A 69,765-nucleotide genomic window follows, 5' to 3' on the forward strand; every position below is an offset into this window, starting at 1 on the left:
ACAAGGCTAAAGCAATAGTTCACGTTTATTCATGTTTAATAGAACATTTACATTTTTAGCATGTATTATTTAATGACTTCAACAGTCAATCTCCAACATTTGCTAGCAAAACTTGTTGATTTTTTTTTTAACGGGATAAAAAAAAAGGTTCACATTACAGCGGTCTTTGTGTTAAATGTATAGTTGCATTCATAGCAATTCAGAAATTAGGTGTTGTCGACTAAAGAATTTTCTGCAGCTCTCATATCTCCAACCTGAAATTCAATTCACGTGAAAACAGTGATTTGTAGTCTCAGGTTTAAAACACAGTTGAGTGCGCTGAATTAAAGCTGTTTGCACCTGTAGTAGAGTGGAAAGGAACCATAGAGGTGAAACTAGTAAACAGCTTTCTCTGCTATTGTGTCAAAGGAAAAATCCACCCTAAAACACCTTCACACATAAAAAGAGACAGCTATTAGAGATGTACTTTGTAATTCTGGGTCCATTTTGTTGTTTGGTAGCGCATTTTTCTTATTCCCGCAAATAACTGACCAAGCACAAACATGACATCAAGATATTTCCAGGGCAGCTACAATAGAGTTTGACAGAAAAGAAAATCAGCTATCTAAAACATCAACAGTGAGGGTTTGATGTCAGCCCTTCAAAGAGCAAGAGCCACAACCAACGTTCATCATACTGTGAGAACGCATCACAGAAGAGGCAGAGATACCAATTTCTCCTGTGACAGCAGTCTCTAAAGCAATGCAGCCACTAGACACGTTGCATTTTGAGTAAGGGGCGCAACTCTCGCTTTGTCTTGTAAAGAAAAACTCTCACTCCGTTTGCATGTATAACCAACAGCTGAATGCAACAAGTTCATGCCCGGTCTCTGGGGCTTGTCAAAAGTCATTCTGGGAAAATGTAGGAAATCGCTAACAGGTTGAGGGAAAGCCGGTACAACAAAACATGGAAATCACAATAAAGCTCTGGGGTCCCTTTGCCTCAACATTGATTGACACAGATTGATGACATAACAGTGTTAAGTGTATTCAAGAGTGGATTTTTCCTTACCTTTAGCCTTGGAGCAAACTAGCTACTACTCATAGCTTAGATTTTGTTTTTCTGACAGCTTTCTTCGACACACTTCTTGGTTGGAAATTTCCGTGTTATGAGACTGAGTTGTCAAGAGTCCACAGTGTTATTGCTGTTTCTTGTCAGCAAACAAGTGGCATCACTACAAAAACCGCACGGAGACAATACAGTAGGCTACAATCTTTGCACTAGTGCAGTGCCCGTTCACAAAAAAAAAAAAAAAAAAAAAAACACAATAGGCGTAGGCCAGCCATTCCCAAACTTAAGAATGCCGCGGCCAAATTTGAAGTCTTAAAATCTTCCGTGGCCCACCCAACCCTTTAATCACAACTCTGATCAACACACGAGACTAAGATGAAGTATTTCCCTATATATTTTTTATTTCATACACATAACATGTGAATGTGGGCATACGGCAATGCAGTTCAAATTAATAATCCATCCACATACACGTGGAAATAGTGCAAATAGTGCAAATAGTGAATTGTTAAGCCTGTATCCTGGCTGTTTGACACTGGATAATAAAACGCTTATACAAAATAATATAAAAAATATATATTATATAATTATATAAAATTTCACAATATCCAACCCAATATCAACATGAAGAAAAAACAGACAGAAAATATAATTTCTGATGCAGTTATTACAATCCATCACAGCTGGGCTCATTGCCGTGTAATATTTTGAGGCGTTTAACGGCACAGTAGATACTCACTTGAGTACTTTCGACGAGTCCTCCTTTTTGTTTTAACGGATTCGTTTTGATCTTCTGATGATTCGCTTGTAGAGGTTGAGTCTCCATTAACAGCTTTCCTTTTGCAACCAGATAGCCACCGCTCAATTTTTACTCTTCCCCCGCCGATGATGAGGTATTCCCTCAATTACAATTCCCCGCCAATGACGAGATATAAGAGAAGTTCCGGCCGGATCAAAAATAGGTCAGATAAATGAAAAATAACACGTAATTTAAATCCCATGGCTTTGTTTTATTAGTTATGATTACTTTTTTAATGCAAATATTGAATCATAAATAGTTTATGGTAATTTCAAACTTAATAACAAAATTGAAAATTTAAAACTTTATTTATTTATTGTAAATGACCTCTCGCGGCCCACCTGCAGTACCTGTTCGCTTGTTTATTCAAAGTTTATTAATATTGAACGTGTCGCGTGTCCAATCCGACACTGCACGTCATTGGGTCCCCAGCAATACACCCACTAGGTGTGAAGTAGATCGAACGAACGTTTCTCGAGATATGCGAAGGACACACATACAGACAGATTCCTTGCTTTATAGTATGATAATGTATTAAGGCAAATTCATTCAATGCAAGATTCAATGGCATAACTGTATATTAGAAAATAGTTAGAATTTACACATCAATTGCATATTAAGACACATAGTTCATATACTCAAGGCACAAGACAAGTATCATTCAAAAATACTCCAAACACAGCACTCTTTCAAATCAAAGTTGTTGTATGCATAACTTTAGACACAGCAGTTATGTTAGCTGCTTATGGTGAAGTTATAATAATACATGAGCATTCACTATGCTAACAAGGGTATCACATTTCTTGGTAAGGGGAAAAATACAATTTCAGACACTTTTGGAATGTAAAAATAATGAAACATTTACATTTTTTAAAGAACTCGTAACCTTAAACATCTGCTAACATGACGGCTTTATAACATGACAACTGTAAGTGACGTTTTATAAAGCAAGGGAACCAAGATTTAAATAACTAATGATATACTGGTACAATGCTGGGCCCTTCTTAAGATCTGATTCAGCAGTTCTCACATAGGTTTTAACATCAAACACATAGACGGGATATCTCCAGGTTGTTTGGCATGCAGACGTTTACTTGCGTCCAATGGCCTCAGCCAGCTTCTTAAGCCTTTTCTTCAGCTCCAGAGGAAACTTCTCATAACATTTCTTACACACAGGCTTCATGTCAAACTCAACAAATTTGTTCCTGCAAAGAAGGGAAAAAAAGGAAGACCATGTGAACACTTGACTTGTGATCTAATGGCCTGTCTCTTGCCCACTGTAACATCTCACATTTTAACAACCAGCTATTCCTTCTTGTTTTTCCCCTAACACAGTGCTGCTCAAAGTATCACTACATTGCCTCGGATATAAACAGGTTTAAAACGATTAGAAGTGCCAGGAAAACTTATCAAAGCTTAATTAATATATCCTCAAAAGTATTCTCATAAACATCAATCTAGACAACGTCATGATGAATCTACACTGCTCAGGGATTTTTACATGAATACCATTCATACAAAAAACTGCAAGATGATGGCATAACTTAAGAAAATAAAAACATGAAAAGAATGGCACCATGCCGCATGCCAAAGGGGGTAAATGAGGAGCACCACAGAAAAAGGGAAAGGCAGAGATGGTACCAACCAACCGATGGAAAAAACGAGGTGAAGGAGTGCGGAGGTGAAAAGAAAAAGAACTCTACAGACAGACAGCGGGTTTTTTCTTGCGGTCTTTGGCGTCGCGTTCACGTCGGGCCAGGCGGCGTTTCAGTTCCTCGGGCATGTGCTCATAGCAGTGCTTGCACACTGGCTTCAGGTCAATTTCAACAAACTTATCTCTGAGTTACCACAGGTGTTGTGAAAGAGGCATATTGGAAGAGAAATTGGACAGACAAAAGGGGAGAGGAAAGGAGCCACAGAGGGAAGGAGGCGGAAGAGGAGAATGAAATACAGAAAGGCAATAGTTAGACTAAACTAGTGACGTAGGAGTGTTATAGAAAACAGACAGGACAATTACAATCTAAGGAGGCTTGGACCAACTGGTAGTATAGACAGAATCAGTTAGTAAAAGAAACTGAATAATGCCCAGTGTAACTTACTTGAGTGTGAGTTTTGTGTTGCAGGTGGAGCAAGAGAAACAACTGACACACCAGGCCTTGTTCAGAGCCGACACCACTAAGGGGGAGACAGGACACAAATGGAAGAAAATGATGAATGCTCAACTAATATACAGTAGGTGTGTGGATGAATATAACTCCAAGCAACAGTTTTATTTAGTGATTCAATAAAAATACTGTAATAAATATATGCTTTGTCATATTGATTCTCACCATCGCCTTCAATCACACGGTTGCAATGATAGCACACGTCGCCAAAGAGCTGGACAATTAAGAAGCAAACGTTAGGTATTTATACAGCAAACAATTTGGCAGATATCATGATATGCGGCTATTAAAAATAAGCCGATATCACAATATGAGGCTATTAAAAACAAGTACAAATCAGTTTATCTGGTCAAACAATGAATGGTTGGTGTTATTTGTTTAGTCTTAGCAATCATATGATACAAATTTGTTTAGTCTTAGCAATCATATGATACAAATGTTTACCAAAGCCACAAATCCAATCAGTTATCTGGATGGGTCACATTTATTTAATTAAACACTTTTTTTTTACCTGGTTATAGTGAGTCTCACAGTAAGCCAGTCCCTTCCTCTCATAATGGCGGTGACCAAGGAAAGGCTTCTCACACTTCGCACACACAAAATGCTGCAAACACACACACAAGCACACAACCTGTATTAACCATGGCTAGCACTATCTAGGCACTTACCATAGACTACTGAAGGAAAGGAGACAAACACTAACTCCTTTCCAAGCAGATACCAACTTGCCACAAGACACTGCTCTCCAACAGTTTAGGTTTCACACACAGTAGACAGATCACACAACAGTCCCTGAAGGAAAAAACTGGGCCTCAAACAGCAACACAGACGTTATATGTTGCTTGAAATTACACCAAAGCAAGAACAAATCTGCAAGAGAATCAATTTCTTAAGTTCTACGGTCAATAAAAATCATTTAGCACATGAACATATAAATCCTAGTTACTATGTGGATATGCATCCCATTCTCATATCAAACAGACACAATAAGCATCACAGCTATAGTCATAAGGGTGACAAAATAAATCCGCTTCTCACTTGTTCAGCACACAAAGTGCTGACTAGAATGAGCCGAAAATAAAGAAGTAGACAAAATAGTTTATCCATTTATGAGTAAGTAAATGTAAGCAGGTCAGATCATCTCATCTTATCCTCTCCAACAAACCTCCACATGCCACTGCTTGCCCATGGCGTTGACAACACGTCCCTCAATGGGTCTCCTACAGGCACCGCAGATTGGCACACCCATCTTGTCATGGCAGGGCAAACAGAAGAGCTCTCCCTTCAGCTCCCTGGCATCGGCTGTCAGCTCTTTCCTACAGAGAGAAAAACAGTTAGCTGCGCTCTGCAGGGGAGACAAGCTGGCTCTTGAGCGCAGCTTCTACCTCATAAAGTGTCATAAAAAAGGGGAGGAACACAGCATTTGACCCCAGTCTCATGCTTAAATTTTTATGTGGAACTGAGATATATTCTGAAGTTAAAGCAGTGCTGTTCTCTGTAGTAAGGAGTGGAGCAGTGGAGTGGTAAGACTGACCCACAGTTGTTGCAGTTGAAGTGGTCAGGGTGGTAGGGGTCATTCTTAAAGATGAGCGGCTGCTCTTCAATGATGGCGTGGCACTTCTGGCAGATGTACTTGCCCAGGCCGCGGGCTTTCTCGCGGTTATGGCACGGGCGGCACAGGTGCCTGAGGTAAATGGAGGAGAACAAAATACAGCCGTGGGAGGTGTGTAAAGATAGAGACTGCAGCCTCAGATGACTTTCTGACATAACAGCAACTCTAAAATCCATTCTTCTTTAAAATCCTAAAATCAGTGAGTCACTCAGTGAGTCTGACCTGTCTGTAATCCACTGTTTAACGGGTTGCCATGTTATTTCAGCAATATCACATGAGTGGGAGTGGTGTTATACTATATCAGCAAGGCTGTGATACTGATTATACTACAGTTCTATTAGCAAAGCTATTCATCAAGTAATAGTAATTTGAGACAACAGATTATGATTTGTGTCTTTTATTCGTCTCCACCAACAAAAACAGTTCCCTCGGGATTCCACTACCAAGTGTTGCCAAGCAACACATAAACTGTTTATATTAGAACACCTGTAAAGCAGAGGAAAACGAGTCCCAGTGCTGTTATACAGTGTATCAGTACTCGGGGAATGCCTCCTGTTCAATCAAATTACTCGACTGGAAGGAACTGTTAATAAAATGAACAATGTAATAGGACGGGATACCAACCTGCCAGCGTTTTTGACAAATCCCACGTCGGCAAGCACAGCCTGGCAAATATCACAGCAGAAGCAGTCAGGGTGCCAGCTATTGTTCATGGCCTTAATCACACGACCAATGATGAACTCCCCTTGGGGCAACAACAAGAGGGAAATTAGGCAGGTGTAAGTGTGACTTCACTACACTTTGTTATCTGTTGGGTCTGAATGGTGTAGTAGTTGCATTTTTTTGTTCTGTACTGTGCAGTAGTTCTTTATGTGCGCCCCATTATGGAGTCAGTGAATGTTATTACAACGCGCTCCATGCTTTCTTCTTCTCAGACTGAAACGTGTGTGTCGAATGCATTTTAAATGTTAGTAAACTTGAGTATGTGTGTGTTCCCCAGGACCAAGACAGCTACTATTTAATTGAAGCTTACGACTTTACAGGAAAGAGCGTATGTGTGAGTTCCTGTAATACTCACCACATTGGTGACAGCAAGGAGCAAAGAGCATCTGGAAGTCATGCTCACAGTACTTCCTGCCTTCAAACTGCAAAGGAAAGACAGATATCCCACCAATGAAGACAAAAATTCACTTCATATATTTGCAAGGACTAACACACAAATGCACACGCGCACACACAGCATGGCTTGACAGTCAATTATACTGTTCATTTGTAAAAACAATTAAAATTTATTTTTAGGAATATATTTCAGTGAGCTACCTCGTAGAAGAGTCCCTCTGGAAACTGCTGGAAGCACTGGGCACACACAAAACACTGCTCATGGTACAGCTCTCCATTACTGTTGACAATCTTTTCAGCAGGAGCAAAGCCACTCTTACAGCGCTCACAGGCCGCATTGGCCAGGGCGTTTGCCATGCTGCACGTGAAAAGTAAACACATACATTTACAATCAGAGATTCACCAAAGTGGCACCAAGTGTCATGATTCAATTCCAAACGGCTGGACCAAGGTCTCTTATTTCATACGCAACTCCTCTGTTAACAGTATCTAGCCACTGTGCTTGTTACAGCAGCAGTCACCATGGGAAACAAAAATATTGTGTGGATCCATGATGGCATGTCGACTCACTGGCTCTTGTTACTCACCACATAGTCATTACCTAATTTAGTAATAAGGGAATATAAGCACTGAATCTTATTTGAGAGGCAGTGCAGCCACCCCCCACATTCACACACAGACACACACAGACACACAAAGTGGTGAGGACATCTTCAAGGAATAAATGGGTCCAGATCACATCCTAGTTATCAATACATTGATGGATACTATGCCCTTCCAAATACAATTTTCTGTCAGTTACCAAATTAAGTCAATAATGCCTGTCTTGAGGCTCTGTGCACGTTTTAAATTAACGTTAGTTTGGTAACGTTAACTAAAAATATTAGTGACCCAACCAGCTTGTTTACTTGAATTAGTTTACTTTTACCTCATCCATGTACTTCATAGTCTATGTCTCTGGGAAATTTCAAGCCAAGCTTTGTCAGAACTGGTAAATTCGGCATGGTTTAATATTGCAAGTAACGTTAGAATGTGGGTGCTAGAGACTCCCAAACATTCAAAATGGTTTAAGTTATGTTTTAAGAGGTGAGTAGCAAGGTGGCATTATTTTGCTAGATCAAGTGGATTCAATGGACTGTTGCATCCTGTGCTCTCCATGCAAACGAGAACAGGACTTAACGGGGCTAGCTAGCTAAGTTAACTACTTAACGTTATACGCACTGGAGAAGAGACAGGCAACGTTTAACGTTAGCTGTTAGCTTAGCTGGTGACGTGACCAACTGTTAAACTACACAACAGCATGCAAACCGTTGCTCAGGACTAGAGTTTCACTTACAAGGACACTTTTGCTGGTCAAAAATGGTATGCTAACGTAGCTAATGTTACACGATAAGTTCAGCTAGGTGTAGCTTAGATGACGATAGCTGCCCCTCACAGCTAAATTAGTTAGGTTAACGTTAACGTCGGTGTAGGTCAGTTACTACGCTAATGAAAAGTCTTACCTGCCCGTCATTCCAGCCACCCCCAGCATCACCTCTCACCAACACTATTTTGGAAATGGTGCACGTAAATCCTTTCGTTGAGCTGGCAAAGTTTACAATCAAGTAAAGCGTATTCGCCTTGCGCCGTCCCCCTCCCTTCTAGGCCGTGCCCGGGCTGGGCTGGGCTGGGCTGGGCTGGGCTTGATCCGCCCTTGATCCGCCCACTCGAGTATCTGAAGAGATACTGTACATACTGTAGTATAGCCTATCTATGGTCTGGATCATAGGTCTGGTTTGGTGTGTTATCTAGCAGCCAGGCTTTTCCAGTAGTAAGCGAATCCGTATCTTTGGCTCTTCTGGATTTCAAAGGGCTTGAGCTGATTTTAGTAAAAAAAATAAAATAATGCAGCTCTAAAACAGGTCTTAACATATTGCTGAAGTTTGATATAGATGGTATTAGTTTTGCAACTGGCTATGGGATATGACAAGCTAAAATCTTAATATCACATAATTACTGTGAAGTTCCAACGCAGATGGAACTTTACATTTCCAATCTGTCAAAAGTGGCACACAAATAGATGGAGGACACTTTTCAGTACAGTGAATTTAACTAAACTACAGTGAGATGATCCCAGCTGAAGAAACTGTCTTTCAATAGTGTCATGTGTCATTCATGGTATCAAGAACAATGTGGGTGATCTGCTTTCTAAGGAGAGCTCTCCGACTAGCAGTTTGAGTGTTTCAAAAACACTCTTGATTTAGACAGAGGATGGTATCTTTCCTACATTGTGTTATTTTACATAGAACTCCATCTGACAAAGTAGCCAACTAAGTAGCAACCCCCAGCAAACATATTATGGTCATTTTGTGTTATGGGGCAGTAAATATACCACATATTGCCCCTTTAATTCCTCAGCATTCGTAAGAAGGGCAAATGTCATTAAGATCCTTAAAATTAAGCTCTGTAGCTTTGGGTGGAATTTGTGTCGTTTGTTTTCTTTGATCTGATTTCACTTTACGGATCTATTATTTTAATGTGTTTTCTCTTCCTTGGGCTTATTATCTCCTCATTATGTATTTTACTATTCATGTTTTTATACCGTCTTGTAAAGCACTCTGCTCTTAGGCAAGTGCTGTATAAATAACGTTTATTATTATTAAATCCTACTCTGTTGCTGCTGTAATGACCCAATTTCCCCACAGGGATCACTAAGCTTAATCTTATCTTCTCAGCTGACTTACATGGTACAATTAAAATAAGTGCACTGAAAGTGTGGCCTATGTTTTTTTTTTATAGTGACAAAAGATGATGATTCTAATGAAGAGTTAACCCTTGACTTTGTTAGTAAGAAACATAAATCAATTTGGAAAGGAAATTGTTGTTCAAAACCCCTATCTATCACATAAATAGAGTGTCTGTGTACTAATGAAACAAGGGATTGAACACTTTTACAAACTACTTTTTGTTAATGCCTATTTTATAATGTATATTTTTATCAAAGTGCAATTTATATCAATGCTTGATTCATGTGCTAATCAACAATGGAGTTAATTTCAAATGTCAAGAGACACCTGGCAGAGATGATTCCTCATAAATGCACCACTAACAATGAATGGGAGAGCAGCTTTGTGGACTAAAGGAGTACCCAGGGTGATTTTATAGGGGTATAAATGTTATTTCTTGTTTGCATTACAATGAAATGAAATGTTACTCCAACTTATTATCAGTCAAGCAACTTCACCAGCACAGATTTCATCATGTGCCTTGTTATGAGCTGGAGGGAAGCAGCCGTCCTTTCCAGCTTCACATCTTCCAAGTCCAAATTCCTCATCCACTTTACAGCTCTGAAGGCTGTGGCAGGAGCATGTTTGGTACAACTTTCCTCTCATCCATTACTAACAAAACCTTACAATTTAGTTCAAAGAAAGATGATTTGTTGATCTGTTTATTTTTGGCATTTCTAACAAGAGTTTTTGTACAAATTATTACCCGTTCAGTGTTTTACAATCATATTTTCTTAGCTATTGGTCCTTGAGACACATAACTAAAGGTTCACAAATCATGATACTATTCACCAATTTTATTTGTAAAGGCAAATTAGGTATATGAACCGACGATCTTGTCCTTAAGCTACACAGGATTGGAGAATAAATGTGACTTGCAGTGGGTGCAATTTCAGAACAGTTATGGAGTGGGCAATTCACAATTCACTAAAATATTAACAGAAAAAAAACACAGTTGATCTGAGGGTTTTCTTGGTTATATGAAATATAATTCTATTTAAAATGCACAGGACCGTGTGAGACAAGTCCAGACCTTTGTTTTCACGTGTAGCATTTGCCCAAACTACAGAGATACTGGACTAATTTCATTAAGTTTGACTGTTAGTAGTAGCCTACTGAGAGCGTCTCAGCACCAATAATTAAATAGGAAAAGTACCCCTTATTTTTAATGATCACTGTGCAAATAGTGCAAAGGATTAGTAACGAAGTGCGCCTTTGTTACAATCACATATGAGAATTCTTATTTCTAGAACAGTTTGTCTAAAAGGATATTTGCATTACTAAACGTAGTGTTTGGATCATCTTGGGACAGACAGGTCAAACTTGGATCAGCTCTCTTTAGGCCTGTGTTATCTTGAGACAAATTAACTACTAGAAAAGCTTTAACATCAGGATGAAAACAACACCACTACAAGCTCATTAAAGCAACCCTATTGTCTAGCGCAAACATGGAATAAAAAATGTATTCAATTAGGCATTATAATATGGCTATTAACTTCACCCAAATGCTAGGTTTCTTTGGGAATGGTACAAGAGGTTGATTTGCAATGAATGTTTTGCAACATTGCGTCTTCTCTCTTCAGTGCAGCCTTAATTAGCAAAGATAAAAACACCACACTGTATACTCTATATACACACTGTAGCTCTTACTCTGCCACTCTGAAGATTACAACATCATCTATAAGCAGTGAATACAAATGCAGTCAATATTAACCAATAGATAGCATGGGTTTATAAATATACAATAAACTGTAAATCAAACAAGGGTTAAGTCCATTACCAGGCCTTGCCGACCTTGATCGACAGAGAAAAGATAATTAAGACAACACAATGGCTCCCTATCAGAGGGAAACTACTGTAGAAATATTACATAAATGACATAAGTGAACGTTAGCCCTGCTAAATAATTATCAGTTTTCTTAACAGAACATTATGATTTCTCTCTTTCATAGCACAGTAAAAGGGTGACATAATGTTTCAGCATGTCCATAGGAAATGTCCTTGATTAGTCCACCTTAAGACATATCCCCACCAATCTTTCACTCTATTGCAAAAAAACACCCCATTAGTATATACTTTTATTTTTCAGCCTTACACATTCAGGCAAACATTCGGTTTCATCAACATTCAGCTGCCACACTATCTTGTCTTTAGGGCTGCACAATTATTCACACACAACACTCTCCCTCCCAAAAATTAGGGCTATTATCTTTCACATTTTAATAAATATTCTTCAGTTAGCAGTTGCCACATCCAAGTAAGCGCTACCCTTCCTGGATGATATGCCCATACTGGTTTAATTTTACATAATGCTTTATTGATTAATATGTTTGACCACAGGAACATCCTTCTGCCAACATCAATGTGTATAAAAGTTCAACCAAATGTCATTGTGTATAAAAGTTCAACCAAATTTCATTGTTCTTGGTCAGCCTATGGCTTCTCTCTGGCCTCAGAATAATTGGAAAAAAAATATTGCAATTAACCCAGTGTTTATCATAATTGTGCAGCCCCACACTAATCTTTAAGTACATTTTCTTCTTTCTATTTTGAACACCACACAGATAGAATAGTTCTTTTACCTTTTTAAGCAAACTATTGTCTGTATGGACTGTTAGCATGGCTGATTGTGCTGTAAAGTAGGATAAGTCTGTCCCTTCCCAGTAGCTATTCCTCTTGAGATAAATGTTATGGTACAAACAACTAACTGGCAAACAATCTAACAATGATGACAGGGGATGACTTTTTTTGTCAACTGTCCATAGTGACTAGTAAATTCAGAAATTCACCTGCCAATTTAATTTCCTAGAAGCCAAATTTGTTTTTAGAAGATAATAAACCCAGCTACCCGCCAAAGTGACTCATAGAACTGACAGAATTACCAACACAAATAATAACCACAGCCACATTTTAGCATCATTTGGCTGGGACTTGTGTTAATTTCATGCCCTACTGACATTGCAGCTCAAGTTACTAAAATTATGATCCTTCAATAAGGGAAAAGTGCATGAGTAGGATTCAGTAAACTATAATAAAGATATATCGTATACATGACATGTCTACAATTTAAAAAAAAATCCCCCCCCCCATTTCAACACCTTTGACATTTACAATTAAAGATAGGAACATGGGTCAGGCAACACAGAAATGTAGCTAATGTATATTACACAGGAAAAATATGTTCAAACATTACTCTCATAGATTAACATGATTATGGCCAAAGTCTCTTAAGAGCACCAACTTTACACATAACTCTCCTCGGAAAATTGGGAGCTGAAACCATCTGCAGTCCAGTCCACACCAAGTCAGAGAGGGAAACACACACAGCTCCACTCCTCTGAATGAGATGTAGCGATGTTGTAAATGTCTATATAACAAAAACAATGTTCACTGAAACAAAGCCTCCTCTGAGCAATTCAGAGACATCAAATGGTGACACAGGGAGGAAGGAAGGACGGAGTGGATGACACATGTAGACAATAAAAAAAAAAAAATCATCTGGTTATGCATTCATTGCTTTAGCTTTCAAGTGACCGACATGCCAATCTATAACAATCTTCACACCCGGGCTAATTGCCCCTTTATAATGTTTATCATTATTGTGGAGTCATCTCATAGGGTGTGGCATAACACACCTGCTGGGTATTACGGCCCTTTCCAAAGGGCTCGGAGAACAAAGTGCTTAATATTATAGGCGAGACCAAAATAAATGTATTTACATGTATATACACAAAGACTTCAAAAATCCACGTAAGTGTAGAGCGGTGGGGTGGGGTTGAAATCAGTGTTCCATGCCTTTTTAAAAGAAATGTTATCAAATTCTGTCAATGTTATGATATCAACCACAAATCCAAACTTATGATTGTCATTTCTGCATGTATTCAGGGAGAACAGTATGAGTGGTGGTTGGGGAAGGGCCTGTCTCAGAAAGAGGAGCTAGATGAGCGAAATTTCCAAAACCATAGCTCTCCGAACCCTTGTTCTCTCTCTCTCTCTCTCTCACACACAATATAAATCTACGCCTCCACCCGAAGCTCTACCAGGTGGGCATCATGTCTGGGAACCACACCCGGCCCAAATGCTTGGACACCTCCCAGTGGATGTCATCCAGCCCATAGCGGTGATCTGGAACCAGTACCTCCTCCATGATGGATAGCTGTGTCAGCCTGTCACCACACATCTTGACAAACTCCACAAAGGCGCTGCAGGACACCTCACACTCTCCCAGCCCGATGGCCGACAGCTGGGTGCAGTGCTGGGCGATGCGGATCAGCTCTTCATCCAGCGGCCGCAGCCCGTTGGCGCACACCACCAGCTCCACCAGACGGGGGCAGTTGAGCCCGACGCGGCCCAGAACATCTTTACTGACGGAGCGGCCGAAGTACAGGTGCGTGACGGGGATTTCATCGCGGAAGAAAGGGCTGAACTCATCCTCGTACAGGAAGAAGTACATGACCAGGTTGAACTTAGGCGAGTGGCGCACCATGGCGTCCCAGCTGCTCTTCTTGATGGTGTGGAAATGCTGGCCAGGATTCTCACTCACCACATCAATGCGAAGGTGCTCTAGGTGAACATGCTTCTCTGAGGAGAGGGAGATGAGCAGCTCATCACTCAGCAGATGATAGTTCAGAGCTAGTTCTCTCAGGCCGTGGCACTGATCTGCCACACACAGGATACCTTGGATGGAGAGAAAATATAAGTGAATTTCAGGGGTAGAGGAAAATGAACACCCTCACTCAAACTACGGTGGAGCATAGACACTGTTGGGCAATGTTATTGTCTCCCTACAGGTGTTTGCATACAGTTTACTTTTGTTTTCATTCTCACAGTTCAGAGAAAACATGTTTTCTTAAATTGCTGTATACTTGAAAACCTGGAATACCAATACACAGCAAAGATGACAAATCTTTTTCACTGCAGCTCCAACAGCAGGTCCTTTTCTGCCTCTTGAAACTGAAAGCATTTCTGCACGTGTCTGCAAGTTAGTTTGCTGTACAGGCAGCGCTCCTGCTGTTTCAGGGAATCATTTTTCAAGACATTTGGAAAAATGACTGTACAGGGACATATTCAAGTCTCTTGTTTCAATGTGCACACAATGGCACCATTCAAAGAAAACGCAAACGCAGTGCTACTTTGTTGAGATAAAGAGGCAGCACATAATATAATAATGCTACTTAATATATTTAAGGCTGTAGATCAAATAGACCATGTGCAAAGATAAAGGTCTCCTTCAGATAGGCCTCTTTAAGGCCTCTTTCAAATAGCTTTTAACAGTACAAAACCTCATTAGGACCCTGTAATTATAGGTTCTCATTAACACATGTACACATTGGAAATATATATAGCTGGAATTCAGGAACTGGAATTCTGGAATAGGAACACACAATCCAAAGTGAAAGACTAAAGAACCCCAATGACATGCCTGCTCTCACCCACCACTCTTTCCTTTAACATCCATCTATTATCTACAAAAGTTTCTCACCCAAAAATAGCACAATGGAGAGTTACATCAGATCCTGTGTATGGCAAATGAAAACTCAAGTACACACAATCCAAAGTGAATCCAATGTTTCTATTAGATCTGTCATTCCCCTTTTTGCCCCCCGCTCCTCCTCCATATTCTTCCCAGAATCTCCCTCTCTCTTGCCTCCCTCTAATCGTCAGTACCTGCGGGTGAAACGTGAGGACAGCTGCTCATTTTTAGCAGTTTGAGTGTGTCACTGTTGTTGGCCACCAGGACTTTGAGGGAGGGGTCATCCACGGGCGTGTCATCGATCTTCAGGGAGGATAGGGACTTGGAGTTAACGAAAACCACCGTCAGCGCTGAGATGAAGTGAGACTGTTGAACAGGAGCAAAAGAACCTTGTGATTTAAGTATTGTGTTTCATTCACATTTATGAGGTACTGTAAACCTGACCTTAGAAAATGTTAAATCATGCCACATCTTCTTATGCTGCATGTGATCGCTGAATGTGATATTTTATCCATCGGGGTATTATCATATAAAGTGTCCATCTACGCATCCATCTATTGTGATACTTTATTGATCCCCAGAGAGATATTCTCTTATCACTGGCCAGTCAGAGTACAGGTCAACTTTACTATACTATACTATAGCGCCTTAAACACAAAACACTTTGTTACAAAGCACTTGACATGGTTAATTTTAAAAATAAATGCAGCAAGTTTATGCGGCAAAGTGCTCCTAATCTAATCAGATCAACTACTCTATAGGCCATATCAGCGTGACGTCACAACAAAAAGAACTTACTTCCGGGTGGATAACATCGGTGGTGCTGCATCGGTGCTACAGTATTTTTCGTGTTATTTAACCAAAGTAAGACCCCTTTTTAAGCTCTTGTGATTAGAAATACACAGACATTATGTAGTTCTGGCTGTCCACCGAAAACAAGACGTTCCTGATGTCGTTGCTGTGGATATTTGTTAGTGTATAACCTAACATAACCTAAATATATAGCCTTTTTTTTTTTTTAAGATTTATTTTTGGCATTTTATGCTTTATTGGACAGATATAGTGAGAGAGAGACAGGAAGGTATGGGAGAGAGAGCGAGGAGAGGACATGCAGCAAATGACCGCGGGCCGGATTCGAACCCAGGTCGAACCCACAATTAGTATATAAAATTGAGTTCAGGCACATGCCCATTCATCAGATGGACGCACTTCCTCTCCCAGACCCCCACATGCATGTGTGTTTGAGCACACACACACACACACACACAAACTACTGTATTTTACCAAAATAGGAAACCTTACCTACATGAAGTGAAAGATTTTACCCAAACGGTTTTTAATGGAACGCCTTGGGACTGGCAGTGCAGAGCCAGTCACAACGGAGCTACTGCTGTGCTAGACCCAAACAGGACTAGCAAAACCGAGAGACTGCATTACTGTCACTCTAGCAAGCTTGCATGTTATGCTACCCAACAGCGACGTTTATAATTTTTATTACTGACCTGTAAGAAAATGCCTGCTGCAAAACCCGGTAATGAGTGGTTGCTGCCAGCCTGTCCCCAGTTCTGTAGATGCAGACGGCCTGTAAACTATTATCTGTATCCACCGATTCCGTTAGGTTGCTTTAAAACGGAAAAAGCCTAAACCTAATCCATTATGTACCAAGCTATATTTGGCATTACAGCCCCAAACACAACCCGATTTCGGTATAATCACTAATGTTTTGTTTAGTTGACTCGTATTTACCGCTGCTTAAAACGAACGATTTCCGCTGCCGACAGGTGCGAGTTATCCACCCAGATGTATAGCCAATCTGTTTGTTTACAAACATTCTGATTTGGACTATAGGGGCAATGGTCATGTATTGTTCGTGAATTATTGTGTTCACATAATGTGTCTACATATAGACAGACATGCCATAAAGACATAATGTCCTACATACCATGTCCCACGGTGGTGGCACATCAAAATCTGATCAGTCGCACTGAAAGCCCATAGAGTAGAAGTGGGTGTTTAAGAGACCAGGAGAAGAGCGATACGGTCCGTCTTTTTGCACCTGTCTGGATTAAGCTGCTGTATTTTGAATTCTGAATGCAGCTTACCTTGGGCAGCTCCATGAAGCTGGGCCGGGCCGTGGAGATGAGCCCCAAAGTCTTCAAAGAACAATTCACCAGCTGGGAGAGGATGTCGCATGCTGCCTCAGCAGACTCTGTGCTGCTGTCCACCTAAACAGTACAAACACACAGAAAATGAGTAATGCACTGTGACAGTTAAGCTTGAACAAGACAAAGGAATTCCCTTTAACCCAGCAATCACTTCACCACACACTCCTCTAAGCCATTTCTCTTCCTTCATCACTTTATCCATCCCACCCCCAAACGACTCCTCTCCCTCCTGTCATCAATCCCACCCACCTCCACCTCTCTTCTTACCTTGAAGCTGACATATTGCAGGTGGTTGGAGTGCCTCTTGATGATCTGTTTGATGAGGTCTGGGTGTGTGGCCTTCAGGTACGAGCTGGCTGGCTGGTTCAACTCAAACTCAAAGCAGCGCCACAGCTCTGGCATGTGAAAAGCATGGTTCCAGCCACGGCACACCTATGGTGAAATCATGTTAGGACCAATATGATCTAAATCTGATCCGATGATTTTTTTCTTCTCTGACATGACCCCTATTCTGTAAAGCTGAATAGAGATTTCAGAGTGAAGAAAATAACACAAGTGGGATTGGAGTGCCTTAGTTACTGTAAAATTAATTACTTTTCTCTACATTTTCCTTTGGTGTGACAATTGTAGCTTGGAGAAAACAGCAAATATCCAAGCATGTGTAACCAATCTGACCTGCTAGTATGAAACTGAATACATAGAGGATATACTATTTTAGGAAAATCCATTAACATTAAATCTCAATTTGCTGGGGTGACAACAAGCCATGTTTTCTGCAGCTGGCTCAAGGTTACAACAGCAGGCTTGTAGCTTGGAGATTGCTTGTTTGAATCCCCGGACCAGCTGAGAAAATATGACTGGGGATTAAGACAGAAACCACTATCGTAGCCTTAGGCAAGTGGCCTTGAGCCATGCTCGACTGCTAAGTCAACACTACGAGGTAGGCAACACCCAGGTATGAGTGTACATGTCTGTGTGTGTGTCTGTGTGTGTGATGACTGAGATTTACAAAATGTAACACTGCATGAACACCACAAAAGCGGGTTTTTATAAATCTGGGAAAAAAAGACTGTATGCCTGTTTCCAATTTTGTACATATACATATTATTAGTCTTGAATCTATGAGTTTTATACATCCGGCCCCAGATATTTGTCACCGGCCCCAACAGTCAAATAAAAACATCACAGCTGCTTGTCTAAAAAACAAGTACGTTTTGTCTTATTTAAAAGTAAGACAAAACAAGAGAGTTAGGGGACAATAACAAGCAAAACGGATAAGGGGAAATTGCACAGATGGCACAGATTCCCAGAAAGCTACAAATTGCCAGTTACCAAGCAGGTCTTATTTGATACTGTACTTTATAGCACAGTATCAAATAAGTGTGTGCTGAATGTTGAAATAAGTGTTGCCTGCTGTAACTGTTTTTAAGCTGCAAAACAAATTGTCTCAATGAGGACGTTAAAGTTTTCCATTCTATTCTAGCCAGATGTCACAGTGGTTAACTGGGGCTTTTAGCTATTTGTCCACTACAGGGCTATAATGGGTCACCTGGGCTTACTCACTATCTGTTTCTGAAGTTTCTTGATGTCATTTATGCAGTTGTTTATATTTTGTTGCCAACATAGATCATTTTAATGTGTTCTACAGTTTCAATTAAACAATTCTCATGCTTTGATACCGAATTGTAGAGAGTGAAGAGAATGCTGAGCTGAAGGAGTGAATCTATGTATCCTGTTCTGTCAGACCGTGTTTCTGTCTGTTGTCTAATCTAGTCAAATCTTAATCTGTTGTCTAGCCTGCTGGCTTTTTAGTGAAACTGGTTGGTTTAATAGGATGCAAGCTACATTAAATTGCAGTTCTGGCCATCATCTTTATTGTTAATAAGTGAGAAAAAAGAATGCATACGACAAGGTGCAGACCATAAACAGTAAAGACAAAATTACAAAATGATGATAAAGACTATACAGATACAACTCTGTAATTATGTTCTGTTTAGTTATTTTCTTTACCACTGAGCATTATGGTTTTAACACTTTTACATTGGATATGTTTTCTGTAATTTTCCAATTTGGACAAGTTAATCTGTAGGAAAAATCATGCCACAAATGTGTCAAGTGTCTTTGTTTGAAATGACCCAAACTGCTAGCTGTAACTGCAATGATGTATCCTCTAATGGAGCGGATAACAAGTGATGTCTACTCTGTTCCTACAAGCTGCCATCTGACCACTGAGATTAAGGTACAAGCTGTTGGTTAGGCAAAACAAGTAATGTTTGCTGGAAATTATTTTCCATGGAGCCCTTCAAAGTGGTGATTGATGACACATTATTACAAGGGTACCTGAGAGGCATAGGCCCTATCCAGCAGAGGCAAGTACTGAAAGATGTGAAGCAGGATCTCCTGCGGTAGACACTCCCAGCGGACTCCTTCCTCCAGCCACTCCTCCTCCTTCCTCTGCTTGTGGGAGCGTTTAAGACCCTCCTGAGGCCCACTGCTGGTGCCACCTCCGTCTTCCTCCTCGCTCCCTTGAAGACCTCTTTTCATCCTGGGTAAACGAAAGATGGGTAGTCAAAATCCAGATGGGCTGGCCTATTTTCTTGCGTGGGAAAAACTCTGGGGGCCTATTCAACAGACTTCAAAGACACGCTTGGCAAAGAATATCTTATTCTAATTACTCAGCTATAACAAGCTTGCAGTCCATGAAGTGTGTTTAATATGTTGACATCTTACTTTTAAAGCACCATGACTGTCCAAGAATACAACGTTGCTGGATGGAAAACTTAAAGTCAACTACAGGGATAAAAACAATGTACCTACCACCACGCTACTCATTAACCTGCCTTCCCATACTAGTATTAGACCTAAACCTACCAAGCAGCAGAAGGGAAAAGCTTTCCTGTCAAAGCCAAGTGTCTAGTAAACTCGGCAGCTGTTTTGAGTTGCAGTAGCGGTTAGTGGCATTGCTCAGCTCACCTGAGCAGAGTAAAGAGACACACCTCCCATTCAAGATACCGTCACACGATGTAGCTACCCGTTTCATATTATTCAACTGATTTTAAGCTACTAAAGCTACCTTGTGCTAGCCAAAACGGTCTTTTGGCGTGTTGGCGATGTTTCATGATAAAATGAACGTTACTTTCTCAGGCTAGATTAACACACCGAACCAGTCAAAAGAAGCTCTGTACAATAATATGAGCTAGCTTAGCCACGTTAACAGGAAAGACAAACGTGGCTAACGTGAACGAGAAAACAAGTTGTATCTAACGCAGACTAGTAGATTAACAAAGGCAATAGTGAGTTAACGCCAGCTTCTCGGGAGTTATCAACCCCCCCCTCACCCCCTCCCTTCTTACCTGGCCTTCAGCTTCAATCGTTGCTTGCGAAAAAGGCGATAACTCTCACGTCAACCGGACCGACACAAGAAAACTGCGTTCGAGCTGGCCAACCGATCAAACACATTGGACGACAAAAGACAACACGGTGTGTCGGTTAGGTGGCCAAATCTCAATTCGAGGCAGCGAGTTGAGATTTTCTAAAGTGTTTAGTTGCAAACGCTTGACCTACTTTCTTGCCACAACTCTGCCTCAGTAGTTTCCCTGTCAGCTAAAGATGGCGTTGTGTTGTTGTGTCGAGGGAAGTGGCTGTAGTTGGAGTAAAATGTCGGTAGGGGGAGTCATGTAGACTCAACTAACGTTATAATGAGACTGAGGTTTAACCCTCCTGTTGTGTTCCGGTCGAATTGGACCGATTTACAAGTTTTCTCTCTGAAAAATGTAGTTAATTTAATCTGATTGTCATAAGGTTCCATGACTTTGTCCACACAGGGCATCTGAACACACAAAATACATTCTGATAATTTTCATTACATTTTGGATGTTTTATTTAACTTTTGTACACTGTGGTGTTCCCGGTCATTAGAAATGAATGAGTGAGACTACAATTAGTATATAAAATTGAGTTCAGGCACATGCCCATTCATCAGATGGACGCATTTCCTCTCCCAGACCCCAACATGCATGTGTGTTTGAGCACACACACTCTCACACACATACACACACACACACACACCTCACTCCCCTTCTTGGCTTCCATGGCAACCCCCATGGGAACCTTTCCCCAGTAGAATCTTTCCCCCACGGGAACCACACCTGTTGGCATTCTCACAACAATCGCAACTTTTCTCACAGCTCTGGTATATAAAGCTTTTTTGAGGCCTTGCTCACAATTCATTCTGTGGCAGCACAATGACCAAACAATATACTGTATGTGAGGCTCTTGATCTTATCTTTGATCATGACACTGGTGAGGAGGAGAGAGGCCAGGAAACTGACAGTGAAGATGCAGTAAAGTTTTCAAGTGTAGTTTTGGGCCTATGTCCTTTCTTTACTAATAAAATCATACCGGTCAGTTTTGACCGGGAACACAACAGATGTTATTTTGTGCCACTATCTAAAAATTTGAAATGGTTTCAAAATAAATGTCCTTGTTAAACTTTGACACAAATTAATCTGTGATAAATAGCACAATATGTTTCATCTGAGTATTTGTTATAGTCAAAATAATCCATACATTATGCTTTTTTTTTTTTACTCAAAAACGAGTTGTATGAGCTCAGGTCAATGAGGCCTACAGGCCATAAATAGCAAATAGAAGTTCAAAACTTGTAATCTTCACAAGTTGATAAAAAGATCTAACACAACATTAGGTGATAATATATGTATTATTATGGATTTATAATCAGCTATAATGGGGCGGTCGTTTTGGACCGGGAACACAGAATTAATTAACATGAAACACAACAGGAGGGTTAAATCTCTGGAGACGGTGATGGTGCTCGCAGTTTCACTTATGAATGTAGTGATTTGTCTGTCTCTCAGAGAGGACCATTCATTGTATTCAAACACATTTATATGTATATATCTCCGTATATTGTTATAATCTATAATATACTGTTCATATTGCTACATTGATATTATAATCTTAGTGCATTACTTATATTATTAGGGTAACATTTATAGCAGTAAAAACAGATTGTGCTATCTTTTTAATGAGAGATAGTTTTAATGACATTTAGAGCAAAAAGGGCGGAAGTCAGATATAAGTTCAAAGGTCAAATCTTGTTTCAGGTGACCTTGTACCACACACAGCAAAATGAAATTTCCCTACAACAAAGCAACTTTGCAATATTTCTTCAATTTATCCTGTCTCTCCTCTAATTATCTCCGTTTATAATAACTGTCTCCTTTTATAATTTCTATTTATCTTGCAAAATACATTGTCACTCTTTCATTATAGACTGTGCTTGGCAGTAAATGAATACATGTTGTGTCCTGAATGCACCTCTAACAAAGCCATAACAGAGCACACACAAGGACTCACATCATTTAAAGTAATGCTCTCATCCAGAGCAATTTAATGAGTGAGCAGATACTTTGACAGGACACATTAGCTGTTGTTGGAATCAAACCCGTCACCTTTTATTTACAGGGACAGTCTGTACCACCACTGCTTAAAGGATAATGCCAGTTATTTTCAGTCTGGTTTTTTCAAACTGTGGGTACATAATGATTAATCTGTGAGTTTTAAGACAAGTTTTAAAGATTAAGGCTTTGCAATTCCATGATCTGGACAAGCAGACCATTTCACAACAGTAATGCTCTTTTTACCATTCCCTCTAAACACTCTCTCTACAACCATTTTTCTTTCTCTTTTGATCTCTCTTTCTCTCTATGAGGGGTGTTACTGCCCCTAGGGGACTTAAATACAGGAGACAGCATGTGGGGCCACAGGCGGCCCTCCACTGTTCAGAGCTGTTTTGAGAAAAAAAAAGTTTTAGCTGTGAAGTATAAACTGTCGACTCCATGGGTTGTTAGCATACAGTTCATGTTTATTAAAATGGGACGGCTTTACAGTTTGTACACTCCATCCACATTGGCATTGATTTACAAAGCAACAAACAGGTACAAATACAGTATATACATACCAGTATACATATATTTATAAAATACAGTGAGATTTTTTTCCACACAAATGTCCTTTTTTTTAATTATTTTAAGTCATGGTTGTACTTGTTAGCAGGGCTTTTAAGCAAGCTACATTTACAATGTTCAGACAGAAATGTGTTGTGCATAAGCTGTCATGTCATGTTGAATGAAATGTGAGTCAGACCTATCTACAACAATCTGAACTCCATCTTAGAAAAATAATCCAAAATCTGCGCAAAGTTCCCTACAGACAGGGATAGCATTTACAGAAAGGCTAGCATCAACAGCACAGGCACCACAGAAACAAGTAAAACCTGCGACAGAGAGGTGATAAAAAACAAGGGTTGGAATTGAATTGTAATTTTGTTAAAAGATGAACAACTGAGCAGATACTTCTTTCTCCCCATGTTTTTGTTATTTCTGTTATTCAGAATCAGTGACCCATTTCATCCAGCTTTCAAGCGACATTGTGCACCAATTGTATGATTCTTTAAACCTTTAATTGCATATGTAGAGTTGATTTGTGATTTGTGTATCCTCACTGATTTTCAAGATTGGGTTGAGTCTGCGTTGACTCACAGTTTGTAGTGTGTAAGAGTTCAGGACTCACTTTCTTTTGTTGTGATCTCCTGCCGCCAGAGAACAGTTGGATTATTTTTCCCATGTTTGATTTTTCAAAACTCAAACCTGTATGGGCTCCTTTAATGAGACACACAACTATCAGACCAGAGACTGGAAACAGCCAATGAGAGTTGAATGTGCAAAACAAAAACAAAAAAAAGACAAACTGAAGTACAAACCCATTCAACTTGATAGAGGAAAGGTGATTCTATAGAAAACTATTCTGCCACGATGCTGATATTACACTGATACCCCCACTTTACATATTTTGTTTCTTAATCCAACTGAAACGGGAAAATCCTCTTCATTACAGAATTCATGGTTCTCCTACCATTTTGGACAGCTCAGTTTTTCTGCTATTTTTCCCAGTTCACTAGTTACGACATAAACAACTTTTTAGTAAAGCATCACCTCCGTAGACATTTGGGAAAACAACCCCCCTGATTTTGCCAATTAGACTGCTGATCACGTTCTGGCTGAACAACCTAGCTTCACACAAGTTATGCAACTGCCATTACCCATTTCCCTGTGGGAGAGAGATTTATGAGGTTCAAGCTGCACTTTTTGGTTGTCTGACACAGACACCAAAGCACTAAAAGGACAAAATGGTGTTCTATGATGATAAGCCTTTAAAGATTTTTAGGGGTTCACTATGATAGAATATGGTTGACTTCCTTTTCATAAGAAATATTTCCCAAGAGGAGCGTTATGATTAAAAGGTCAAAGCCATAGCTCCAGTGCTGTGTGTGTCTTAGTCATGAAATCTGGAAGATGTTTCCAGCTAGACATTTTTCATAGACTATCAAAGACCAGCAGAATGGGTTTTCCACTATTTTCAATCGTTTGAAAAACAATTTTTAACGTCTCCCCCAGTACCACAAGACCTGTTACAATTAAACTTGTCATGCAGTATGTGATGACCTGTCTCTTAAACAGTCTTATATTATTACTTGGTAGTTTTATCTGATCATCATGAAAATTGGTACAAATTTATCAGAGCTTAACCACTATCTGTGTAGATTTATTTTCAATTTGACCAATAATGGGCTTGGCATATATTTTGAAAATTCATCTCTGTGAATTTCACTGGCCAAAAGTCATGAAATTATTATATGTATTAGTCAGTATACTGGTATGAAGTCTGTTGTGACTGGTGCATGTAGTCATGGCAGATCACATAATAGTTTAGGCTGTCAGTAAGAAATGTTTTTGACCATCACTGTTTAACAGGTATCCATGTCAGGAGCTCCTTCTGGAGGTTTCATGCCCAGTTTAACAGAAATCTGATCAAATTTGCATAAACAGGAACAATGAGTGTATAGCTATATCCAGTCACAGTACAACTAATGCAACAATGGATGCAAACAGATTTTAATTTTTATAATCTCTAGGTAAAGATTTCCATTCTACTGAGATACTTCTGTCAACACTGTTCCTTTTAATGCAGCTCCTGGGTAGCTAAACCAATTTAAAACATATTTATTATATTATTACTGGGTAGCATAGTGGTGAGTGGAAGAAAAGGTGGGAGAAAAAGACGTGACACAGGTTAGGAGCAGAACTCAGAATCAATAACTTCTCTAACACAGTGTGTGTGCTCCATCCAGATTCACTAAATGGATCTATGATGACGGGCAGAGGAGCTTCATTTATCGATCCGTATTGATTCATGACAAGAAAGATGCGTCAATTGCATTTGCTACTCAAATCCAGACAATTTATAAAGCTTAATCTCACAAGATCGGATGATACTTTTAATATCTGGCGCCATAAATGCTGTAACATTTCCCATCATGTTTCATACTACTATAAAAGTCTTTGCATGTTTTACAGAGTGAGTCTGATTCCTTTGTTTGTTTGCAATGACCCATGATGCAATTTGAGTATTTATCTGAATTCCCAATTAGACTTAATCATGATTAGTGGAACAATGTAGGATTTAACATAGCGTTGCACACTATTGTTGCTGCTCATACTTTTACACCGAGACACAGCTAGCTTCCATCCTCCATAGCAGGACATTCAAAGCAAAATGGGCTCGGCTCTGTTTGCTGCCAGTAAGTCAACCACTGAAACACAGTGAAAACAATATCCATTGCTTTTAGGGCGGTGTGGAAACAAAGTAGCAGACTTGGGTAGAAGAGTGAAACCAGATCTCAGAGAGTCAAAGACAGACAAAGAAGAGACTCCGCTTCCATGAACGCTGACGAGTCTTTCCAGTATTTCACATTAATACGTAAAAGGTAGGGCAATATGACGACAATACCAATATGAGTTAGACCAGAACCATAGTATGATGAGAGTGGTAATAATAATCATGCTTGAGAAGTATTTCCAACAGGATCCATGTATGTGTGTATGCATGTCCTGTAGTCCGAAGAGTTTCTCTAAATACAAATTCAGGTTTAGAACTGTACCAGCGCAGACAAGGACGGGTATCGCACTGAACCCACAGAAACCTTAGATTTACTTTTCTGTTTGAATGGATTAAAGGGGATTGCAAATGACTTGTTTTTGTTACTTCTGTCAAAATTCACAGTCTGGCACAGGAGCGGCACTGGAATAAATAGCTGAAATCATATTTCTCTCTCTTGCTCTCTCTCTCAAACACACACACAGACACACAGAGCTTTCTTTGTGTTTCTCACTAACCTCCGTAGCTGATTCTACAAGGGTAATGGGTGTTCTGTGCTTTTTGTTACCCCCATGATCCTCAGCCATCCACAAACTCAACTTGTCCTGCTTTTGTTTGGTGCCTCCAATCACAGCAGCCCGCGGCGGAGCTTGGACGGTGGAGTCTCATGTATGGTTACTGCTATTGGTTAACTGTCTCTTCGTGGGAGAGTCTCTTACTCTCTGGGCAACACAGTGTGTATGGACAGGCACTCCACCTGGCATACATACCACGTCAGGCTCACTGAAGGTGTTGTGGCACAGGTGGCATCCCTTCTTTTCAGACACAATGATTGGGTTTTTCCGCTCTTTCAACTGCGGGAGAAAAGACAAGAGAATAGAGTTATACTGAGTCGGTCACGGCTAAGCAGTAATGGGCACTAATATATAAGACAAAAGCAGGGGAAAGGCTTAGACTTAGCAGCAAATTCAATGAGAAAAGGGAATAATCCAATAAATTATGGCAACATAATCAAGCCTGTTAAAACAGTGATTAAACAAGTAATCCCATTAGAGGAGGAAGTAAATGTCCATTTTGATTGTAGAAGAATAATGAAACTCATCCCTAATTTATGCTTGCACAGTGTTTTCGCTATATGGCACTCACCCTGTCATGCAGTAGTTGAAGGTTTTCAGAGCGGGCTAGGCCTAGAGCAAGCTGGGAGGTGCGGCAGGCGTGCATGCTGGCCCTAACGGCACGACCCAGAAAGGGCCTCAACAGCTGCAGTGACCAGCCTTCAGGGAGCATGCTCAGTACGCGGACTGCGTCGAACACCTCGCCATGCCGATTCAGCAGGTCCACTGCTGCCATCTCCAGCTCTCCACCACCACCACCACCTATCTGGGCTGTTGCTGGGAGGCTCCTGTCTAGATAAACCCCCAAGAGGAGGTGAAACAGCCTCTGTTGGTAAGCAGAGTCCCGAGACGAAGAGGCCCATAAACAGTAGGCCTCAGCAGAGGGGAAGTCTCTGAGCTGGTGCACCAATATGTGCAGTGCTTTATCATGCTCCTCCAGTTTTCCATGTAGTGTTGCACGCTCTAGCAGCAGCTGTTCGGAGTTCTCTATCTTACCTAAATAGAGCAGAGTGATATGAAATATTAATGGTTGGAAACCTGCACATCGATCTCCCCAGCCATTTTGGAACAAGGTCCAAATCTTGAGAACAGGGATTGGATCTTCAGTCATCAGTAAGCCCAGGATCACACTTAATCCGTATTACATTTAGGTTGCTGCAATCTATGTGCAGAATTCTATACAAGGATCCCATGGCTCAAACGTATGGAGTTGAAACTGACTCAACAATTGTAGTATTAATATATAAACTTTCATCACAAATCACTGACTAAATGGTTTCATCATGAAAACTTCAGACAGCTAGTGAAAAGTGCAGCAACAACATTCATTGTAGTTTACACATAACTAAAACATAAGCTGAATGATTCAGATGCAATGCAACGGTAACAGAGTTTCTCATTTGAAATCAACTTCCATCTGAGAGCAATGCATTAGATGCATTAAGTGTAATCATGGCTTAAGACAAGTATCTCACCCAAGAGTAACTGTACACGGTATAGACTGGACTCCCTGAGCAGAGCTTGGAGCTTCTCTCTGGCTCTGGTCACCCGCTCTTCATCTGTAGGAGACTGGGACAGCAATGACAAGACCCTCTCCAGGTACAACACAGCCAGGTGTGTGTGGAACTTCTCCTTCTGCATCCACAAAGATGGAAAGAAACAATTAGTAGAATTCAATCAACTTTGCACGAGGAAGGTTCCTGGCTGCAAAACAATATTTATTACAGCTGCTTGTTTGGAAGGGAGTCTACAAACCCTTTACACTGACCACAAGACAATTTCCTTATACTAATAATAATGCAATCAGATACTTCAGGGAACTGATACTGTAGGGAAATTCATCTCCTTTTGCTTGTTCCCCTCCAAGTAGGCTCAGTGTGCAGGTTCAGCTACAGAACAGCATTGTGGAGCTGAGAGGGATTCAGTGTCTCGCTCAAGGATAGTTCAGCAGATTTGGGTGACTCAACCCAGTGGTTCTCAACATGGGGTTCTGGGACCACCAGGGGTCCTTGAGGGGGTTCCAGGGGGTCCCCAGCAAATTGATGAATTGTTAAACTTTATTTAACAATAAAGCATTATTTCATTTGCAAGAAGTTAACACAATTAGAGAATGTAGAAGAATTACTATTTTGATCATAGTTTCACTGTTATCTCTCTACCTACAATACAGATAGTCTTGGAATTCTGGACAAAATCATATCTAACAATAAAAATATTCTCAGATTTGGGTCCGGGAGACAAAATCTCATCAAATGGGGCCCATGGCTGTAAGGTGTACTAAATTAGGGGTCCTTAATATTAAAAAGTTTGAGAATCACCATGGGGACTTGAACCAGGATCTCTAACTACAACGCCCTTCTGCCACCTTTGTCAATATTTCTTGAAGATTGCATCTGCTGCCCATACCTGTGTTCGTCTTTCCAGCACCAGGTGCTCCAAGTAGAGAAGCAGGGCCTGGTTGTGCTTTCCCAGGTAAGTGATGACATCATCAGGGTTCAACACACCTGACTGATCTTTACTGGCAGGCCTCTTGGTAAAGATTTGGACACCTATCTATGAACACAAAAAAGATAGACTAGATTAATACTATAGCTTTACCATTTCATGCAAAGTATGTGCAAATGAGGTGCAAACAATCTGTAAAATGTAAAATGTAAAATGTAGAATATAGGATACTGAAATGCAGGAAAAAAAAACTTGGCGCAAACTACCATTTATATTGTTAATGAACCAACAGGGTGCTTTAAAATCAACTTGTAAAATTGACAAGTTGACACAATCCATTACTTCATTTCCATTTCAATGTTCGCTGACATTTTCAACGCCATTAAGGTCGTGGGAACCTACGGTGGGATCTTTCCGTAAGGCCCAGTCTGCATACTTCCACACTAGGTCCGGATTTGAGCAGAAGCTAAGGAAGTCCACAATGTACTCATATAGGTCCGATCTCGTGGAGTCCTGCAGCTCCCCATCCACCACGCGAATCCACAACTATCAGAGGAAAAAGAACAGGGAATACAGGTAATTCCAAAATGTCACTTTGGTGCTGAAGCTTCAGTGGGAACCGATAAGACTATAGATTTTATATCTACATACCTGTAGCGCTGCCGAGTCCTGGCCATTATAACGGTACAGAAGCCCAAGTGCAAAATATCTAAAGTGGAGTGAGGGGAAAAAAACAAAAAGATCAAATAATACAAAGCCTCTACCTTGGGATTCTATTTTTGTTCAAATAGAAAAAAAACGTAATTGACTTGACTAAACTGGAAGACGTATTGATCCCATTCCAGGGGGTATTTAACAGTGGTGGCAGAGAAAAGTATTTACCAAAGTATTTACCAAAGAAAGACTAATTTCAATCAGTCCCTTCAGGAATGTGCAATTTTGCGGCCACAGTAATGAATGCAAATTGAGCCAATCCCGCAATGTTTGCAAGAACTTGCAATTTTGCAAATTGCCGCAATTTTAACCATAAAATGGCCAAATGAACAGAGTGCTTGTAATTTGGGTTAATCACACCTTTTTGCAATAAAACCATACATTAATAAATGATGTCTACCAAGGTGTTCTTATTCTACAACCAAGGGAGAGATGACATCAGGATGATGCAGAGGACAATGAGGAGTAGTTTCATATGTGAATTTTATTCACCCCTACAGCTGGAAGAAGTTGAGTGCACTTTGTTTTTTGATTTAACCTACACTATTGTAGTTTGAATATATCCCGATCCTTTAGTTTGTATACTCACAGACATCCTCTGAGCTGAATATAACACTACCAAATGTTCTATCCACCATCCTGTCACAGAGAAGTCATTAATGTGAGTAGGCTCTCAGTACTATAAAATGAGTTTCACTTTGTCTTTATGCGTTGAAATGCACCAAATTGCCCATATTGTGATAACTGAGCTTATTCTTACAAGAAACATCTCAAATAAACAAGCTTGTTAGAAATAGGGAGATTGACAAATAATGAACAAATGCAAGTGAAAGTATAGTACAAAAATAGTACAAAAGGCATTCATTGACAAACAAGTAGCCTGCTGATCTTGATTCATCATGTTGGCCCACAGTCAGTAACACAGACTGAATGGCAGGTACAATGAGCCGTCATTAATTATAGTGTGCCTTCAGACAGTATTCAAGTTCCTTGACTTTTTTTTTCGCATTTTGTGGTGTTGCAGCCTGAATTCAAAATGAATTGAAAACAATCTACACAATCTACACAAAGAATGCATAGTAACAAGTGAAAAAATTCTTTCTAGAAATTTTTGCTAATCACTGAAAATTAAACACAGAAATCTTTCATTTAAATAAGTATTCAACATCCTGAGTCAATACTTGGTGGAGGCACCTTTGGCAGCTATTATAGAGTCTTCTTGGATTTGACTGCATCAGCTTGGATTTGGGGATTTTCTCCCATTCTTCAGTCAAGCTGGAGGGGTTAAGGTTGGTCTAGAGCTCAGGGAAACAGACTTTCAAAAGGATTCAAGTTTCTTTCATTCTTTCACATCCTGGTGCTGATTTGACTGCAAGTCTCCCAGTTCCTGCCCTGAAAGGCACCCACAGCATGGTGCTGCCACCACCATGCTTCACAGCAGGGACGGTGTTAGATGAATGATCAGCTGTGCACGATTTCCACTAGACAGAACACTTTGAATTACAGCTAAAGAGTTCAATTTTCATTACATCAGCCCACACAATCTTTTGCCTCATGCGCTGAATCTTTCACATGCCTTTTTGAAAACTACAGCTCAGACTGCTTGAAAAAATGCCTTTTTTAAGCAGTCTGAGTGGTTCCATATTTTTTTCCATTTCCTAATGATGAAGTGTACTGTGCTCTAGAAAATTGTTTTACATTGTTCCCCAGATCTATGCCTCCTCATATTTCTGTCCCTGAAGTCTACAGATCATTCCTTGTATTTCATGGTAGAGTTGAAAAGGCCACAGGTGGACTATAAGTCACTGTAAAGGGGTTGAATACTTTGACTCTACAAGTTCAAGCTTTTAATTACTTTGTAAAAAAAAACTCCATACCATAGGGCTGGGCGATATGGTTGAAATCAATATCATGATAATCATAAGGATCGATATCAATATATATATGGTTCATGTATGCTAAATCACGTTAAATAATCACATTAATGTTCATCTCGTTGAACCGAATGGTAATGTTAGGTGTGGTGTCAAACCTCATTTTATCAGAGTTTTTAAGTAAAATTTGCTTGTCATCATCAATTTAGACAGCAGAAATGTGTGTCACGATATTAAAAATTTTCATATCATCACGATATGATTCCACTGAAAGACGATAAGCGATAATATTGAATTATCGCCCAGCCCTACTTTACCATTACAGGTTTTGTGCGTATATCAGAGACTAAATAGAACTTAAATGATTTTGAATTCAGGCTGTAACACCACAAAATGTGGAGAAAAGTCAAGGAGGTTGAACACTCTCTGAAGGCTACATAAGTCAGCCACGTTACACCTGCTCCCAACCAGGTTTGGCCATAATAATGTAACTGCTATTAAGTCAAGCTTGGTTTGTGAAACAGAGTTATCTGAGAAGTTAACCAAACCTACTGAAATATGTCTGTCTTACTGCTAATCTCACTTGAAATATGCAATAAAAATGAAATATCCCCAGGGAAAAAGCCTAATCTTAGAACCAGAGCCCCGAGCTGCAATACGCACTTGTGGTATTTCTCCAGCCAGGGGACGCTGTCTGCAAGCAGGCAGGAATTGTCTGAGGCTAGCAGGTCCAGTAGGCTCTCATGGTCCTGTTCAGCATACAGCTTTAACAGCGCAGTGTCCACGTCCTCTCTGCAGCCATTGGCCACCTCTGTGCTCCGAACCTGTGTGTGGAGATGGAAGAGAAAACTGTGTATATAATGTGCAGTAGGAGGTGAAATTCAGAGTTATGCTCCGACAATAACAGTTATTCCAAGAAGAGTTTCTGACAAGGGAATTTACTGCAAAAAATCAATGTCAATAAAATCATTTTCTGCTCTGTTTACCTCTCCCAAATACGTGATAAGGAACCTCTTGCATCGCAGCACTTTTTCCTGGTCTCCCTGTGCCAGGTGGTTGAGATCTGCAAACTCGTGGAGAGGAGGGTGGCAGCGTGTGAACGAAGAGGAAGTTGGCAGCAGCAACGGGTAGAGAGAGATCAGCTCCCGCACGTCCAACTGACCCTTCCTGCAAGTGTGATAGTTGGGTCACAAAAAATGCTAATGAATGAGCCAATCAATAACTAATTAACAATTAATTATCTGGCTATGACTGTAAGGACTGCAAGATTGGCTTCAGCAAATTTAAAGTAGGTGAACTGATGGGTTACAGAACTGCATACTATCGATATACTTGTGCAGTTTTCCCCTATTGTTTAAATTAAACACCAAACCACCATAATCCTAAATATTTCGCTGATGTCTTTCAAAAACTTTAAAAAACCTCAGGCAATAATGTGAAAAATCAACAGGTTTCAACTTTTGTAGAGACAAGGTTTCTGCAGTACAGTTTTAGTATCTTGCTGGCTAGTTCAAACTGATGTCAGATCAGCAGAAAGAAATGGGACTATGAAACTATTTATAGAAGAGGTAATTAAAGGCTTTCTCTCAATTAAAGGCGCTCAGTGTTTAATCACAGAATAGAATAGAATAGAATAGAATAGAATAGAATAGAAAATGATGATGCACTGACTACGACCCTTACCTAAAGTGTTCTTTTGCTTCTAGAAACTGAAGTTGGCCAAACTGTATGAAGCCAGCCTGCTGGAGGATTCTTTTGTGCAAAATCTGAGCATGGAGGAAAAGACAAATGCACAAGACAAGTCATTCTATTTCAGATTTTAAAAATAAATCACAGACATTGTTATTCAACTGAGACAAGTGCTATATTTGGTCGCACATGATGGATCTTAGTCCAGGCAAGATGACGACAGAGTAGAATGGTAAGTTTGTACAGCCCATTTATCACCCACAATTTTATCTTTTCAAATATTTCAGCCATGACATTGAAAAAGTGAAAACGATACTACTCTGTGCACACACACACACACATAATCTGTTACCTGGAACTTGTCTTTGGGGATATTTCTCTGTGCTCCCTCTGTGAGCGTGAGCGCCTCCTCCACTCTGTGACTGGCCAGCAGGTCCTGGATCTGTCTCTCCAGAGGCAGCGGGACTAGGATGTACACTGCCTTAGTGGAAGCCAGAACCACTTTCCCTGAAACATACACTCACAGGTCAGAACTCCAACATCGATCTATAATAGCCACAAAAACACATAATGATATCACACTTTACCTGCCCCTAAACAATCATTTGATTCCCCCCTTTGTACAATAGCCTATAAGTCTTACATTGCAGCTACATATTTTAAAATGTCCCATATTCTACCCTTTGCAGTGTTTTATTTTATGTCTTGAGGTCCATTCAAAGCTGTTTGTGTGGTGCCATGTACCAAAAACACTGTCAATCCATTTTTCCACATCCATGGAGATGCTGGAAATCCATTTTTCCAGCATCTCTCTGAGCCTTGCCAAGAACAGGCTGTTTCTGTTGCTGTGTCTTTAAGGCTCATTAATATTAACGACCCCTCTGTTCTGATTGGCTAACCGTTTCAAGAGTGAAACGTGAGACAGCGACAGGAAGGAAAAACTCTCCTGTAAGAAACAATGACAACCGCTCAACCGCTTTGAAAAAAACATTTTGTTAGCCTATTATTTCTAACAAAAATGATAATGAGCGATCCTTTGTGACGCCACAAAGTTACGGAAGTCCAAATGACTCGTTTAGAGGCTCCGTTTTTTAATATGGATTGTGTGGATTTAGTTGGCTATCGTGCGTTTTGATAATTTCGCGATGTTTAGATGGCACATCCAACTCCTTTATAATCAAAGAGGCAGGGGGGACCTTTAAGCAATTGCTTGCAATTGCTTCATGAATTTCAACTTGGATGGATGCTCACTGCATTTCTTTTGCAATTTTTTTTTCCAATCCAATTTTTTGGATTTCTGTTCAGTAAGAAAGCATTTTAGAATTAAAAGTTATATACATGCATAAAAACCACAAGTTTGTGCTATTTTGTATAAATTCATATTTTAGAGCACAAACATGGACTTGAAAATAGCACTTGAATGCAACGCTATTTAGCAGCCGACTTGGAAGTCCCAGATATCCCACGAGCACATGAACACAGCATAATATTTCTTGCTAAAAAAACAATAATTGTCTATTGGCGGAAATCCCAGATCACCACCAAAATCTAATCAACTGATCCTTGGGCCAAGGACTATCTGTTAACCAAATTTCATCGAAATCCGTTGGTAACTTTCTGAGATATCTTGATAAGAAACAGACACACAGGCAGGGATTAAAACCCTCCAACTTGTTGGCAGAGGTAACCGTGCTGTACAATTATATATAACCCGCTTTTTTGGATAAGGTTGGTTGGCAGTGCTGCTGCCATTTATGTTGTCTACTTCTGTCAGCAAAAGAGCTGAAGAGCTGCCTGCCTGCCTGTCGCCTCAGCTTTTCCAATAGACAGGCTGGCAGTGGCTGGCAGTTCCTTTCTGGAGATGCATGGTCTGATCAGACAACATGAATAAGAAAGCATAAAATTGATGTTTGTGAGGATACCTTCAAAGTCTTGTAGAATGTGTCCATCCCTGAATGAGAGGGTCTGTTTCAGCTGCTGATCCAGCATGCTGTGGATGGTGATGAATCCCTCATCCAGAGCCACTACGTACGGGAAGCACACAGCCGCACCGATCACGCTCTCTGACCAGTTCACAGGGGCCCGCTGGGATACGCCTTCCGCATTGGCAAACATTCCTGAAGGGGTATGTGGAAGGGGTCCGAGAGACAGTTTTGGAGATGAAAAGGGAGGCATATGTCAAGAAAACATTCAGAACTTCCGAAATAAATAAAAAACAGCCAATAAAAAAAACAGCAGATACAGACAGGTTGTGCAACCCTTCAGTTTGGGCAGTTCAGTAACTTCTAAGAAAGAAACAGCTTCCTTGGACAGCAAGTTCAATGTTTTACTGTGTTGTGCCTACATGCTTACTACATGTGCTGCGAACGGCATGCTGCTTTAAGAGTCAAGTGCCAAGTGCTGAAACATAGGGTGCATCCCAAAGCTCCCAAAATCACTCCTACCCCTATCCTCCGTGACCCATGTTGATGCTGCCATGTTACTTGCTGTCCAAATAGTGGAGGAGACAAGAGAAGCCGCTCCTGAAGCCTCCTTTGGTGGAGGATGCACAGGTGTATCCCCCGCCACAGGTGTGACCTCATTATGATCACACCCAGAATATGACATCATTGACAAAACTTGAAAAACACGGCAAGGGGATTACCAGCTCATAAATGTGAGTAATAGTATAACAGCATACAGTTAATATTAGAGTCAGTGTTATTGTCTAACATAGTTAACATTGGCAGCTTTAGGTTAATGTGCGAGCAGTGCATAAAAACTTTGACTGGCTGTGAAGCTTATTGTGGGCTTGGGCTACATCAGTTATGATAGAGCCACTTCATCAACAGCAGACATCTATTTTTGATGATGGGGTAGCAAATAAACTGTCTCAAGTGGCCTCTACTTTCCCTCGCTCCCTCCTCTCTATTCCTCCCATCTCCATCAAGTTACTTCCTGGTAGGAGAGGAGTGGTGGTGAGGGAGGGGAGGAAAGGAGGAGTGAAAAAGCTTGTGACGCACCCATATTGATTTACTAATGTTTGTACTAACTACTTTGTACAAAACATTCAAACATTTCTGTACTGCGGATTAGGGCTGCGACAAACGATTATTTTCATTGACGATTAATCTGTCGATTATTTTCTCGAATAATCGATTAGTTGTTTGGTCTATAAAATGTCAGAAAATGGTGAAAAATGTGGATCAGTGTTTCCCAAAGCCCAAGATGACGTCCTCAAATGTCTTGTTTTGTCCACAACCCAAAGATATTCAGTTTACTGTCATAGAGGAGTAAAGAAACCAGAAAATATTCACATTTAAGAAGCTGGAATGAGAGAATTTTGACTTATTTTTCTTAAGAAATGACTCAAACCGATTAATCGATTATCAAAATAGTTGGCGATTAATTTAATAGTTGACAACTAATCGATTAATCGATTAATCGATTAATCGTTGCAGCTCTACTGCGGATATTCCTTTTGCTCCTGATTATGTCCACAAACCTGCACCCACTCTCCTCTAAAATGTTTTGAGTTTTGAGCTGTGAGTTGAATGTTCCTTTGCCATCCATCAATGCTGCCAGTATGAGGTAAGAACATTTTTTGTCATAAATGGAACATAAGCCAAAACTAAAAGTGAGATTTCAATGTAACACTTGTAGGGTTTGCACAAGCATATCCCATCCGTAAGTGAGAACGAGTGCAAACATTCACTTCCACTGACTTGAGAACAATACAGAGTCAAGAAATCTAGAGTTATTGAGTACATTATAGTGTTTCAGTCCTCAACCCTAATCAGGTTAAACTGAGGGTGAATACATGATCAAATCCGAGCAGAGAACTGTCAAAGCTCACGTGTTTGCAGTGACTTACCAAGACCACCAGGCGCAGCCAAGAGGAACTCCTCCCTGCCAATCCTCTTGACGATGGGCCTCCTCTCCTCATTGTTGTAAGGGAAGAGATCTTGGGAGGCTCCTGTGTTGTAGTTCAGGATCATGTACTGCGTAGTGAGGGCCAGGCACAGGAAGTAACCGTCAAGACTGACAGCACAGGGTTGCTCGGGCGTGGTCACCTCTTTGACTAGTTGCACCCTGTCCTCATACACCATGTAAATCTGCACCGTCCGTCGCTTGGATGAGATTACACCCATTTCCACACAGAATGGATCAGCGTTCACTGGGTTCTCATTCATGCAGAACGCTGTCACACCTTTGATCTTGGCTCCACCCCCTGCAGCGGAGGGCACGGTCTCCAATGTGACCATGTCGACAAGCAACACTATTCCATCGCAGAGTACTATCAGACGCTCCAAAGCTGAAGCGGCCCGCAGCTCAGCAACCGGTTTCTTGAGGCCCAGGTATTTGTGCAGCAGCTTCTGAGCTGAGTAAGTCAATCTCCCTTTGGTGGAAGTGACCTCGTCTAGCAGGAAGTGGTGGATGAAGCAGTCGTTGGTTCCCACGTACAGGTGCTTCCCACAGCATTCTATACACTCTATGTTGATGCGAGCCTTGTCACCCATCAGCAGATCTCGCTCCACCGCGGGGACCAGCTCAAAAGCCTTCACACTCATCTCCACCAAGGCATCTACACTGGAAGACAGTAAAACGTGCAGGCATCAACAAAAGGTCATGAAGAATATAGAAAACCAACAATAAACCAATATCTCATGAGTAACGTCTTCAAGATAGTCCTTTTTCCTTAACAGTACTCATGTTGAGTGTGCTTTTTCAACAATACTGGAAGATAACTCTCTTATGCTATACATAATTGCTGAAACTGATGGTTAATTTTCTATGGCTGGAATTGCTAAATATGGTCATCAAATGCTCTTTGCTTAGTTACCTATATAGTGTAACCGACCTATTTTGGCAATGCTAGCAGCTCTTCTCTGCCAGGCAATTCAGCTAGCAAAGGCTCACATTCATACTGACGTTAGCGTTAGCTACCCACATCATACAAGCTACCGGTGGTAGCCAACCAATGTAAAACAACTAGTTAACGCTAATTATTTTCTCCAGAAATGCGTTAATTGGTTAATCAATTGAACATCTGAAGACGGGGAGAGCAATTTAAGTTTGAATTGATTATTGGGTTATCCAATAGTGCCTAAGTAGCAACCTAACAGACTAGCTAGGAAGCTAACGTTAGCGCATACAGACTGCCCTCTCGTGCTGCGAATGTTAGCAAGCTAGTTAGATCTTGGCTGTGGCTAAAGGAGGGCTGCTTGTTAATTTGCTTAAAGAAGCTGTGTCATTACGTTACCACAGTCACAGGTTGTCTGTCTGAAGAAGAAGACCCTAATTTTCAACCCGGCCTCCCTTCTCCTGAGAAGATGCTCTGCGCACCAACTCCTCCCTAGTTCTTCCCGAAGCTGTTGCCGTTAGCGCATCAGCAAGCATACCTAGGCTGTGCTCACAGGACAGCAGGCCAGATCGCCAGGAATGGGCGTGTCTTGCTACTTCAAAACCAGTGGCCAGAATAAATAGGACAAACATGAATTTAGCGAATTCATGATGTTCGGTCCCGACACAACACTGACAAGTGAAGCATATGGCTCGAATCTAGCAACTGTTTAGGCCTTGCTTGCCTGACAAGTCAAACACCGCCCATTTGGACGGAACTCCTTCTGTTTGCAGGTGATATAGGGGCACGTTCAAGAGTGTCCAGCAGCAAGAAAAGTTAATTTAGAAGTACGTTAAATGATCTCTCAATACATTAAAAACTGATTTCTGAAAATGTATAAATTATGTAGGCACGCATCATCAATGGCAAGGTTTTTCTTCTCTGTGAAATTAATTAAGCACATCATGCATACGGGTTTGTTTATCTAACGATAAGAGTTCAAATTATCGCTGAACACAACTCAAATGCTGTTCACCCAAGATGCACCTGTCCAACTGAACTGTCTAGAGAAAAGCCATTTTGTTATGCTAGCTAGCTATGTGGCTAAAGCCACTAGTAATGTGGGTCTGTGATATTACAACAAACGCTATGTTGTTTTTATTTTTTCCGTTGCTTATAGTAGAAATCTAATATTGAAAACGTTAATATTTGTCAGTAGTCTGGAGTAGAAAGGAATAATGAAGCTCTGACTTTAAGTGTGCTAGAGAAGAGGATAAATGGTAGCTAAAGTCAGCTACCGTAATAAGTAACATATCGTTAGCTAGCTATCTGTTTACTTAGCTAGCTATGTTATTTGGTTAATTAGTTAGCGGTTGCTTGTAAATGTGTTTTTAACTAGTGAATTTGTATATTACGTTCAACCAAAGACAGCGGTTTCAACAAAGTGACGCTGTTGCTGACAGTAACAGGCGACTGAACAATCTAGCAAAACACTTCAGCCAGATAACCCAAAGCAACCGCGGCGTTGGATAGAGCTAATATTTAGTTACAAAGCTAATCTCATAATGGCAGAAGATATACGACAGGACAAGAGAGCCAACTTCTCTGCTTTAACGGAGCACAACACCAATGGGGTGGCGAGGACCTCTGCTGTGGCCTCCAGCAAAACTGGCGCTTCAAAGAAATTAGTAATCAAAAATTTCAAAGGTAATGTTACTGACCAGTTTTCTCCAATCTTAGCCTACATCATTATTGACTGGCCAACTTATTTTATCACGACAGATGATAAGTATAATTTCGCTAACTAACGTTACAGCACAAAGTGGTTTGTCTCTGGGTGATTTTCCTCTTTTGATGTCCAACGTATACAATTAGCATCCTAACCTAGCGCTGATTAGTTTGTTGTTGAGATGGTTTCAGCAATAGCACATATTATATTTTATATGGGCTTATTTTCTTTACACATATGCCTATATCCCTTCAACATTCCCTTGTTAATGTATTCATATTGCTTGGTGCATTGATTTAATAGGCTGAAGGAGAGTATGACTGGTTTTTAGAGGTTCTCTCTTCTTTCACGATCTTAATAAGCCTGTCCCTATGGCACTCATCTCATTTCATATATGCTGTCTCACAAGACATCTGTTAGCAGTGCTGGTGTAAATTATTTGGTATTAAATACAGGCTAGCTAGTTCCAGAAGTAGGGGAGCCATTTGTTGTGGGGTTATTTGAAAGGTTGTGCACATATATTTAAATAGACATTGCTTAGATCCTGGAATTAACCTCACTCCTTCACTACAAGTTTTGTCAGAGGCCAGTGGAAAAGTCACACTGGACCCTAATCCTTCAGAATTGATCATGTCCAACTTTCTCTTGTTTGATTTCAAATGTTTTCAATCCCATCAAATGCTAATGTTTCATTACAGCCCTGAGTTCCTTTTCAGCTTGTTCAGAAGTTCTCAGTGTGCAGGACCTATAAGTTAATGTTTTTGTTGGGCTTGTGTAACAGACAGGCCAAAACTAGCTGAGAACTACACTGAGGACACGTGGCTGAAGCTGCGAGATGCAGTGGGTGCCATCCAGAACAGCACCTCCATCAAGTACAATCTGGAAGAGCTCTATCAGGTTTGCTCTCCTTTTTTTGTACTTTAAGTGTATGATCTAAATTCTGAATGTGTGTTCGATTTGTGTCTTTGTAGGCTTTTGTTAGATGTAGTATTTCCCTATTTCTATTTGTGTCTGTGTTTTGCTTGTGGATGTTTTGTTAGTTCCTGGGCTGGGCTTGACAGATGGAAATTGTAGGCGTTGTGCTGAAATGATTTCTTTTGAAACTTTTTGATGCATACACATAGTAAATGTAGCCCTTTATTTTTATCCCTGAACAAACCTTGCAAAGCAGTATGCCCTGCTTAACATAGCCTTGCAGTGTATTTTGCTTTCTCGTGTGATTTACTGTTCATCCTAGGCTGTGTTGGCTTGGAGGGCTGCCCTTACTATTTGTACATCATAATTTCAGGAATAGGTTTTGATTAATGTATTGAAATTTAGAAGTCATCTTACTCTTACTTACGTGCTCAGTCTGCTCTTTGTATTTTGCATATACATTTCTAACCATCTGTATCTCTTGTGTTGTTGTCTTCCCTCTATGCCTTTGGCCTCCTCTCTCTTTCTGAAACACTCATAGGCGGTGGAGAACCTGTGTTCGTATAAAGTCTCCCCCACGCTGTACAAGCAGCTGCGGCAGGTCTGTGAAGACCATGTGCAGGCTCAGATCCACCAGTTCAGAGAATATCCATTTTCGTGCATGACTGTGTCAGGCAAATTATGTGTCGAAATATTAAGCGTGGACAGATGGAAGTGATGAGTGTCTACATATTTACATGTTTTTCACATTTTGAAACACAACACCTTGTGGGAAAGAGACTTGCATGACAGTAGGTCTGACCTCATGACACCTCTGTCTTCACAAGCACTTGTTTAGGGGAATTCTAGATTCTGCTCGTTGCAAAATTCGATATTGATCAGCTGATGTTGCAGTCTTTTCTCACAAGGGGGCAATATAAATCAAGGGAGCAAATTGGCCTCTGTAGCTCAGAATTTGTTCCCCATTTTAAATTGAGTTGTTACTTAAACTGTTCATGCTGTTGGATGCATAGTTTGACAATTGGTAGCATATACATGTCCCCTAAAACTACAACTTTACAATAGAGAAAATAAAGGCAGAGACTTAAAAAGAACATTTACTTAACAAGAGCAATGGCTGTGCTGGCAGGTTTTTATGGTTTGAGTTTTTATGCAACTGCCTCCTTAATAATAACCTTACTAGCCTTTATTAAGAGCATGTGTAGAATGTGGTAATGCTAACCATGGAGGTAATGAGTGCCATATAAAGTCATTGATATGCATGTTTTTAACCAACTAATAGTGAGTTAAGTGTACCTTAATTTAAAGTGTAACCAAAGTGTTTAGATGGGCTGCCTGGCCACAGCAGTGCAGTGAACTGTGGTCATTCTAAGCTTTGTTTGAATAGAGATAAGTGAATGGAAGACTTTTCCTTAACATGGAGCTCACAGAGTCCTTGGACAGCCTCTCCTTCCTGAAGCGGATGAATCGCTGCTGGCAGGATCACTGCAGACAAACTGTAAGGTTTGATGTTTGTCAGATATACATATTCAAAACTGTGTTTCATTTATGTTTTGTTTTGTTCTGCCTCATGGTAACGACTAAGTGTGTACATCTCACTTAAAGTGTTTTTTCTCCTATGTAGATTATGATCCGGAGTATCTTTCTTTTCCTGGATCGTACCTATGTGCTTCAGAACTCCCTACTTCCCTCCATCTGGTAAAATACCAGTTCATTCCATCTAATCTGTTTGGTTAGATGATCTTGACAGCCAGCTGGTCTGTTCAACTGCATTTCAGAGGCTAAAGTTATCTGTGTGTTACAGGGACACAGGGTTGGAACTGTTTCGTACCCACATTGTGAGTGACAGCGCAGTTCAGAAGCGCACGGTGGATGGCATTTTGGAGCAGATTGAACTTGAGCGCAATGGAGAGACGGTCGACCGCAGTCTGCTCAGGAGCTTACTGGGCATGCTGTCAGACCTGCAGGTAACTGGATTGTGTGTCCAACAAAACAGCTCATTAGATGGGCTGAATATATGCCATTGTTTTTACTTGCTGTGTTTCTCACTCTTTTCTAGGTTTATAAAGATTCGTTTGAGGAGAGATTTTTGACTGAGACCAATCGTCTGTACGCAGCAGAGGGACAGAGGCTGATGCAGGAGAGAGATGTGAGTGAGACCCATCGTTTATGGGCCTATAATTGTAGTGTATCATCTTCTATGGTCACAGTTTTTCATCAGTACCTCAGTTATACACATGTCAAGGATAGGTTGGTTAATTTCGTGTGTATATGTGTGTTTTATATGTGTGTATGTGTCCAGGTGCCTGAGTACCTGCATCACGTGGCTCGTCGGTTGGAGGAGGAGAATGATCGCGTCATGAGCTACCTCGACCAGAGCACTCAGTAAAACTCTTCTTGATTTTTATTGTCCCCCATCTTTCAGAATGCCTTTGAGAACTCTCTTCACAGCAAAATGGTCAATGTTAATTTGACTCTGAAAGTGTAAAAATCAACACTATGCTGGTGTTGACATAAGTCCACACCATCAGAGTTAATATAACACTTTTTTAGGTCGTTTTGAACACCCGTCCCAGAGTCAGCTCTATGAACACACAAATCTATATTCAACACTCCAGTCAATTCCAAATAATTGTCAATGGAAAAACAACACTTATTAACACTGGAAAATGTTCTCTATTCTGTCAGTGAGGTTGCAGGCATATTACTGAAAAGGGGTTAGAGAGAGGATACAAGATGAAATGGCAGACTTTGAAAATCTGTGCATTTATACCAGCTTTTGGATGGTCACTTTGACTGCTTTCTCATTTTCCTTTCATTATTTAACAGGAAACCTCTTATTACCTGCGTTGAGAAACAGCTTTTAGGGGAACACATGACAGCAATACTACAAAAGGGTAAGGCCGCTGAAAAAACTTAAATATGTCCTTAATATTAGTGTGGGTGTGTATACAGGCATGTGCATAAGAAAGCGATAAATGCATGAATACTGAATACTGATTGTTTATACAAGAGCATGATTTGTGTTTGCATTGTTTGTGAGTTAGAAGGCTAGGAATTGACAAGGACCTGACAACACTGTAATGCTTTGTTACAAGGTGTATTACCTTTGACACTGTGATTCAGTTTCACATATTGTGACATATGTTACATATTGTTGAAATTTACCAATACAGACAAACTGTATTTTTTAAGCACTCTTAAGGGACAAATGGAGGTAAAAACCTAATTTACTTAAATAGTTACCTTTATTATTGCATAATTACATGCAAATGATACATACTTGAAAATACCATCAACACAACTTGCCATAGTGTACCGAAATTGCAATAATATGTAAACGATGTAAACATTTACACACTAATGTGGCCTACTTTGTGCTTTAGAGAGTGAAATCGAAAAAATCACTTTATGGTTGGATCTACAGTTTAGGGCTTTTCAATAGTCTAGTTGTGTCTCGTCAGCTGAGTTTATTTAGCTCTGACAGATGTTGTTTGCAGACAGAATTGCTTTTAGATTCCCCCTTGCCCTGTTTTGTTTACTTTTTGAAATCTGAATGGAACCCAGATATCCGTTTTGATACTACGACTAAGACTCAGCAGACGTTTGTTTGGTGTCCATACAAACACAGGAGCAGCTGTGAAACACTTCTAATCAAATTTAGAGCAGAGTCCATGACTAAAGCAAACACATTTTTTTCTTCCCTTGTTTTACAGCTGTAAAGTGTCCAATCCCTGCATTAATTTTAGGATTTGTAGATTTGATTCAGTCATGAAAAATAAAAAATGAATTGATTTGTTTGTTTGTTGGATACAGACACACACAGACTCTAATTTGTAATGTTTTTGTGTCAGGACTGAGCACCCTACTGGATGAGAATCGTGTGACTGAGCTCACCCTCCTTTACCAGCTGTTCAGTAAGGTGAAGGGAGGACTCCCCACGCTGCTGCAGTTCTGGAGGGATTACATCAAGGTATACACAAACACACATAAATACAACATACAGTATTATCCTCATGTATACAGGTACATACAGAGCCATGGCATGTGTCAGAAATGCACATGTACACTATCATGAAACATTTTTCTGGTCTCAGTCCTTCGGAGGAGAGATTGTCGGCACACCAGAGAAAGACAAGGACATGGTGCAAGACCTGCTGGACTTTAAGGACAAGATGGACAATGTGGCACAGGGCTGCTTTGCTCGCAATGAGAGTTTCATCAACGCTATGAAGGAGGCCTTTGAGACCTTTATCAACAAGAGGCCCAACAAACCTGCTGAGCTCATCGGTAGGTCAGCAGAAAGAAATGTCCCATCATGGCAGTTGTGGCTCAGATAATGAGATTTTTTTTTCCAGTATTACACTGTGAATTCTTGTCGTGGCTTTTATTAGTCCCAGCGTGTGATAACAACTTCCTTGGTTGTTTCTCCCTGTCCAGCTAAATATGTGGACTCTAAGCTCAGGGCAGGAAACAAGGAGGCTACAGAGGAAGAGCTGGAGAGAATTCTGGACAAGATAATGATAATCTTCCGCTTCATACATGGTCAGTTACACTTTTGTGTGTGCGCGTGTGCACAAAATTGTGCTGTGAATGCGTATGTGAGCATGTTTGCTTTATTATTACATAAGTGTTACTTACCAATATGTAGCTTGTTACATTTTGATTAAAGTTTTTGATTTCTCTTTCCTCCCCTAGGCAAGGATGTGTTTGAGGCGTTTTATAAGAAGGACTTGGCCAAGCGCCTGCTGGTTGGCAAGAGCGCTTCTGTTGACGCTGAGAAGTCCATGCTTTCCAAGCTCAAGCATGGTGAATATCTATTTTTCTATTTTTTTTTTGTGATTGATATTTTTATTGGAAATTTTTATGAGCTACAAAAATAAGACAGCATACAATAAACACAAAATAAAAATTGGAATAGTACCAGTGCACATAGACCATGACATAACAAGACATATACCATGGCACATACACATATAACATGCATATATAAAAGAAGAGACATATCTAGTTATCTAGCTCAATGTCTGTCATAACTCAAACCATTAATCAAAACCTTAAGTGGTACCATATGCTATACTTCTCACACATGTGATGACATTGTATCCTCTGACACATGGATATATCATAAAGGTTTTTCAGAGGTTGATATGAACTCTCACCAGCAATTTGTAGGATTTCATATAGCTCAAGGTTGTCTTTGGCCTGTCATAAACTCATGATGGTCTTAATCATGAGATTTCTCCAAAACCTCAACCTATGAGTGACTCTGTGCAGTGAGTTCAGCAGGGTTTGTGAAATAGAGAGAAGAGCAATCACTTCATGACAACTACACGGATATGATATGTCTGTAATATGATAGGAAAACTGACAGTCTCTAATTGCATGCTTTGAATAAACTTTCAAATAAAAGTCTTGCCTTGATGCTCCCTCTCAAACACTGTATAGAGAAGATCTTTCTCTAGATGTTCCTGCCCCAAAACAGTATAGCAGTTGAAGCATCAAGCTAAAATGATTCATGAAAACCAACATGGACCGTTATGGGTGCATATGGGGGTGTGAGAACAAGTGAGTTGTGACTTTGATGTGGTTTTGACTTCCTCCAGAATGCGGAGCAGCATTTACCAGTAAGCTAGAGGGGATGTTCAAGGACATGGAACTGTCCAAAGACATCATGATCCAGTTCAAACAGGTACATTCAGTTTCTGCACACGTACCGACATATACACAAGCAACTTAACTTGTACAAGTTATAATAGTATTCTGAGTCACTGAACTGAGCAGCGAAGGCTATGAGTTTGAGGTAACCCAGTATGTTTTTCTCCCCAGTACACACAGAACCAGAGTGAGCCCAGCAACATAGAGCTGACTGTGAACATCCTCACTATGGGCTACTGGCCTTCATACACACCCATGGAGGTCCACTTGCCTCCAGAGGTAACTGCTTGTTTATGTGCTTGTGTGCACTTTTCTGTATATACTAGGCTTTGACCCTACTGACAGATATGCTGGAAATAATGACCAGCACTTTACTTTATTTATACAGCACCTTTTTAAAACCAAGGTTACAAAGTGCTTCACAATAAAATACTAGAATTAAAAACATAAAAGCATATATCACATGAACAAAAACACCGGACCCAAATTTCAGACAGCATAACAGCAAAAATAGCAGCTTCAAGAGCTATTGAAAGCAAGGGAATAAAAATACATCTTAAGATGTTTTTTTAAAAACTGGCATCTGTGCAATCCCAAGATTTAAAAGCTGTTTAATGCCACTTAACATTTCATTTTGTAGGATAAGTAGAACATGAGCAACAAGCTATTTGTTTTAAGAAAATTTATTTTCTGCTAATATTTTAGTACATTTAGCCTATTAACTTTTTATTTGTGGACAACAATGTGGCGTAGTGAGTAAGGAAACCATCGACTGTCTCAATGATGGCCATTTCTAAACTGAGCAGGGTGATCAGCTGATCATAACATAGTGTACACAATCTCAGTAAAAAAATCCTCTCTTCATCTCTTGGTAGATGGTAAAGCTCCAGGAGGTGTTTAAGCTCTTCTACCTGGGGAAGCACAGTGGGAGGAAGCTGCAGTGGCAGCCCACACTGGGCCACGCTGTGCTCAAGACAGAGTTCAAAGAGGTGAGGACATGCATCATAACCGGGCATAGGGAGGGGAGGCTAGTTGGCATGTTCATATTTCTCATACATCACAAAGTGTGTCGAGAGAAAGCACCTGAATCGCACTTATGTTGATCATGCTATCCTGCAGGGCAAGAAGGAGCTGCAGGTGTCTCTGTTCCAGACGCTGGTGCTGCTGATGTTCAATGAGGGAGAGGAATTCAGCGTGGAAGAGATTCGCACCGCCACTGGCATAGGTTAGACACTTTTATGTCTATGTCTCTTTGGACCTGTAATACTATTTTATCATGGGGGAATGTTGTAGAAAGTTGTATCGCAGTTGACTGTACAGCACATTATCATTTCCCCCTTGCCCCGTACAGAGGAGGGGGAGCTCAGGCGTACGCTGCAGTCCCTGGCCTGCGGGAAAGCACGTGTCCTCAATAAGAACCCTCGGGGGAAAGACGTGGAGGATGGAGACCGTTTCAATTTCAACAATGACTTCAAACACAAACTTTTCCGCATCAAGATCAACCAGATCCAGATGAAGGAAACGGTATGAATACTGGCAGGGACTTCCCCATTCTTCACACTCTCCTTCCCTTCATCCTGGGCTCGCTTTAATGCTTTTCGCTGCTGTAGACAGTAGCCTCACAATGTTTTTCCTTATGCAAAATCTATGTCACATCCAAGGGAGACAGGCCTACGGAAGATAGAGAGGGTGATCTTCCCCACTTTAAAAAAATAAAATAAAATCCCTAAAAAGTAGATTGATTAGGCTTGGGTACGCAGGTTCCTACGCAGGTCTAGAAAGTCTGGAAATGTATGCTAAAAGAATTTGGTAATTTCCAGGTCTTGGAAAGTCTAGAAATTGCACAAAAAAGTTTGTGAAAGTGTGGAAAAAATAATGTACTGTCCCAATATACCTCCATCATCTCACATGTTTTGATATTATCTGTAGAGTGATATGGTAGAGTTAGTAGGAGCAAGATGACTATCAAAATGAACACCAACCAAAATCTTCATATCAACAAATTAAGGTCTGGAATTTTGTAATTGAAATTTTTGGGTGATAGTGTACACTTTTGACCCAGCAATTTACTGAACCCTGTTATGCTTTTGTATCGAGCTCTGCCCTCCTCACCTTCTTCAGTCACAAGCCTCCACTGCTCACATTAGACAGTACTCGAAAGGATTCTTATAAACTCCTTGTCATTTTGGTGTGTGTGTTTGTGTGTGTGTGTTATTCCCCCACCAGGTGGAGGAGCAGGTGAGCACCACAGAGCGCGTATTCCAAGACCGGCAGTATCAGATTGATGCAGCTGTGGTGCGCATCATGAAGATGAGGAAGACGCTCAGCCACAACCTGCTGGTGTCGGAGCTCTACAACCAGCTGAAATTCCCTGTCAAGGTATTTTAGACCTTTGAGTACTGTCACTCCTCCCATTCTTATCTCATTCTTCTCTGTAGTTTATTTCATCTTTGACACACACATACACACACACACACATAGCATCTCATTTGCTCTTCTCTCCACAGCCGGGTGATCTAAAGAAGCGGATCGAGTCGCTCATAGACAGAGACTACATGGAGCGTGACAAGGAGACTCCTAACCAGTACCACTATGTTGCCTGAGGTGGCGCCGCTCTCTTGTCATGCTTTCCTCATGGCGAGCGTAGAGCTGGCCCCCGAAAACAGCATACAGCCCTTCAGCCACCCGACTCTCCTCTGGTGCCCATCTTTCCCTCCATCCAGGATCCTGGACCCGGTGTCCAGATCAGACAAAAGCTCCAGAGAGACGAGAGACTTGGCTGCACTGTTCCCACTCGGCGTTATCTTCAGTGGGACTCTGAGTACGACTGGTCTGTGATGGGGTTGGAGGAGTGGCCCGGGTTGTTGACGGTCGGTTGATGTGACTTGCAAATCTGCTAACGCAAAACTCAACTGAAAATAACTAGCACTTTCCCTTTTTTTTTTTTTCTTTTTTTTTTTTTTTTGTTGTTTTGTTTTTTCTTGGGATTTATTTTTTTGTCTCCATCACTTTGGTCTAAATTCAGTTATTTTCTGCTGTAGTTGGTTTGTCTTGAGTTTTAAGGTTTTTTTTTGTAGTTCTCCATTTGGCCGCTTGCATTGATGATTTATAACCCTGGCTGGTAGTTATCGCCTGATTTGGCAAAGAAACAGTTGTTGAGAGCAAGGACACATGGACAAAGACACCAAGAGAGAGACTTCAGAGGGATGGAGCGGGGCAGAGCGGTTTGGGTCGGAAGTGCGGGGTCAGAGGGAGGGTTAATTGTTTGGGATGCAGCAGCTAAAAAACACGCGGACAAGCCACTTGGGTATTCCTGTAGCTATCTCATATATTTTGACCAAAATGTCCAGTGTCATGTGCTGAATTTTTGTAGATCAGATTGTATTCTTTGTAAGAGTGAGAAAAGTGAACCTGAATAAATGGATATTTAATGAGTCAATGAATGACTGGCAGGTGATCAGTGAGTCAAGCATCAGTTGGTGCTCGGTTTATATTTTTTCTGTTTGAAAAAATGCCTGGTCCAGTCTGTGTGAAGGACTTCCCCCACTGTGGCTTGTGTGCTTTAGTTCTTCAAGATGACAATGTGACGCCTTCACAGACTAATTTGATTTCATCCCATGAATCTGAGTAAATATTTAAAACAACAAATTATCGCCGGTTGGAACAAGAGCAGCTCGCACCACTGTGTAACAAAGGGAGGACTTGTGTCTTGTATGCAGCCGTTTTGTGAAGCTTAGGATCCAGCTGTGTAATGTGCAATTCAGACAAAAAAAAAACATGGACGTCACTTAGACCAGAAAAGGTTTGTTCTACATTACAAACACAAAGCTGTCTTTTCCCAATTTCTATCACTCAGTTCCAAATGAGAAAGTGGATTGTCATTTTTTTTCTTTTTATTTCCTTGGATTTGATGATAACGTATTAAAAACATGTTCATTCAAGTTGGGATTTAAAATAATCATCACTTGGACTGTGAAGGTATTCATGAAGGGACTTAACAGATACATGTGTGTCTGCATTCTTAAACGATCGTCCTCTCCTTGTATGTTATTTATTTGTTATTCTTTGCTTGGCATCACAGCTCCCTTCTGTTGCCATTTTGGCTCCCTCTTAGCAAAGACAGCTGGGTCAGATGTCAAAGCCAAACCATGTAGCTGAAGGGAATGGTGTTCAATTCTTTACAGGTCCTTCCCTTGCATGACATTGACACGGGAGGTGACTTCGTGAGGGAATGTTGCAAATATTGCATTGAGTAATATTGCTCCCTCCCCCACTTCCTTCATTGTCACATTAATTTCAACACATTGGAGCCACTGCATGGTGTTGTTATGGGCTGTGATAAGTATGCGGAACAACTTCTGGGCCTATGGGTAACATTTGCTAAATAGTGCACCTCCTAAATAATGTTTTACACTTGAGGTCAAACATCAGTCTGTGGCTTTTATTGCAACCAGCAAGAAATTGATTTGGGGTAAAGATAAAAATGGATCCATTTATGATTTTCAAATTTCAAATGACTGAAAAATGGAACTGAGAATTAAAGTAGAAGTCCGGATACTTTCACAATCTCAGCAGGGAATTTTCAGCTTTCATCCGATTGAGGAACTATTGGGTTTAAAGTAGACATGCTAATAAAGGCGTTTTTTGGGGGTTTTTTTTACATCGTTTCCTCTGTAGTCACAAGTAGGTGAATGTCCTTTGTTGAAAAAACCTGGTTCAAATATGCCAGCAGAATGTAGCAGGGTCCTGATAAGTCTTGGAGAGCAGCATTAAGGCATTCACTGCGTTCCTTCGAGGGTTTCTGCACACCCTCGTGAACTGATGAAAGCCATCAGCTGACTGGCCACAGAGCGCAGACACTTTGCACTGTGCATGGGGCTGCGCGTGGAGCCTCACATGCTGCAGCTATATCATATATTCGACATATCAGTTGATCATTGCAGTTTGATTTTTGATTCACCCACCACTGTCACTACTGTACCAGCCAACTAGATATTTAAAATATATAATAGGACCTTAAAATGGTTGGTTACCCACAAAAGAGGCAGGAAGACAAACCACAGTGAAGCATTTCCAGTATTTGGCTTGTGGTTGGTTTTATTTTCTCACTCTGCGTGTAACCATTCAAAAGCTGTAGCTGTCCAGTCCTGCACACAGCATTTTAAGCACTTTTCTGTTTAATTTGCCTTGAAATTGATGTACCAAACTGTGACATGAGGATGCTTGTATTTTTTTTTTAATCCTGCAGTAGGCCTAGGCTCGTGCGTAGTCTCTTTCTCCAGTGAATTATTAATTATTACACTTTTTGTGCCATTATATAAACGTTGCCTTTATGGATGCCATAGAGGACAGTAGCCAGTTTAATAGGTTTCTGTACAGTATTATGTTTTGACAATAGAGCTCAGTTCAGAGAGAGGAGGGCGCAGAGGAGAGGGAGGAGGAGGGGGGGGGGTGTCTCACGTGACTGGGCAGCTCTAAAAGCTACTAGTTCACATGACGAGACATTCCTTATTCTGGGCATGACCGAGATCTAGTAACGGTAATGCTCGTTTTCTTCTATACAGCGTGCTCCAGACACAAGTCATGAATACGAAGAGGATTAAATAAACTGTATATGAGACTCATTATTAAGCAGAAAGCCGCTCGGTGAGTTGCCGCTCGGTCCGCTCGGCCCCGCTGGAAGAGCGACAAGGCGTCAAGTGCGTTTTCTGCCGCGCCGACCCACCTGCACCTGCCGCCTGTCCCGACTATCCTGCTACACCCGGGTTTATTTACCGTGACAACTCTGCCGTTTGAACGATGGCACGCTGGCACGCTTTGGTCGCACTCGTGGCCTGGTTTGCAGTTCTTCAAGGTGAGTGATTTGTATGTTTTGTAGGCTACGACATCCTGCCGCTATACCGCCGGACAAAACGACGTCACATAACTCCCGGTGTTATGTAGCTATAGTCCTCACATGACCGTGGTAGCATGTACATGTTCATATAGCCTGATGTGATGTTATATAACTATATGCTGTGTCTATTATCTATCTATCTATCTATCTATCTATCTATCTATCCATCTATCTATCCATCTATCTGCACCTTGCTTAACGAATTCCACTCGTTTAGGAAATTAGATTTATTCTCGGCATTAAATATGAACAAATAAACTTGTCATCCCCCATAAGTGATGCAGACCCGGGCCAGTCAGTAGACGCCCCAAGTTGATCCAAATAGGACCAGCAGTTATGGCCTTTCAAAGTTTACAGTTTCGATCTTTAATTACAGCGCCCCCATTAGGCCAACCAGAGTATTCTTTTTTTAAACAGCGAAGATTTACCATCACTCCATACTGCTTCAAAATCAGACCAGGGGTGTCTGAGTTGTCACCTGAGATATAACAGCCCTCACCCCCCCTCCCTCCCCCCCTCCCTCCCTCCCTCCCTCCCTCACTCACTCACTCACTCACATTTCAATAGTACCATCAGTGACTGTTCATATTATGGACAAGCAGAGACACGCGCTCGTAGAGCCGCTGCATTGTCTCCATTTGAGTGCTTCACGTGACCGCTTTGAGTCGCTTTGTGTGGATGAACAGTGGGCCTTCTGAGGGTTTTAGTTTATGACCCGTTTAATCCCCACCCCAAAAAAACACACACACACACACACACACACACACACACAAACACACACACTCACATGGCGTTGCTGACACAGGAAAACAGGCCAATACTGTCACAGCCCAAACAAAAAGGGGCTCCATAGTGAGTTTATAGCTACCTTATCTTACTTAATAGAGGGTTGTTTTTTTTGTTTACTTCATATGGTATCACTTAGTTTACTTGCCTAATATCCTTCTAAAATGACTTCTAAAGACTTATTTACTGTGGATTACTGTTGGTGTGATGTTTGTTGTCCACTCTGCAGCCTGTTGGACTCATCCACTGAAGACCTTCCAAGTTTGTTCATTAACTACTGTTTTTTCCCCTCATATTTCCTGATAACACGAATGTCAGTGGGATAGTTTTCCAGGCTCGTATGTTCTCTGTCCAAACACTGACTGAGGGAAAGGCTTGTGTCTGTAGTACACTGTGCAAACTAAACCCCCCCCCCCTTTTCACTTCAAGTGGCCATGATCTGATTGCTGTGTTGTGTAAGTCCCAGTCTGTGTGTGTTTACAGGGTGAATAGAGAGGTGAAAACAGGGTCAAGTTTCAGCCAGGCGTGGAGGGAGGGAGAGAGTGAGTGATAAACAGAAAGTACCTGATTGAAGCACAAGCCACTCTCCATGGGTTATATTAATGGACGAGAAAGCTCGGTTACTACTGCACCAAGCCACATAGACATCAGTGGAAACAGGATGCACTCAAGATGGAGGGAAGAATAGAGAGGGAGACAGGGGGGGGAGGGAGAAGAGAGATGGAGTTTAGTCAGTCTGCTCTGTAATGGAGTGAAAGTATTATCAGTAGTGTTGCTTTATTGATCCCACAGCGGGCGATCCCTTTATCACTGAATCGCCACAAGTGAAAACACAAAGAATAAAGCACTGCTCACATGGAAAGCACAGAACATGCTGGTAACATACAGTGGAAAACAATCAGCGTCTATGCCACTGGAAAGTCAAATAAACCGGATGGTTCAGTGTGTTCGTTCCACAGCCTCTTCACACTCAGAGCAAACTGCTTGAACCTCTTTGTAGACATTCTGGGAAGTGTAAAATAACAAGTGAACTACTTCTGCATTGCATTTAGTGTATTGTTAAATGGGTGGGAGAGATTTTCCAGGATGATAGGAGCTGGGTTTAAGGTGTGGGATCAAGGTCTAAAGGTTGGTTAGGAAGTCTCACACACTGATTAAAGCATTATTTATATAGCACCTTTCACAGAGCAAAGCCACAAAGAGTAAAATAGTTTAAGTAAGACCAGAAAACAGTAAACAAAACAAAAAAACAGAAAGACATAAAAACATAGAAGACATAAAAAGACACAGAATTACAGACACAGGCTAAACAAATGCCAGTCTGGACAGATGAGTCTTTAGCTGCTTTTTGAAAGTGTCAACAGAGTCTGCAGATCTTAAGTCCAATGCTGTGTCCAGGGATTACACCCACCACACACACACACACACACACACACACACACACACACACACACACACACACACACACACAGAGGAGTGAGTTGGCAGCTTCCGGGGCAAGCTGGTATTAATAGCCTGCAATGCAAGTGTGTGGGGTGCCAGGCTAGGCCGAGGTGGTAAATACTGTTTGGTAATTCTGTCAGTCGGAGCCATGCTCAGGAAGGAGGATGGGAGCGGGGAGGAAAAGGAGTTAGGGAACTTTTTTTTAACAAGCATGACTCCTGACTCCATCACTCTGGGAGAAGTTCAGCAGCACCTGTCACAGGTCTGGAGTGGAGCAGCAGCTCTAGGATAATAGGCTGATACTTCTTAAATAAATATGAGTGTGTGGGTGCGGACTTGGTCTCTCACTTCTACCTGTCCAGAGCCCTCTGCTGGTCGCTGGTGTGAACTGCAGTACTGTGTAGCTTGACTTTGACATCATGAAACACCGGTTATGTTGTAATGATAATAATAATAATCATCGTCATCATCATTTACATTTTTATTTAACCAGGCAAGTCAATTAAGAGCCCAGATAACTAACACTTAACTCCACATAAAACTGTATGAGCTTGCATCACAGTAATAAACTTGGTTACACCCAGCAATTAAATGTGTTTTGCTGCCATCCAAGCATGGCAATTCTGCCCTAATGATGTCTTCCTCTGCAGGTTTCACTCAGGCCGTTACTCTGGAGGTGAGGGAGGGGAACGCCACCTGCATCAAAGCTGAGCTCTCTGCCTCTTTCTCCATCACATACGACACCTCCAATGGCACGGTGTGTACAATGACAGCAATGCTGTGGCTTCCATCTGTGCAAGCACTTTTGTTTCTAAAGTGTTTGTTTGGATACACAATGCCATGATATCCCCTTTGATTCATTACCAGTGCTGTATCTGTTACTGTAAACACCAATATGTATCTGACTCTAAATCAATACCGTTTCCCCTCTCCTCTCCTCAGAGCACAGCGCAGGTTTCCCTCCCAAACTCCACCACAGTCGACACCAGCAGCAGCTCCTGTGGCAGCGATGGCAGTTCGCCCTGGCTGGTGGCCGTGTTCGGAGCGGGCCACGCGCTCGGCCTGGGCTTTTCCACCAACGGGAGCCTGTATAGTGTTGCCAACCTGACGCTGCAGTACAACCTCAGCGACCCCTCGGTCTTCCCCCAGGCCAACAGCTCTGGTGAGAGCAGCGATGCATGACATACTGTGCGGTAAAGTGTAATAGAATCAGCATAAGATTCAAGTTATTAGCCAGGTGCATTTACATGTTCCTGGTGGTTGGTGCAGACAATCACGTGCACACCAAAAATATGTAAACACAAAGGTAAAGGAAAATGTAAAATATTGCATTATATCACATTATATTCTGATATCAACAGTGTAATGAAGGTATAGGTAGAAATAGAAGAGAACACATCTATTGTCCACAAGAGGTGGAAATTTGCCTTTTGCCTCTATTGGCATTATTATTAATTATCACAGAAGGTCATGTAAAATATACATAAAGGAGTCATCACAGTGAGTTCTTATAACTGTTACTACATGTCCCACATGTTGATCAAAGGTTTAAGAGGCTGATAGGATTTGGAACGAGTGACTGGCAGCAGCATAGAAAATGTGTTAATGTTAATTTAATTATTAAAGTGTGGTTCAGTGGGGTAGTGCATCGCTGAGGATCATTATTTTCTGCCTTGGATTTGGTTGCAATGAACTGTCTGGGTGTTATCAATAATTAATTTCATTTTAAATGAATCTAATTATTGGTAACAGACTTCTCAAGCCGGTGTTATTAAGAGGGTTCTCATGAAATTCCAAAACGTTTCCATGACTTCTCCCCATCTCAAATTTCCATGGCCAAATTTGAATGACACTGAGTTAAACCATCAACTACACTAACTTTAAGCATTAGTTTGTTTTTCACTTTGAAATCAAGGATTATAATATTATTTGAACTCAGCAACAGTCAGCAGCAAAAAATAGTTCAACATATAACAATAGTTTCCTTCAACAGGGAGGTCTAGACTGTTTCGGAGCCAGCCACAGCTTTTTGTGACATTGTATATGACAGAACAAATGGGCTATAAGGTATTTTGGGTTTCTAACTAATTTTACTCATCATGGTTGTTTGCCCTAGATGTGGTCACTGTGGTGTCGACTTCAGTCGGGATCTGGGCGAGGGTCAACACCACCTACCGCTGTCAAAGCCCTGCCTCTTTCGGAGTGGGCGGAGCCACTGTCACTTTCTCTGATATGAAGATGGAGGCGTACATGCCCGGAGACGATCTGAGTCCTACCGGTACGACTGTGTGTCTGTGTCTGTTTGTGTGTGTGTGTGTGGGTGTGTGTGTGTGTGTGTGTGGGTGGGTTTGTAGCTCGTGTGAGCTGATGGTTTGGTCGCTGCTCTGTTGTGTTTGTCTGATAACATGATTCTCCATCTTGTCTCCCTCACAGAAAGTGTATGTGTGGCAGATCAGGTCAGCACTACAGCTCCACCTGCCCCTGCCAGTACGACAGCAGCCCCCACCCCGGTCCCAACCCCTCCAGGAACACCGGAACGGGGAACCTACTCTGTCACCAATGGCAATGGCACTGTATGTCTCCTGGCCCAAATGGGACTGCAGCTCAATGTCTCCCACTTCTCCGTATCTCAAAATAAGGTATTACTAAACTTTACGGGCAAGAATAACACAAATTAACATCAGTAGATAAATCAGTTTTCAGTACATATTATGTGACAAACTTACTACATGCAGTGGATTGTTTCCAGAAGTGGGGACTCGAGTCACAATTTTAATTGCTTGAGGCTTGACTTGATACACGAAGAGAGTATTTGAGACTTGAACTTGGGTTCTGGTGACTTGGGACTTGACTTTGACTTGTACTCTAAAGTCTTGACAAAAGATCTTGTGTAAAGTTATGAGATTTGTTCCACCAGACAATTGAACTTTAATTTGTTTTGAGTGATTGAATTTATTTAAGTTTAAACTGATTATAGAAATCAAATCATGATACACTTACCAAGTTTTACAAAAGTCCTAGATGTTTTCTTTAAGATATGAAATTGATAAAGGACTCTTGCTTTGTTCTCACTTGACTTCTGTTCTACATTTAGACTTGAGACTGACTTGGGAGTCGAGCAGAGTTGACTCGGTCACACCTCTGATTGTTTCAAATAAACTCAGATTTATCTTTCTGTCTACTTTGCCAGACTGTCCAAGACATTGTGAACCTGACTCCCAATCTGACAACGATCTCAGGATCATGTGAAGCCAGCAGCGCTACCTTGGTGTTGATGCAGGAGCGAACCACAACGCTCAACTTCACCTTCACTCTGGTAACTTCATCCCTCTCCTCTGTGTATATAGGTATATGGGCAGAAGTTAGTGTGCGGGGGTGTGTGTTCATTTCCCCTTTTCCCTCCCTCACGTTGTTGTTCCTGTCTGCAGAACTCCACGACCAACAAGTACCACCTGAGCAGCGTCTCTCTGCTCGCTTCTTGGCCCGATATGGCTGGTAAGAACTGTCACAAATAACATTTTTGTCGTAGCTCTGAGTTACATCGGTATAAGTAATGCTGATCCATCTCTCTCCCCAGCTCCCTTCTCAGCCAGCAACAGCAGTCTCGACTACCTGCGGAGTACGCTGGGCCGCTCCTATATGTGTAATGCAGAGCAAACTCTGGTCGTAGTGCCAGCCTTCTCTCTCAACACCTTCAGGCTGCAGGTGCAGCCCTTTGGAGTCACTACCAACCAGTTTGCTACAGGTATACCTCCCTTTCTCACCTCTAAAAACTCTTATTTGCCTCTGCTCTTTTCTACTTTTTCCCAAGTTTTCTTTGTTTGTTAGCAGCTAGTATAAGTCACTCTGAACCCCACCCCCCACCCCAAAAAAACAAACACTGCATGTACAGCTGCGGGATGCAGAAATAGCTATGATGTTCTCAGCTAGCCAGACTGGTGCTGTAGCTCTCTTGGTAAAGCAGTGGTCCAATTCCCAGTTCCTGGCAAATTGGGCTTTTGTATTTGGTTTCACAAAGCCAAATATTTCGCAGCTTATCACAAATTAAGTGCTTGTTTTCCCTCCAATTTGAGCAGTTGCTGTTGACCGCTATTAGTGATACAGTTTGTTAGGAGCACGTGGTAAGAAAATCTAGGGTGAGGAAAATGAATGAGTAGCCTAATGTCCTCCCCTCCCACAATAACTACTATTGCTGAACAGGACATTTAACCCCTAACTGCACAAGTGGTCAACAATAAAAAGTTATGGTTGAACTGGGCTGCTCCCAGTATGTGGGGGGTGCAACTGTATGAATGTAGAGCAAGTTATTGCAGAAAAAGAAAAGTTCGAGGATTCAAAATATTTGAGATGAAACTTCCTCTTTCTCCTCTGCTCTGCTTCCCTCCCCTTCACCTCCGTCTCCAGCGGAGGAGTGTCAGATGGACCAAGACCAAATGCTCATCCCCATCATAGTGGGAGCAGCGCTGGCCGGCCTGGTGCTCATCGTCCTCATCGCATACCTTATAGGCAGGAAGAGGAGCCATGCTGGATACCAGACCATCTGAATGGACCTCATGTAGCCTCAACCTACCTGACTGACTGACTGACTGACTGACTGACTGACTGGATGGATGGTGTAGAGATGAACCATTGTGTGTGTGTGAGAATGAGTAAGTGATAGACTGTGTGGATGCAAGCATGAGTGAATGAAAGCAATTGTTATTCTGCAGTGTGCGCTTTTGTGTGTGCGTGTGTTTGCATTGCCTATGTGACCTCTGAATATTTTTTTCTCTTTGACTTTGTCCATGGATGATGAAGAGAAGCCCACTACCTGCTACTACTAACCCCAGTTTAGTAAAAACCTAGCAGCCTCTATTGTAGATAGTACACTGTTTGCATCCTGGGGAAGCCGAGGACTAGATCGAACTCTCAAATCTGCAAGTTCACCGCCACCTGTCTGCCTCTACTGTACTCTGCCCTGTGCTGTTCCTGTTTAAATATGTTCTTAAACTTGGTTGAATTTGCGTGAATTTCTGTTTTGTTGTCCTTAGTTGTGTATTTGTTTTGTAAATGAACCTTGAATATCACATACAGTTAAGAGGCGGAGGGGCAGCGTTACCATTCCTGGCCTGAATGGTAAATTCTTTTTTTAGACATAATCAATATATGGGTCAGATCAAACTGGGTTCCAATCAACCCTGTCCAGCCAAAAAATCATTTCCTGTCTGTTTATACATTGTTGTGCCACTGCAGTCAAATGAGCTGTAAGACAAAAATTACTGGTCTGTAGTTTGCAGTAAACAATGACATGAAAGGAAGTCTTTGCAAGTTTAAAGTTTGATTTTGCAAAGTCAAGATGGGTTATTTTTTTATTTAATTGTTAAAAGCATCAATGAATATCTCTCACCGCAATGTGCTCACTCTATTGTTTATTTTTATTTTTAGTGACCATGAGATTACCTACAAGGCCCAATTACTCAATGAAAAGGGAAACCTCTGAATGTCTACCATCCCTTGTCACGTTCCTCTGCAGTGGAAAATGATAGAAGCCTGAACAACTTTGCCATGGAGGCACAGTTTGATTTAAGTAGTGGAGCAGGGTTTCATAACTAAGGTGATTAAAGCATGCGGGTTGCTGCTTTGTGTAAACAAATTTATTGAACAGGAGAAGTGGACAGGTGCAGGGGCTAGTTTTAATTTTCTTCAGAGGCTGTGTGAATTATTGCCCCCCCCCCCCCCTTCCCATAAAAATGTTAATATGAAGTGTAGTGATTTGATCTTTTATTTTTATAGGAAATGCTTTGATCTCGTTTTCTATTATGCATCTTACTGAAGTCAATAAAGAAAACTCTTAAAAGTCTAGCATTGGTTTTATGGTATTTCTTGCAATAGTAGTCAATATAAAAATAATTTTAAAAATTTCAATATTCCCTTTTGTGCTAAATACACACGGCTCTACTGAAAGCTATGTCATTTCACAGAATACACACAGCTGGGCTTGATATCAACACCAAGGTTATTTTTGTCCCATGCAACAAAAATTGATATCAGTGCTGCAATACTTTCAAGAAACCCAACCCAAACACAGAACAAAGAGATCACACCACTGTTAGAAAAAGAGAGCAGCCCTTTTAATTGTGCTTGAATCATTTCACCATAGTGCACTTGAACGGACACTTGAGATCAGGACCTACAACGCTTCCCCAAGCCAGACTGAAGACCGAACCACATTGTGTGTCCGACACTGGCTGGAAAAACTACTGCAAGCAAGCTCAAACAGCTGAACAAAATCTACAGACGGAGAAAATCTGATTTTGAAATGTTTTAAGGAATAAAAGTTTCTGTCATAAAGTCTGTAATTCATATTTGAATAAGACAGCAAGTACACTATGTAGTGCCCATTATGTCCACCCCCACCCACCCCCCACCCCCACCCCCACCCCCACCAATTTACCCAAGATAAAAATTTGTTATTATTCTTCATAATAATCATGATAATCCCCCTTGAGATAATGACGTGAAATACAGCAGGTAGGTTCCTCTCGGCTTCCAGTGTGCAACACAGATACAATTTATCCAACCTGGCATAAGCTGCCAAGCTTTATCTCTACAGTGTCTCACTGCTAGGAGTAAAGTGCATATTTATGCATTGAAACACTTTCACAGAAAAAATGTTTTCATTTAAGACAAACCACATGGTCAAAATGTCAGTTTCAAATGGAATCTTCAGCTCATGTAGACGACGTTGCTGAGTGTATACAAATATACGCATATATTTACACTTAGTGCGTCTTAAACATACATGGAGACAATTGTACAGCCTAACTAAATGCAGCAATCACTGTGACAATAAAGTCAGTTATAAACAACCTCAACAATCCTAATGGTCATCCCAAAAGTCAGAATCATCTCTCTCACCCTCCCAAGCTCATTCGGGACAGAAAGTGAAGGAAGACGACAGTGAAGTATTGGGATACAGTGCTGGAATGTGTAGTGAGTTGGACTACCAGGTCGTCAGTCACGGGGTCAGGACTCTTCTGCCATGATGCGGGCACGACACGCTGCCCGGAGCTTAGTTACAGTCGCCATGGACAGACTTCCCGGTTCAGCGAAGATTTTCTAGGAAAGGCAAGAAACAGACGGATTATAGGATTAAAGACAGCAAATAACTAACTTTTACTCTCACTGACGCTGTATCTCAACTAGATACAATGGAAAACTTTTTTTTTTAACCTGCATGAAAGCGTGGCATTCTTCGACAAATGGTCCATGTGTGATCTGCTTGAAGTTCTGGCAGACGTCCGGCAGCGACTGGGCCTGCTGAATCAGAGCCTGGTTGTGGTGGATCAGTGTCAGAGCTACGCGGAAGAGGATTTTAGAGCCCTCGTAGAACAGGCAATCCCAAATCCGCAGAACTGTCTGTGGGAGAGGAAGTAAACAGGGGGTGTGTCATACTGGTGAGCAAAATCACGCTGACCTGTGCGGTGCCGAGCTAAGGTACTATACTGTTGGCACAGTAATATCATCAAAGAATTTCACATGTGCGATATGAGAGTGTGGAGAATATTTTGAAATCTGCTTGTGTAGAATGGTGAATGATGGGCTTCTACATGGATCTTTCCATGTATGAAATGTTCAAAGCAGATTTTAACAACAAAACTAAGTTTGAGTGTCTTTTTTTTTTAGATGTAAAGCACCTCATGGATCCTGAAAGTAACTCACTCACCAATCTCGGAACCCATCGTCTATCGGTCTGATGACAATTAGACTCTGGGGGCGATGGCCAATATTTCGGGGTTTCCGGTGTAGCCAGCGGACATCCGGGCCAAGACTCCCTCTCCCATTGTTTACAGTCCGATTAGCAACTTGAGACGTGAGAATGGAGTTGGAGTTGAGAGACGACGTCTCATATGCAGATATCTGTTTATAGAGATTAGCCGAAATGTCGCCTGGACCTAAAACACCTACAAAAAGTATCGATGTTTGTGTATTTTGTTTGTTTGTATCCATTCTCACATCTCAAGTTGCTAATCGGACTGTAAACAATGACCGGCGCAAGTCTTGGCCCAGATGCAAGTAACTGCAAATAAACTGTGGCAACATCTTGAGGCCATTTGAGCGAGAAGCAAGGCTCCCCGGCTGCCCCTACCATAACACACAAACACACACACTCACCTCTGTTGGCAAGATGTCTATGTAGAGGCAGATGAACCATCGGGAGACCACCAGGGTCCACATGACATTGTGCTCCGCCATCGTCTGCCACACTCTGGGGACTTTAACTTTCACCAGCTCCCCCAACACCTCCTGGTCCGTCTTCAGCCCCAGCATGGCTGGACTGTAGTAGTCTGGTGACCGGACACATTAATGTCAGTAAAACAGTTCTCTTACTTAACCATGAACTGACGTACACAAATCCTGCACATTTGGAAAAAATAAATCCAGTAGAAACGTGTGACTGAATACTGTGAGTATTTTTCCTTCTAAATGTCAGGTCATTCTCCATCATGTTCACCTGTTTGGCCTAAGCACAGTTAATAGACTTTAATGTGTGCGTGTGTGTGTTTGAGCGACAAGAGAAAAACGTAGGTCTTAAGCTACAGACGGATAAAGACCATGTGACCTCCTACAGGGTTATTCTTAGCGCGGAGCACAGCAGACGGCCAGAACACCTACACACGCGCGCGCGCGCACACACACACACACACACACACACACACCAAGAGACCAGAATAGTGATGCTGCTACTGATGGTGCAAGAGTGTACAGACACATACACACACCTGGTAATATCCTGCCCAGTAGTGCATCCATCAGCCAGAAGGATTTCTCCTCATCTTTAGTGATGATAAGTAAATATCCAGCAATGAAGTTCATCCCCTGAACAAGAGAGAGAGAGAGACATTCAGGTTACAAACACAGCAGGTCACTTCAATAAAGAGAAGAGTGAAATAGGCATAAGCAGAAAATACACACCTCATCATTTATTTCCCTCTGGGGATTAGGAGAGAACAAAACCAACAAAAGTCTATTCAAGCTGAAATAGGCTACATCAGTACGAATGGAGATGAGTGGAGCCTAGTTTGACTGTATGAGATGAAACCATCAGATACAGACAGTCCTGCTGCCCGTTTGAATTGCAAACCAACTTGCCTCTGCTGTGGTGCACGAAATCTGCCTTTCAAATGCTAATAATGAATCTATCTTGTACTACACTGCTTTCCCAATGATACAGACAGACATAGGCTTTTCATAAGGACATGCACTGACCCACCAGCACAGCACAGCACATGGCTTTGCCTCATAAGCCATTCAAACTATAAAATTTCCTTTAAGGAACACAAAAAGCAGATTGAAAAAGGCAAAGATTCATAAATAAGCTAGTAGTTCACACTATGAAAATAGAACATATATTTACCAAATGTGTCACAAATGTATTTATGGCAGGAACCTTTTGTTTGTTCTAGGTGACAGTATTTATCTGAACAGGTTATAGGTATGACCTAAACATATAAACATGTATGTATGAACATACAGCAGATACTATGAGTGATGTGGAATTAACTGAAATAGTGTACAGAGTGACTGTGACACCACGACTGGTAGTGAAGAGAGGGAGAAGTTCAATCAAGAAGACAGACCTGGAGTGGGAAGGGAACATTGAAGGGAAGAGTGGAAAGCAGGGATCAAGAGGCACAGGGCAAAAAAAGGCTTTTAAAACCATATAATAGGGCTGGGTGGGAGAAAAAATATGATACACCAATACATTGCCATTTTAATTTTTCTGATACAGAATGGGTTCTGTAAACCCTGTTATTAATACTTGTAACCCCACTGTTTTACAGAAGAGCAGGTTCTGTTTTTCAGTTCTATAAAGACCTGTGCTCATGCAGGTATGACTCTAGCACACAAGGGACCTTTGTTCCCTGAGTTACGACTGGAGGGTAGCCGCCTCCTCCAAGGCTGCCAGCCATGGGTGCTGCCAACAGACAACAACAACAACAACAACTTAGCTATCCAAAAGCCATGTGGCACTGTGCCTTGCTCATCTCCTCAGCCAATGATTGAGCCTTATTCTCCCCACTTGGTGAAATGGTTGTAAATCTTGTCAACTGTTTTAACTGTTTTATGTTAGTGAACGAGAACTGTGTTGAGAACATATTAACTTGATAAATCGAGCTAAAATTGTCTACAAACATGAACATGGCCTAGTTAGCTGCTAGCTGGCAAGGCTTCGATAATGGCAAGGGTGTTGTTTAGAGTTTGGACCATTCGGGGCTCAGAGGCAGTTACAGAATCATAGTAGGGGGATCGGGGGGCATCTTCTCCTGGGAGAAACATTTTACATTTCAACAGCAAAATGCAACAGTTGGGTGCACTTTGATGGGTACACAGGTCTAAATTACACAGCACAGTGAACACTTTGAACAGCAGGTCTACAGTAATGTATTGTAGTGTGCTGTCAGTCTTATCTGTTGCTGTCTCTCCTCATTCATCCCCTTCTGAATTCGGAACGGACATGTAGTGGGATCTAAAAATCGCAGCAGGACCGCTCATGCCAGAAGCTTTTTTCTACTCAGCCCAGCAGCCTTCCCTGAGTAAAACACACTATACCCAGGAGAAATGTCCCGTTAAAATAGGCTGCATTTACATTATACTCCAACAGTTGAAGCAACAACATCCCAAGCCTCATCTTTGTTAACGTTGTCTGAAGCAATGCTGGCAGTCATATAGCTCCCTGTATTTTTTCACTTCAGTGATGAACTTTACATCGTCCATCTTAATCTTTCGACACAGACTCTTGTGCATCAAAGCAGTCACATGGATTTGTTTAAGATTATTTTTGACTAGTTACAATCTCTCCATCTCTCCCTCTCTCTCTCTATTTATACTTATTGACTAAACATTTAATCTTATTTATTTTAGTGATAATTCAATAGCAGACCCGAAGTTCAATTGGCACGTAATATTTAAAAAAAGAAAAAAAGAGGGGATGCTCATCATCCCACAGTGACTCTCTTGCTTTTAAAATCTACATCAGTGCACATCTATTAATCAACAACAGTAAAGACATTGGTAGGTTGATCAATGATTATATGACTGTATGACTGTATGTGCTTCTGTGGTGATTAGATGCAGATATGACCATCAACAGTGTATTTCCACTCTGTAGTTTCTGTGAAATGTGCATGGAAAAACTAGACTACGCCGAAACTTGCTGCAGCTCCGCGAGCTGCAAGTGTAGCTCATCGTATGCACCACTCTGACAGCTTTTTTGAGGTGAGCTGCCCATTCCCCCACCCCCCACCCTCTTCCCCTGGTCACAGTCAAATTCCACTCCCCCTGCATATACATGTAAGTTGAATTCAGTGTGTATGCTTCCGTGGACAGTTATTTCCGTCCACTACAGCACACAGTGTGTATTGTTAACATTTAATTTGCTTAATAAAGAGGAATGGAAATATTAAATCATTTTTGTATGTAAATATTAAATCATTTTTGTCCCATAATCCCTAACAACAATGCACATAACCCTTCACTGCAAATTTTATATAATCTTGAAACAATGTATTGCATTGTTTTGTAACCCACAGTATCAATACTTGACAGTACCCAGTCCTACCAGACATTTTTCTTGTAAAGAGTTAAAGATAAACATTATGTTATCAAGAGACAAATCCCTGAGACTGATTTTTTGGACTCATTTAATGTTTGTTTGAGCCTTCACACCCAAATGAACCTTATTTCATAGTACTAGTGAAAGAATGTGCCTAGATCCCTGTAAATAAATAAAAACATAAGAAATAATTACCTTACAGAGCTCACTATGCCCTCAAAAATCAGCCACACACTCCGCTCTCATTTCCAGATTTGTGGGACATATTCATGTTAACAAGTCTGGGCTCAACTATCCAAGGATATAAGAATGGTATTATACAAATTACATTTTTGGGTGGATCGTCCCTAGTCCAGCATTACCTGGCAGTAGCCCACAGCTGGATTGTGGTGACCATAAGCTAGCAGCACATTGTGCAGAGCTTTCTGCAGACATGGGCTGGACGTCTTGCGGAACTGGACATTGTCTGGAAATGTTCTGTTCAAGTCTGAGAGAAAGAGACCACACAGATACACACATATTATATTTTGTGAGTGTGTATGTATATGTGTGTATATGCATGAGAGCGAGAGAGTGAAAGAGAGGAAGCGAGAGAGAGAATCTCCCTTTACACCTGACATTAACATCAGTCTTGTATTCGGATTGTGTCTAGATGCAATGTAGCTGAATAACTTTTATGCAAACTTCAGTCTCCAGTGTCCACATTGTAGTTAGATAGCTTTTTCATTCGCAAAGCGCAGATTGCTGCACACATCACTTCCTCTTCCTCTAATATTTACATTCTTTAGAATGATGCCAAGCACTTGGGAGGTTACATTACTTTATGCATTTTTTCTTACTTTTCAAACAGAGGAAGAAGTTGTTTTTGACAACAAGTACACTACTGCAGGTAAAGCTGAGGAGAGGGCAGTTTTATGCTGCTTTTGTCATCACTATTAACAGTTTGGTCAGGTCAAACCGACAGCAGACACACAGCCTTGCTTGTTCCATGCATGACCTAACTATCCATTTTGGATAAGTTACTATTTTCAGGGTGGTGGGTCAGTGGTTAGCATTGTCACCTCACAGCAAGAAGGTCCTAGGTTTGAATCTCTGTCTCTTCTGTGTGAAGTTTACTTGTGTTGTTGTGAGTTTCCTCCAGGTGCTCCAGTTTATGTGTTCGCCCTGTGACGGACTGGTGACCTGACCAGGGCATTTCTCTGCCTTCTGCCCAGTGCATATAAATGCCAAGATTTTGCTTAGTATAGTCGTCACGTATTACCATGTCAATAAACAAAATAGAGGATACATAAACCAATGTCACTTAAAGTTGGAGATGAAGTTATCTATGTACAGCCACTGATAAGCCTTCTATTGGGCTACAGTACACCTACACTCTCAAAATGGTACACTAATGTTCCTCACGGTACAACTTCTGTTGTTCATGGAAAAGCAACGCTAGATTATTGTGTTCACTTACCCATACATAAAACGTAGATGGGCACAACGCAACCGGCAGACCGCTGTGGAACAAGAACAGACCTGATGTCACAGCTTAAAATGCCGTGCTGCAACCGGGCCGCAACAAATTCAGATACACAAATGTTATGCATGCAGTCTAGTTTAGGCTTTACTCAAGGACACATCAGCAGGGCGGCTGCTAGTTGACACAGGGGTTTGAACCCAGGTCCGGATGAAGGACAGTCTCCCTTACTCACGATGCCACCTTGCAGCCCATGTGTTAAGCTCTATCCGAATACAAACTGAATTACCCATGGTAATGCCAGGTGTAAAGGAGGTCAGAGTGAGTGGATGAGTGAAGGAGAGGGACTGTTCACAGCCTGACCTGTGCAGATGGTATCCACCAGTTTGGGGTCGTGCTGGGCATGCAGCAGGGACTGGTAGTAGCCTTGGTTCTTCTCCAGCTGCTCTTGAGCTCCGCTGGCTGCCATCCAGATCAGTGCCCGGTGCTCATTGGGAATCCCCTTGCGTACGTAACGCTTCACTGAAGGAAAGGTACAACATTTCAATTTAGTACAAAGTTTTATTGTGTGCGAGAAGAGAGTTTGTGAGTGTATTTGTGTGTTCGGTTGTCACACTCACGTTTCACATTCTTCTCCACCTTGCCTTTGCCCTTCAGTAGTTTGGACCACTTGATGGATCGTCTGGTGAGCACAACTAGATACTCTGACATCAGCTCCTCATATGACTCATAATCAAAGTCCTCTGAGCGCATGAAACCATATGGATCCACACTAGACCAACAAGCACAAAGTCAGAAACTATTGACAGCATTAATAAAATTACTGAAAGTAAAAAAAATTACATCACAATTCACATCATAGCATTATAAAACTGATGCGTGCCTAATATTTCCTTTATTTCATTTTAAAAGATTTCTTCAAAACTGTGTTAGTAGACTGCTCTTTATAGTATCTTTCTTTGATATTTAGAAACTTTTCATTTCATTATTTTTGAAAGCATATTCACTTTATGGATTTTTTTTACGCCTAAGACTTTTGCACAGTACTGTAAATTCCAAATAGGTAGGTGTTTTATATTTCACTCAGTGTCATAAGCCAGTGATTGTATGAAAAAGAGGTATTTCTTCTTTCCTTTCTTTGAAGGCCAAATGTTATTGGCCTTCATAAATCCATTATCAGTCAACTGTTACAGTTCACAGAGTTTAGGCCTTGTCATGAACACTTACTGACCGCTTTGATCAGGCATAACTAGACCGGACAAAACCATTACAGCACAAAAGAAAGAGTAGTAGTTCTGTTCTTTTAGTGCCATGTTTCACATAGCCTTTATCTCCACATTGTGTACATCTAATATCTGGCTCCAAATTAAAAAGTTGTGAGAGTAGGTGGCTCAACCCAATGCCTTAAAGATGCTTATGTAACACTATAATCTTGTTGCAGCTTACCCTTCACGAGAGCGAAAGAAATGTTTGAAGAAGGAATGCACCTTACATACCAGCAATGTGGTAGCCTGCTGTAATAGATTGTTTTGGACATGTTCAAGCACAACAGCCTTTACAGCACTTAATTACCCTACACACACAGTCATGGACTTGGCTTGTATGGATGTGCAAATACTGTATGAAAATAAAGGTATGCAAATGTTATGTTCCCCAGCAGAGTATGCCCTTGTTGCCAAAACAAAAGCAAAGGTACACATTAGAGATATCCCTGTGAATGTTGTGCCTGAATTTCAGGTGTTGGGTTGCGTTATCACTGTTTTGTTTTTTTTAAACAATGTACTGGCCCTTCTCATACAGCAAAAAATACATTTCATATATATCAAATATGTGCAGAGATAAATGCAGTGCAGAGATTTCAAAAATATATCAAATGCATTATGGCCAGAAATGCAGAAATGCACATCTAGCCAGAAAGTTGCACTTGTCAAATATATATAGGATATAGGCTACGTCTAGATATGTTGCTCATGGGAATAAAACATATTTCAAGGGTTCACACTATATTTCAAATCATTGTCTAAATGTAAAACAAATGTCTGGCAAATTTTAGCACGTTGAGACATCTCTAGCATAGGCTATAGGTCTGCATGGCTAAATTTGTCCAACTTCTAATGAAAACTAGACACCAGATTAAAACGTGACCACCTCATACACTCACAGTATGAACACCAACAGGCAATAAAGAAACAATAGAGAAAGTAGTTATACTTCTCTGGGGGTAGGTCATAATAA

At 41.1% G+C, this 69,765-nt stretch overlaps 6 protein-coding genes across 12 annotated transcripts in view; 2 read left to right on the top strand and 4 right to left on the bottom strand.

Annotated features, from left to right (window-relative positions):
- Nucleotides 1–2,056: 2,056 nt before the first annotated feature.
- On the bottom strand, nt 2,057–8,378 carry lims1 (LIM and senescent cell antigen-like domains 1). Of its 3 annotated transcripts, XM_071541375.1 has the most exons (11): nt 8,248–8,378; nt 6,947–7,103; nt 6,705–6,771; nt 6,251–6,371; nt 5,549–5,698; nt 5,180–5,330; nt 4,526–4,618; nt 4,180–4,228; nt 3,949–4,024; nt 3,553–3,687; nt 2,057–3,054 (listed from the first exon to the last, which is right to left on the bottom strand). In XM_071541375.1, exons 1-11 carry the CDS (start codon nt 8,274–8,276, stop codon nt 2,940–2,942), a joined length of 1,143 nt encoding a protein of 380 aa, XP_071397476.1. In that variant the 5' UTR covers nt 8,277–8,378; the 3' UTR covers nt 2,057–2,939. The 3 variants fall into 3 exon arrangements, with proteins under 3 accessions (XP_071397476.1, XP_071397477.1, XP_071397478.1); XM_071541376.1 differs by lacking the exon at nt 3,553–3,687; XM_071541377.1 differs by lacking the exons at nt 3,553–3,687; nt 8,248–8,378 and having other exon boundaries at nt 6,251–6,342; nt 6,947–7,022.
- A 1,846-nt stretch (nt 8,379–10,224) lies between these two features.
- Nucleotides 10,225–20,748, bottom strand: LOC139662668 (F-box/LRR-repeat protein 3-like). The gene is made up of 6 exons (XM_071541387.1): nt 20,502–20,748; nt 19,489–19,693; nt 17,416–17,580; nt 17,086–17,208; nt 15,178–15,349; nt 10,225–14,187 (listed from the first exon to the last, which is right to left on the bottom strand). Exons 2-6 carry the CDS (start codon nt 19,690–19,692, stop codon nt 13,547–13,549), a joined length of 1,305 nt encoding a protein of 434 aa, XP_071397488.1. The 5' UTR covers nt 19,693; nt 20,502–20,748; the 3' UTR covers nt 10,225–13,546.
- Nucleotides 20,749–23,026: 2,278 nt separating this feature from the next.
- Nucleotides 23,027–38,670, bottom strand: tgfbrap1 (transforming growth factor, beta receptor associated protein 1). Of its 3 annotated transcripts, none has more exons than XM_071541385.1 (13): nt 38,605–38,670; nt 37,077–37,792; nt 35,146–35,340; nt 33,576–33,730; nt 33,218–33,300; nt 32,521–32,701; nt 32,198–32,358; nt 29,598–29,655; nt 29,349–29,492; nt 28,908–29,054; nt 27,977–28,136; nt 27,034–27,497; nt 23,027–26,741 (listed from the first exon to the last, which is right to left on the bottom strand). In XM_071541385.1, the coding sequence occupies exons 2-13, from the start codon at nt 37,771–37,773 to the stop codon at nt 26,553–26,555; spliced, it is 2,634 nt and encodes an 877-aa protein (XP_071397486.1). In that variant the 5' UTR covers nt 37,774–37,792; nt 38,605–38,670; the 3' UTR covers nt 23,027–26,552. The 3 variants fall into 3 exon arrangements, with proteins under 3 accessions (XP_071397486.1, XP_071397484.1, XP_071397487.1); XM_071541383.1 differs by lacking the exon at nt 38,605–38,670 and adding an exon at nt 38,466–38,554 and having other exon boundaries at nt 37,077–37,787; XM_071541386.1 differs by lacking the exon at nt 38,605–38,670 and adding an exon at nt 38,466–38,517.
- Nucleotides 38,671–39,160: 490 nt separating this feature from the next.
- On the top strand, nt 39,161–50,238 carry cul4a (cullin 4A). 2 transcript variants are annotated; one of them, XM_071541367.1, is made up of 20 exons: nt 39,161–39,752; nt 40,556–40,671; nt 41,231–41,334; nt 42,118–42,187; nt 42,314–42,387; nt 42,494–42,656; nt 42,749–42,838; nt 42,992–43,074; nt 43,519–43,586; nt 44,544–44,662; nt 44,787–44,979; nt 45,130–45,234; nt 45,388–45,498; nt 46,296–46,390; nt 46,519–46,626; nt 47,223–47,336; nt 47,467–47,572; nt 47,699–47,871; nt 48,574–48,726; nt 48,855–50,238. In XM_071541367.1, exons 1-20 carry the CDS (start codon nt 39,611–39,613, stop codon nt 48,948–48,950), a joined length of 2,283 nt encoding a protein of 760 aa, XP_071397468.1. In that variant the 5' UTR covers nt 39,161–39,610; the 3' UTR covers nt 48,951–50,238. The 2 variants fall into 2 exon arrangements, with proteins under 2 accessions (XP_071397468.1, XP_071397467.1); XM_071541366.1 differs by having other exon boundaries at nt 46,296–46,381; nt 48,855–50,237.
- Nucleotides 50,239–51,859: 1,621 nt separating this feature from the next.
- Nucleotides 51,860–60,355, top strand: lamp1a (lysosomal associated membrane protein 1a). The gene is made up of 9 exons (XM_071541388.1): nt 51,860–52,201; nt 55,123–55,229; nt 55,415–55,634; nt 56,589–56,750; nt 56,906–57,111; nt 57,663–57,788; nt 57,901–57,967; nt 58,050–58,217; nt 58,877–60,355. The coding sequence occupies exons 1-9, from the start codon at nt 52,147–52,149 to the stop codon at nt 59,014–59,016; spliced, it is 1,251 nt and encodes a 416-aa protein (XP_071397489.1). The 5' UTR covers nt 51,860–52,146; the 3' UTR covers nt 59,017–60,355.
- A 227-nt stretch (nt 60,356–60,582) lies between these two features.
- The window catches only part of grtp1a (growth hormone regulated TBC protein 1a), a 10,402-nt gene continuing 1,219 nt past the window's right edge, over nt 60,583–69,765 (bottom strand). The window contains exons 2-9 of one of the 2 annotated variants that reach the window (XM_071541390.1): nt 68,151–68,302; nt 67,894–68,052; nt 66,431–66,555; nt 63,235–63,331; nt 62,627–62,799; nt 61,685–61,870; nt 61,429–61,570; nt 60,583–60,759 (exon numbers count right to left, since the gene is read on the bottom strand). In XM_071541390.1, the coding sequence (XP_071397491.1) occupies nt 61,478–61,570; nt 61,685–61,870; nt 62,627–62,799; nt 63,235–63,331; nt 66,431–66,555; nt 67,894–68,052; nt 68,151–68,302 (985 nt within the window). In that variant the 3' untranslated portion in view covers nt 60,583–60,759; nt 61,429–61,477. Of the gene's footprint in view, nt 60,760–60,909; nt 61,571–61,684; nt 61,871–62,626; nt 62,800–63,234; nt 63,332–66,430; nt 66,556–67,893; nt 68,053–68,150; nt 68,303–69,765 lie in introns of those variants that run through there. The other variant, XM_071541389.1, reaches the window with a different exon arrangement.

Source organism: Centroberyx affinis, unplaced genomic scaffold, assembly GCF_046629955.1.
Source record: "Centroberyx affinis isolate AG114_WGS23_722 - 3 ecotype Tasmania unplaced genomic scaffold, CSIRO-AGI_Caff_v1 ptg003857l_1, whole genome shotgun sequence".
Classification (NCBI taxonomy): Eukaryota; Metazoa; Chordata; class Actinopteri; order Beryciformes; family Berycidae; genus Centroberyx; species Centroberyx affinis.

Excerpts from the sequence above, each read along its gene's own strand:
- lims1 (XM_071541375.1), bottom strand. The coding sequence starts at position 8,276 with ATGCTGGGGGTGGCTGGAATGACGGGCAG. Across the intron at positions 3,688-3,948 it reads AACACAAAACTCACACTCAA|AGATAAGTTTGTTGAAATTG; the intron begins GTAAGTTACACT and ends GTGGTAACTCAG. Across the intron at positions 3,055-3,552 it reads AAAAAACCCGCTGTCTGTCT|GAACAAATTTGTTGAGTTTG; the intron begins GTAGAGTTCTTT and ends CCTTCTTTGCAG.
- LOC139662668 (XM_071541387.1), bottom strand. The coding sequence starts at position 19,692 with ATGAAAAGAGGTCTTCAAGGGAGCGAGGAGGAAGACGGAGGTGGCACC. Across the intron at positions 17,581-19,488 it reads ATAGGGCCTATGCCTCTCAG|GTGTGCCGTGGCTGGAACCA; the intron begins GTACCCTTGTAA and ends ATTTCACCATAG. Across the intron at positions 15,350-17,085 it reads GCTTCATGGAGCTGCCCAAG|TCTCACTTCATCTCAGCGCT; the intron begins GTAAGCTGCATT and ends CCTGTTCAACAG.
- tgfbrap1 (XM_071541385.1), bottom strand. The coding sequence starts at position 37,773 with ATGAGTGTGAAGGCTTTTGAGCTGGTCCCCGCGGTGGAGCGAGATCTG. Across the intron at positions 33,731-35,145 it reads CATTCTACAAGACTTTGAAG|GGAAAGTGGTTCTGGCTTCC; the intron begins GTATCCTCACAA and ends TGTATGTTTCAG. Across the intron at positions 33,301-33,575 it reads TCCCCAAAGACAAGTTCCAG|ATTTTGCACAAAAGAATCCT; the intron begins GTAACAGATTAT and ends CTCCATGCTCAG.
- cul4a (XM_071541367.1), top strand. The coding sequence starts at position 39,611 with ATGGCAGAAGATATACGACAGGACAAGAGAGCCAACTTCTCTGCTTTA. Across the intron at positions 47,573-47,698 it reads TCGCACCGCCACTGGCATAG|AGGAGGGGGAGCTCAGGCGT; the intron begins GTTAGACACTTT and ends TGCCCCGTACAG. Across the intron at positions 48,727-48,854 it reads AGCTGAAATTCCCTGTCAAG|CCGGGTGATCTAAAGAAGCG; the intron begins GTATTTTAGACC and ends TTCTCTCCACAG.
- lamp1a (XM_071541388.1), top strand. The coding sequence starts at position 52,147 with ATGGCACGCTGGCACGCTTTGGTCGCACTCGTGGCCTGGTTTGCAGTT. Across the intron at positions 57,968-58,049 it reads TTCTTGGCCCGATATGGCTG|CTCCCTTCTCAGCCAGCAAC; the intron begins GTAAGAACTGTC and ends CTCTCTCCCCAG. Across the intron at positions 58,218-58,876 it reads TACCAACCAGTTTGCTACAG|CGGAGGAGTGTCAGATGGAC; the intron begins GTATACCTCCCT and ends CTCCGTCTCCAG.